We start from the raw sequence: 72,089 nt of genomic DNA on the forward strand, positions 1-72,089 counted from the left end.
AAGAACAAGTCTGCTGCAATTTTCTGAAGGCCCAAATCCAGTTGGGTGATTAGGTTATAAATAGCTGATTGTAATCTAGTTTTTGTAAGCCTCTTAGAATGAAAATTTAGGGGTGTGTGTAAGGTAAACCTCCCAATCTGTGGGAAGGTTACCATGTGTTTCTCAGTGGTAAAACCTGAGAGTGTTTGTAACTCGAAGCCTGTAGGCAAGAGTGATTTTGTTCTTGAATGAAGCTGTGAAGCAAGTTCAAGGTGTGGTAACATTACATTGTATTTGTAGTGATAGGAATGGAAACTGGAGGTTTCTATCTAGGAGTTCCTAGGTATAGATTGCATTGGGTAGGGATTAAGTGATGAGTTGTAAATGGGGGAGTTTAACTCTGAATTGATACTACTAATAGTGGATCTTCTTCCTGGCTTGGTAGCCCCCAGATGTAGGTCATGTTGGACTGAACTGGGTTAACAATTTCCTGTGTTTGTTTTCCTTCTGTATGATATAATCATGTCTGCCACAACTGAGCATGTGTTTCAGTCTGTTCAGCAAGATAATAGCAGACCTGATACATAGCCTTCTGTTGGAATGTCAAGCTGGATGTTTTGACATTCATCAACAACAGCACATACTGTATAATAAGCTGATGATTTCAGTTCAGTATGTAGTGAAGTCTGGATTTCAAAAGCATAACAGACCTGGCCAAAAGATCATTGTGAAACTGTCAAACTGGGTGTCTTGACAGTTCTTCCAGTAAGCTGATACTGAAGTAGAGACTGGTTGGTCTTTTACAGTACAACAAATTTAGCACAGTCTGTTTTCAGGAACCAAACAGACTTAGCATATGGTTCTGGACTTGGATGTCAAACGGAATGTTGTGACATTCACTCCTGACTGCATATGCTAAATTGTTGGATGGTTAGTTTTTCTGCTTCAGGATTTTTCTCAGGCTATTCTTCAGGAATCCACCAGCTGATCTAAAATCTAGGAAACTAACAACTAAGCTACAATTAATGAACCTGGCAAATAATCTATTTGTTAGCTCCTTAATAAGTGGAGATTAGTTTAACTTGTTACAACCTTTAATTTAGGAAATACAAGTAGATGACCAACAAACTGGAACAATGTAATAGATAATGTCCAAAACAGGATTGAGACATCTTGCTGATATCTGTGTAGGAAAACAACAGAAGTGAATGATAAGGTGCACATAACTAGGTGTCCCTCCATTCTAGGATGACATAGAAAGAGAGGTCGTGACACTGTGAAAAGGTGCACATTAGTACAGAGTGTAATAACTGTCTTGCTGTAATAGGTACAATGTTAGATCAGATGTCATGACTTGATGTAGAACATCTGAATACTGACTACGCCAGAATTTCACAAACAACTCTTGGTTCACAAGTTGACGCAAGATGGAGCACAAAGAGGTAGTGTATTTGGCTCAAAGATAACTGGTATATCACATGGAGTGAATGAAGATAGAATCATGGATGCATCATGCAGATGAACGGAATGAAGTGACCAAAGTCATAGAATCAGAATTCTGGTAGCAAGTGACTGAATAAGTATGATTTGAAACTGAAGGTAAAGGCGTATTGGAATCCATAAGATAAATGGGATTTGCACCATAGAGAGAAACATCATTAACCGACATGTGGACTAGCATGGCCGCCACTATCTGATACTTAGCCAAAAAAGAAGGAATTAAATATTTGGGTATGAGCCAAATAACTCTAGGGACAAATGCAAACTGCCGCTATATCGTCCTAAAAAGGGTATATATGGAATTCCAAAGAAGAGTGTATTTCAATGTCAACGAAATAGCATGTCACTGGGTGAATGATTTATGATTGAATGTAGATAATGGATCATTAAAGATGTGAATGGTGCCCTAAGGCGGAAAGAGGAATAATTAGAAGTATGCTCGCCAAGGATTCACATCCTCGTGCCTACGTATTCTCATTGTGCAATGTGAAAATCAGAGCAATCGTACTTCATGGAACCACGAGAACAAAGAGAGAGATAAGTGATGAAAAGTATAACATGTACCAACATAATGGTATCAAGGGAACCCATAAATGGATAGAACTTTGAATGAAAGAGTAAACAAGCATTTACCAGTACGTGGGCTAGCATGACTTCTACTATAGGGTAAAGCCAAAAATAAAGACTGAATTAAGTGTCTGGATACAAGCAAAACAACTCTTGATTCATAAGACAGATTGCCGCTATATCGTCCTAAAAGGGTATAGGCAGGGCCTAAGAGAAAGTATTGTTTTGTGCAAAGAACAATATATCACTGGATGAGGAACAAATAATTCGAGATCAAAGAAGAATGGTATCTTGGATCCAAGAAGAGATAGAATCTGAATCAAATAGAAAGGTGGTGTTTAAACCCAAAAGGACTGAACTAATTGTTTGGGGTATGACCCAAACAACTCTCAATTAATGAGGTGGATTATCGTTATATCATCCTAAAAGGATGTACAAGGAGTCCAAAAAGAAGTATAGTTGATCTCAAAATGATGATATTGATTGGTGAATGAAGAATGATTGATTGATAAATAGGGTAGCTCACGAAGAAACTGGGTTCTCCTGCCTACGTATCCTTATAGAGCAATAAGGAAATCAGAGCTTTCGTAGTTCAACCCACTAGAGCTGAAAATGGCTAAGGAGGCAGGAGGAGTGATTGGTTGATTGAAAGAGTGGAATAGACTTGATAGTTATTGGATAAGGATCACACTAAATTCTATGAGTAAAGGTGGATACAATAAGCAACGGGCCAAATGTCCCGCACCCAAAGATATCCAAAATGAGTGTAGGGAAGCTCTAGTCTCATTCCTTCTTTACTACTTAAGGCATGTGTCATGTAATTCTCATCTTAACTCTCAAGTTACTGGAGAAGAATCTTTGTTGTTGTTTCTTGTAGTGATGATCAAGACCTTATCATCGTTAGATTCGAATTACACTAAATTCTATGATTGAAGGTGGATACAATGAGCAACTGGGTCAAGCGTCACGTACCCAAATATACTCAGAATGATGCATTTAATCACTATTATAAAGTTGTGACATGGTGGGGTTGGGGGACGGCATTCATTTAAGTGTTTAAGGCCCATCAAAATGATAAAAATAGTGATACTTTTGTTAGCTTCTTGTGAGAACATTTAATAAGAAACAACATGAGAGGTTTGAAAAACTTTTGTGTAATAATAATAATAATTGGTATATTAAAATAATATATATATTGTATGTCTAAGAAAGAGTTATTGTTTTAGGGGTTATGTCTTCAGAATATTGTATAGTAAAGATGGTGTCAGCTTGGTGGTTTTGTGAGGTGAAAATACTTATTAAGCCCTTTATATTATGGACTTTATTAAGTGAACCTTTTTTTTAACCTAAATTCTCTTATTTTATTTTATTGAGAATTTCTTAACGCACTCTAGATATTTCTAATGCACAACGTAAATTTTCACAAATGTCCCATATTTTTGAAAATACATCTTGAAGCACTTAATGCACACTCAAGCAAGGCCATTATGTGAGGCACCATGTATGTTGGGTTATTTTTATTCCGGAGATGCATCTCCATAACATTTTAAGAAAAACCTTAATTATTTAAAAGTTTAGTAGAAATTCCGGAGATTCATCTCCGGAATTATGGACGGCATTTTAAAATTTTCTATCACCTTTGCATGTCAGATATTTCTGGAGACGCATCTCCAGAAATATCTTATAAAAGAAACAGTTGCATGATCACACTGTCATTGTTGTCATAGTTGGTTTTCAACCAAACCCTTCACCAAGAAAATTTTCATTCTCAATCTATTTTTTCATTACAAATCTCCATTCTTTTGGTTCATCATATCATAGGGAGCAAAAGAAGATAGAATTTAAGGTAAATATTCTTCTTTTTCCTCTGCATTTCTCACATTAACCATCCCTTTTTCCTTAAAAAAATTACGTTGTATTTGGAAATGTATCTCTAGAACGTGTATGAACTTGTTCGGAGATGAATTTCTGAAAGTTGTATGTGCTTATTTTTGAAGTCATTCTGCAGTAGTAGCACTTATGTACTATTATGATTTTAATTGTTTTCATTAGATATGGTGCACCCCGATGTTTTCCCAAAATAAGTTATTTCTCTGAATGTCCAAGGTGTTGTTGTTTTCTCTGAATGTCCAACGTGTTGTTGTTTTCTCCGAATGTCCAAGGTGTTGTTGTGAAGGTGGTAGATATTGGAAACCAATTTAAAAACAAGCAAGAGTTCAATCTCGTGATCAAATGCTTCAATGGATTCATTTAAGGTCTTTAAACTTGGATTCAGTGTGGTTATTGGTGAAGGTAGAAAAAAATAAGAAAGGGGGGTTGAATTTTTTTCACAGGTAATATAAACTTTTGCAAATAAAACACACACGAAATATAAAGCAATCAACACATAAGTTTATCCTAGTTGCCTTGAAATTCAAAGCTACTCCAGTCCACCCGACCAATGTGATTTCGCCTTCAACAAGGACTTAATCCAATAATCTAGAAAGATTACAACAAAAGCGTCTAAGAGAGTAAAAATCTCTTAGCCCTATTAAGTTTACAGACTTCATAAGTCACTTGAGAAAATATTCAACAACTATTTTGGAATACAATGAAGTGTTTAGTACTTCTAAGTAAACAGTATTAACATAATAAGAAGAGTAAAGTTTTACGCTTAAAGCAACAACTCGTGTAAACAAATTCGAACAAGAATGAAAAAGAATATGAAATTTTGTTTGGAGTATTCTTGTGTGTATACTTCGTATTTGGTATGATGATGCCTTTATACAGTGATTTGAACATGTGACCGTTAGCTGAGGCAATAATGAATATCATCCTCCTCAATTCGAACTTATCGTAGGATACATAATAGCCCCTTCAACAGACGAATGTCCTAACCCTAAAACATGTCCTATTTCATGAACCGCAACGAATTCCAAATCAATAGCGTTAGACAAAGATGACTCCCTTACGTCTCCGTTAACCACCCAGTCTTCGGATTTATCTAAATGGAACCTTCCGTCAGTCGGTGAAAACGCGTGTGCTAACGTCCCTAACACGCCGTCAAATGGTTCTCCGTCTCCGTGGTCGCCACTGTAGAATCCTATTTTTATATCCGCGCCTCGATACGACGTGGTTTCTGTGAATGTTATTGTTGTTACTTTCGACCATTGGTTAAACGCGTTTGCGAATACTTGTTTCGTTGCGTCGTCGAGATTCTCGTTTGGATCGAATGCGTAGGTTAGGGTTCTTGTTCCCGCCGGCCACCGTGGCTTACCGGGGAAGAATGCCGTAATGCATCGACCTTCACCCTCACCACGACATCACCAAGAACAGGTTCGAAAACCATTTCGAAATCTCGCTTCTTCATTCACGCCTTCTTTCGAATCTCAAACCATGGAACTCTCCTTACGCACAGATGAGAGAAGGTGAATGGAGAAAAAACCTACTGAATGATTCCGACACGGTGACTTCAGGTGATTCTTTTGATCCTTTTTCCTCTCCTTCGATTATACACCTGTTTGAAGGTCTTCTGTCATCTTCTTCTTCCTTTTCTGTTTGAATTGTCGTATTGTTATGTTGCAGAGAGGTTCTAAATTCTTCTCAACTTTCCTTGTCTTCTTCTCTGATTTCTGTTAGATTCTCTGTTGGTGTTCTGTGAAGGAGTGAGGTTGGATTTGTTGACGATTGGAGTTAGGTTGAAGTTGAATGAAATGGTCATTTGGAGAGGTTGATTTTCGGTTAGCAGGGTTGAAGAGTTGGCTATGGAAGGTGGAATCTGCAGAATGAAGATTAAAGTGTGAAGGGTGAAGAGTTCTGAGGATTGAAGAATCAAATTGAGAGTCCAGACTAAAGAATGAATTTGAGGTAAGCTTTTATAACATTTCCTATCCCAAAATAAGTTAGAAATCCACTCTAAATTTCAATTAAATTCACATCTAAATTTGCTTGAAATTCGCAAACAGTTAGGAGTTAGTTATGGTAGAATTCTGTTAGAACCTTTGGTTAGTTGCAAAATCAGTTAAGAGTTCTGTTAATGAGTGTGGATTCTGTTAGGGATAGTAAGTAATCCTGTTATGAAATGGAATGTCTTTGCAGTTAGTAAATGCAGAATTAGTTATAATGAAATCCATGTTGAAATGTGAATGAAATACACATATTGTTAGTGGGAAATGAACTACTGTTATGTTAAGTTCTGAAAGCTAGTTATCAAGTTAATGGAAATTCTGCTATGTTTGTTTGTCCATTTGTTTTGTAGTGGGTTAGATTTTGTTTGGAAAATTGCAAATGCAGGTTGGATATGTTATGTAGGTATGTTTACAGATTGTGGTTTAATGTGCGTAACTTGAAATGTTTTGGTGTTGTTATTAATTTCATAGCAGTTCTGCAGGTTGATGCAGTTGGAAATTCGGCCGCCAAGCAAATCCTGCATACTGTCATGCTGAATTATCGGAGGGAATTGATGTATTATGCCCACTGATTTCAAGAGTTGGCTATGGAAGGTGGTTGCAGAATGAAACAGATGGACAAAGTGAAGATGAAATGAAACAGTTTCAAGAGGAATCTGCAGAATGAAGATGAAAGTGTGAAGGGTGAAGAGTTCTGAGGATTGAAGAATCAAATTGAGAGTCCAGACTAAAGAATGAATTTGAGGTAAGCTTTTATAACATTTCCTATCCCAAAATAAGTTAGAAATCCACTCTAAATTTCAATTAAATTCACATCTAAATTTGCTTGAAATTCACAAACAGTAAACAGTTAGGAGTTAGTTAGGATAAATTAACCCAACATACATGGTGCCTCACATAATGGCCTTGCTTGAGTGTGCATTAAGTGCTTCGAGATGTATTTTCAAAAATAGGGGACATTTGTGAAAATTTACGTTGTGCATTAGAAATATCTAGGGTGCGTTAAGAAATTCTCAATAAAATAAAATAAGGGAATTTAGGTAAAAAAAGGTTCACTTAATAGAGTCCATAATATAAAGGGCTTAATAAGTATTTTCACCTCACAAAACCACCAAGCTGACACCATCTTTACTATACAATATTCTGAAGACATAACCCCTAAAACAATAACTCTTTCTTAGACAAACAATATATATATTATTTTAATATACCAATTATTATTATTATTACACAAGTTTTTCAAACCTCTCATGCTGTTTCTTATTAAATGTTCTCACAAGAAGCTAACAAAAGTATCACTATTTTTATCATTTTGATGGGCCTTAAACACTTAAATGAATGCCGTCCCCCAACCCCACCATGTCACAACTTTATAATAAAAGTGATTAAATGCATCATACGTGTTATCTCCATATCGTGATTACTTCATCTAAATTCTAAACAAATAATTTATAAGCATATAGTGATTGTGTTATCTGTAAGCATACCTTTTGAACAATTGTTTTTCATTAGAGACAGAGTACAGAGAATGCAGAGTGCATAGAGTAATGCATTAATGTGGCAAGATATTGAAGTATAGGAAGTAATAAAATCAAAAGGAAAAAGGAAATAGAGGCTTTCATTTCAAGAACATTGGTTAGCTTCCATTATGACATCACTGAAAAAAGAAATGAACAAAATCAGAATGGATTTAAATAACAAAGGTTAGCAACAAACAATCACCGTTAACAAAATCAAAAATGAACGAACGAACAAATATATATATATATAAGAGAAATAAATATGAATGTAGACATGGAAGGACGACGAATAAGAAAACATAAAGTCATCAATCACATGCAATCTCTAGATGTCTAGAAGAGTATAGTCAAGAATAAGTGATGAAGTGGTTGAGAAATTTCATCTAATAGTTTTTATGCGGTACTACTAAACCACCTCTTTCACCTCTATAGATGTCATATTTATCTTCCACAATAGTCAATGTTGAACTTACCGAACTTTCCTGAAAGTAATATAGCTTATAAATTTTGTAAAAACTGCTCAATGTAATCGAACAATTAACCAACACTCAAGTAAATGCTTATACATGAAACTAGTCAATTAAAAACAAAAAAAAATAATGAACAACAATGACGAGAAAAGTTCACAATAAATAACACTTATTTGTTAACTAGTTCTAAACTATATGTAGCAACAAAATATTTTCTTTTTGAAATTTAGAGCTAATACCAATTTATATCTAGGTACCAGAGTTTGTTGAGATTCAACACACAATTACCATTATAACCAATAAGAATGACTCACCAATATGAGAAACTGCATCATTGAGAAGCGAAACTTCCATCATATATCATTTTAAACCATACAACTTCAACAAAATATAAACAATATAATGGTTAAAATACACAATAATGAAAGTAACAAAAATATCAATTAAAATAGCAAGTGTTTTAATTAAAAGATCACTAGAGGTGCCACTTTTTTCATAACTTCAATAGCTTAATTTAACACCAACCTCTCCATCTCATGCCTAGTTATATATGGCATTTGTAACACCTTAACTTTAATTATTTATTTTTAATTAAATTTATATTATTTTATTTTACTTATTTGAATGATATATGTATTTTATTTGAATTATTATTAATTTATTTAATTTAATTGATATCAGAACAATTAGAGATATTTTAGAGTTGGGAGAAAAATAGAATTTTTATTAAAATTAGGGAGTAAGGGGTGAATTGAGTAAAAGTTGAGGGTGTGGTGAGATTTAAGAAAATAATTGAATAATAGATAATATAGAAATTAAAATAAAATAGAGTTTTAGAAAATAGAAAGAGTAGGGGTGTAAGGAGAATTGATGGGTGAAAGGAGAATGAACCAAATTAGGGTAAATAAATAGATAAGCTGAGGGGAAAGTTTTGTCCGCACTTGTAAAACTCGGAAAAAAGAGGCAAATAGGTAGAACCTAGAGAAAGCATAGGAAGGAGCAAAGAGAAAGATCCCAAATGGAAAAAAATTAATCGATATGCAAATTTGAGATAGGGGACTATTCACATGTGGGTGTTTAGGCAGTCGGAGAGTGAGGGATCCTTACTCTCATTTCTTCTTCTTATTATTCTTGTGTTTGTGTTGTATGTTTGTGGCCAAAGGGTTTGCCTCAAAACCCTTGTGAAGTAATTGTTGAGTACTATTTCAACTGATTTTACTTAAATCCTTGTTGATGGCTTGCACCTTGTAAAAGACGAGTTTATAATAAATCTGCAGGATACTCTTTTGTGTCTGTTTGACCTTAGTTAACCTTCTGTGATTTTTGGGGCCACTGGGATCGATTGGGTGGAAAATTAGATAAATCGTAAAAGCAAGAAAATTCCCTAAAACGAAAAAATATCGAAAATTGGAGAACCGATTCGAAATCCTGAGGGGAAATTCCCTAAAACGAAAAAATATCAAAAATTGGAAAACCGATTCGAAATCGTGAGGGGGGGGGGGGGGGTGAGGTGCACTACTTTATGTCTATTCAACATAAAGTAATGTTGTCAGCATCTTATCTCTTCAACTGTTCTGAAATTTGCTCCGCTTCTCTCAATTATTTTATGCTAGCCGAGTCTATAGCTTACTTCATGTACTCTAGCTAAAGACCTTCAACGACTACTTGTACCACAAGTAGTTATATTCTCAGCATCTATTTAAAGAAGAATATTGAAAACATTCAAAACAACAAGAGACTTGGTGAATGAATGTGGGTTGAAGAACACGTTATTATTGTACCCAAAAATCCCCCCTCTATATTTTTTGCTTTTCATCTAATTTATAACTTGAGATCCATCTATACTCGTTCATGTCTCATTCATGTGCATCATTCATTCATCATCAACACCTGCTAATAAGTATCATAGATTCAAGACTTACGACTTGCAAAGTTAGGGTTTACTGGTGGTTCAAGCCCTAGAAGTGTGGTATGGATCATCATATGGAATCATTTGGGGTAAAACCTAATTTCTTGATCTCGGGGAGATTAAGTTCAAGGAGATCACATCTTGACATTCATCTGGACATCAAAACTCTAACTTTTTACTATGCTATTATGGGACTTTGTGATTGACCTTTTGGGGCATTGTTTTGATTACCTAAACCCTCATTGTGGGCCCATTGGTTTGAGATGTTGCTTGTGGGTCTCTATGTTTTATTTGAAACCCTAATCAGGGGTAGTTAGTACTTGAGTTCCTGGTTTGGTTGACTTTTGATTTGATCATCAAAACCCTAATTGATAGGTGCTCAGGGCCTTGGAGGTTGCACTTTGGCGTCCATTTTACATTAAAACCTAATACAATGATCTTGAGGTTAGTGAATCTCGTGGCTTGCTTTAAAGGGTATGAACATCCTTGTTGGCTTAGAGCATTGATGCATTGCTTGTGGTTGAGGCCTTTGGTTGTTGAACTTTAATCTATTTAAACCCTAATCCTTGGTTTGTTATGATTGGTCTAAGGCATGCTTACATCTCATTACATGTTGTCACTTCATCCATTGACTATCTTGGTCATCATCTGGTCCAGGTTACACCCATTGGTCCCTTTGTGTGTCGAGGTTCATTTAAAATCAGTTGGTCCAAGGATTCATTATTTGCCTGGTCCAATCATTTCATAGTCATTGAGGTTTCTTCATTCATTCATGGATTCATTATTTGCTTGGTCCAATCATTTCATAGAAGTTAATTATAACTACTTCTAACAAGCATCGTTAATGATTGTATTTTTCGAGATGCGACAATATGCACTGCATATATAATGCATAACATACTTCTCTTTTGCGATTGATCTATTCCCCAAACAAGAAAGTCAGTCAATAACGCCACAAGAGTTTATTTTTCATTCCATATCTCCAACCAACCAAAATTCTCAACGATACACTTATTCTCCTTACATTACATCCACTCATTTTTCAAAGGTTAAATTTTTAGATATACTTTCTAACTCTAGGGGTTCCCATTTAAAAAAAAATTGATTATTACTATTTCTAAAAGTATTTAATTACTATTTGATTATTTGATTCTTTTCTTATTCATATTGTTATATTTATCATTTTTATTTATTATTAATATTTGATTATTCTTTTTAAAAAAAATAAATAAGAAAAGAATATAAATAAACTTAAAAAATATAATCTAAAAATATTTTGATTATTTAAAAACTATATATATATATATATATATATATATATATATATATATATATATATATATATATATATATATATATATATATATATTCAAAAACTATCTTGAGCGCGAAACACTCACGCGGAGAGTTGGGTCTCCAATCAATCTCCTCCTGCAATGAGGATCGATTCAGCTGCTCTCTGCTTAGTTTTTTGTGTGATTTTGCTTTTTGGTTCGGTTGATGGGTACGATTTTTTCACTTTAAGTCTACAATGGGGGCCAACTTTTTGCTACCACCACCACTTGAATGGTGGTACCTGCCTAGTCCGTCCTACTGAAACGGGCTTCACTATCCACGGGTTCTGGCCCTCCACCATCGAGGAACCTCAACCACGTAATTGCTTAGTAGCTTGGCATGAGATGAATTTGAATGTGCTATGGGTAATGATGATTCTATATTCAACTTCTTTTCTTTTTTATTTTTTAGTAGTAATGTAATAATAATATTCAATTAAATGTATGTAATAATAATGTTTATGCAATTCAATGTAGTTTCCTCAAGTTTTGAATAATGAAATGAAGAAGCTGTGACCTTCGTATACCATGCGAAATGATGATTTTTGGGAATACCAATGGGCGAAGCACGGAAGGTGTTCGTTCCATGGTTTCACTCAACCCTGCTACATCGGTATTACTATCGTCAGGATTTAATTCAAGCAGTAGGTGATCGTATCGGGTTTCATCAAATCCAACCTGAATTGGTATGTCATGGAGAAGAGTTGACGGAAGTTAGATATTGCATCTCACATGATGCATTCCAATTAGTTAAGTGTACAAATACAGGCACATGTGGACGACCATTCCTCTTCTTGATATATCCGTAAGGACCCCGGTGCATACCTCATTATGCCCTTCACATCAAGATTTCTGTGGTGCTTATGTCTCACTTTTACGCAATAATGCCGATTATGTTACTACGTCTACTCATTTAGTTTTTTTTCATGCTTACCCCCATAGTACATTTGACTATAATTGATGTAACTCCTCTTTTCTTTGCTTGGTATGATGCATCCATTGAAATGGATGGTGCTACTGAAACTGATCCGCAAGTGAGGTAAATCACCATGGGACTATTGTCTTGCATTCTTTCTTTGAAACTTACTGTGAAGTGTTTAGTAAAAACATGAAATGATTGACTTGTTAGTTAGTGACGGAGGAGATTGCAACTTGTTTTTTTTTGTTTTTGCTTGTTTTGAATGTCTTTATTTTTGATGCTTTTTTTTAGTTATTGTTTAAGGGTTTCAAAACTTGTGCTGGAAGAGCAGAATTAGTAACTCATTTAGGTATATGATGTATAGTTTGTTGTAGTATGTGAGTTAAGTTTCAATTGATTTGATTAGTTAGGGCCCTAGGGTGACTGTTGTAGGGCCTATAAATTCTTGAAAGAGTACCTTGTCAAGGATGCTTCTTAGTTGGTGAGCCAAACAAGGTTGGAAGCCCACCTTTGTTGTCTCAGAAATCTCCTTTGAGAGTAGGAGTAACTCCAGAGAGAAAATAATTAGTCAGAGAAGAATAGTCCAAGCTTTTCTGATTTTTCTTCTTCATTGCAATCTCCAAGTTATATGCCACAAATTACAAAAGATGAAAGGAAAGAAGGTTAAGTGGCAACAGATCCAAGATCTAAGGAAACTACATAACAGAATGGGATTATTCTTTTCTAGAAGTTTAACAACTTCCATTTTACTGCTTCATATGTCTCGTGTCTCGCAGTCATTCCACTACGCTGGCCTCTTTCTCACTCTATGGGTTCCCTTAGTTATTTTAGAATGCCCAATATCACTTGTGTCATACATGCCTTTCATTTTCTGGCCCAAGTGTGTATCATTACCCAACTCTCCCCGGACAACCTTGTCCTCAAGGTTGAGATGAAGATATAATGTCTTGAGGGTGTCCTCTGGTTCCCATGCCCATGTAGCTTCACTGTAGGGTACTCCATCCCACCTGACAAGGAACTCTGTGTGTGTGGCTATTCCCCTGTTGCAGTAGTTGACGCTTACCCAAAATCTGAAGAGGACGGAGCTCCATCCTCCAACAGTCACCCTAGGGGCCCTAACCAATCAAATCAACTGAAACTTAACTCACATACTACAACAAACTATACATCATATACCTAAATGAGTTACTAATTTTGCTCTTCCAGCACATGTTTTGAAACCCTTAAGCAATAACTATAAAAAAGAAAGCATAAAAAATAAAGACATTCAAAACAAGCAAAAACGAAAAAAAAAACAAGTTGCAATCTCCTCCGTCACTAACTAACAAGTCAATCATTTCATGTTTTTACTAAGCACTTCACAGTAAGTTTCAAAGAAAGAATGCAAGACAATAGTCCCATAGTGATTTACCTCACTTGCGGATCAGTTTTAGTAGCACCATCCATTTCAATGGTTGCACCATACCAAGCAAAGAAAAGAGGAGTTACATCAATTATAGTCAAATGTACTATGGGGGTAAGCATGAAAAAAAAACTAAATGAGTAGATGTATTAACATAATTGCCTAAAAGTGAGACATAAGCACCACAGAAATCTTGATGTGAAGGGCATAATCAGGTATGCCCCGGGGTCCTTGCGGATATATCAAGAAGAGGAATCGTCGTCCACATGTGCCTATATTTGTACAGTTAACTAATTGGAATGCATCATGTGAGATGCAATATCTAACTTCCGTTAACTCTTCTCCATGACATACCAATTCAGGTTGGATTTGATGAAACCCGATACGATCACCTACATCTTGAATTAAATCCTGACGATAGTAATATCGATGCGGTAGACGATGATCCACGGGTACAATATTAGCTATCTGAAGGGCCTCAAAGAGATGCAATGATTCGAAAGCATTCATAACTTTCGTAGATATGTGATTTGAGTGAAACCAGGGAACGAACACCTTCGTGCTTCGCCCATTGGTATTCCCAAAAATCATCATTTCGCATGGTATACGAAGGCCACAACTTCTTCATTTCATTAGTCAAAACTTGAAGAAGCTACATTGAATTGCATAAATATTATTATTACATACATTGAATTGAATATTATTATTACATTACTACTAAAAAATAAAAAAGAGGTTGAATATAGAATCATCATTACCCATAGCACATTCAAATTCATCCCATGCCAAGCTACTAAGCAATTACGTGGTTGAGGTTCCTCGATGGTGGAGGGCCAGAACCCGTGGATAGTGAAGCCCGTTTTAGTAGGACGGACTAGGCAGGTACCACCATTAAAATGGTGGTGGTAGCAAAAAGTTGGCCCCAATTGTAGACTTAGAGTGAAAAAATCGTACCCATCAACCAAAGCAAAATCACACAAAAAACTAAGCAGAGAGCGCTGAATCGATCCTCATTGCAGGAGGAGATTGATCGGAGACCCAACTTCCCGCGTGAGTGCTTCACGCTCAAGATAGTTTTTGAATATATATATATATATAATGTTTTATATATGGTTTTTAAATAATCAAAATATTTTTAGATTATATTTTTTTAAGTTTATTTATATTCTTTTCTTATTCCTTTTTTAAAAAGAATAATCAAATAGTAATAATAAATAAAAATGATAAATATAACAATATGAATAAGAAAAGAATCAAATAGTAATTAAATACTTTTAGAAATAGTAATAATCAATTATTTTTTAAATGGGAACCCCTAGAGTTAGAAGGTGTATCTAAAAATTTGACCTTTGAAAAATGAGTGGATGTAATGTAAGGAGAATAAGTGTATCGTTGAGAATTTTGGTTTGTTGGAGATATGGAATGAAAAATAAACTCTTGTGGCGTTATTGACTGACTTTCTTGTTTGGGGAATCGATCAATCGCGAAAGAGAAGTATGTTATGCATTATGTATGCAGTGCATATTGTCGCATCTCAAAAAATACAATCATTCATAATGGTCGCGAAAGACCTTCAACGACTACTTGTACCACGGGTAGTGTCAATCTTCAACGGATATATTCTCAGCATCTATTTAAAGAAGAATATTGAAAACATTCAAAACAACAAGAGACTTGGTGAATGAATGTGGGTTGAAGAACACGTTACTATTGTACCAAAAAATTCCCCCTCTATATTTTTTGCTTTTCATCTAATTTATAACTTGAGATCCATCTATACTCGTTCATGTCTCATTCATGTGCATCATTCATTCATCATCAACACCTGCTAACAAGTATCATAGATTAAAGACTTACGACTTGCAAAGTTAGGGTTTACTGGTGGTTCAAGCCCTAGAAGTGTGGTATGGATCATCATATGGAATCATTTGGGGTAAAACCTAATTTCTTGATCTCGGGGAGATTAAGTTCAAGGAGATCACATCTTGACATTCATCTGGACATCAAAACTCTAACTTTTTACTGTGCTATTATGGGACTTTGTGATTGACCTTTTGGGGCATTGTTTTGATTACCTAAACCCTCATTGTGGGCCCATTGGTTTGAGATGTTGCTTGTGGGTCTCTATGTTTTATTTGAAACCCTAATCAGGGGTAGTTAGTACTTGAGTTCCTGGTTTGGTTGACTTTTGATTTGATCATCAAAACCCTAATTGATAGGTGCTCAGGGCCTTGGAGGTTGCACTTTGGCGTCCATTTTACATTAAAACCTAATACAATGATCTTGAGGTTGGTGAATCTCGTGGCTTGCTTTAAAGGGTATGAACATCCTTGTTGGCTTAGAGCATTGATGCATTGCTTGTGGTTGAGGCCTTTGGTTGTTGAACTTTAATCTATTTAAACCCTAGTCCTTGGTTTGTTATGATTGGTCTAAGGCATGCTTACATCTCATTACATGTTGTCACTTCATCCATTGACTATCTTGGTCATCATCTGGTCCAGGTTACACCCATTGGTCCCTTTGTGTGTCGAGGTTCATTTAAAATCAGTTGGTCCAAGGATTCATTATTTGCCTGGTCCAATCATTTCATAGTCATTGAGGTTTCTTCATTCATTCATGGATTCATTATTTGCTTGGTCCAATCATTTCATAGAAGTTAATTATAACTACTTCTAACTAGCATCGTGAATGATTGTATTTTTCGAGATGCGACAATATGCACCGCATATATAATGCATAACATACTTCTCTTTTGCGATTGATCTATTCCCCAAACAAGAAAGTCAGTCAATAACGCCACAAGAGTTTATTTTTCATTCCATATCTCCAACAAACCAAAATTCTCAACGATACACTTATTCTCCTTACATTACATCCACTCATTTTTTCAAAGGTTAAATTTTTAGATACACTTTCTAACTCTAGGGGTTCCCATTTAAAAAAAAATTGATTATTACTATTTCTAAAAGTATTTAATTACTATTTGATTATTTGATTCTTTTCTTATTCATATGGTTATATTTATCATTTTTATTTATTATTAATATTTGATTATTCTTTTTTAAAAAAATAAATAAGAAAAGAATATAAATAAACTTAAAAAATATAATCTAAAAATATTTTGATTATTTAAAAACTATATATAAAACATATATATATATATATATATATATATATATATATATATATATATATATATATATATATATATATATATATATATATATATATATACTTAAAAACTATCTTGAGCGTGAAACACTCAGGCGGGAAGTTGGGTCTCCAATCAATCTCCTCCTGCAATGAGGATCGATTCAGCTGCTCTCTGCTTAGTTTTTTGTGTGATTTTGCTTTTTGGTTCGGTTGATGGGTACGATTTTTTCACTCTAAGTCTACAATGGGGGCCAACTTTTTGCTACCACCACCACTTGAATGGTGGTACCTGCCTAGTCCGTCCTACTGAAACGGGCTTCACTATCCACGGGTTCTGGCCCTCCACCATCGAGGAACCTCAACCACGTAATTGCTTAGTAGCTTGGCATGAGATGAATTTGAATGTGCTATGGGTAATGATGATTCTATATTCAACCTCTTTTTTATTTTTTATTTTTTAGTAGTAATGTAATAATAATATTCAATTAAATATATGTAATAATAATGTTTATGCAATTCATGTAGTTTCCTCAAGTTTTGAATAATGAAATGAAGAAGCTGTGGCCTTCGTATACCATGCGAAATGATGATTTTTGGGAATACCAATGGGCGAAGCACGGAAGGTGTTCGTTCCCTGGTTTCACTCAAATCACATATCTACTAGAAGCTATGAATGCTTTCAAATCACTGCATCTCTTTGAGGCCCTTCAAATAGCTAATATTGTACCCGTGGATCATCGCCTGCTACATCGGTATTACTATCGTCAGGATTTAATTCAAGCAGTAGGTGATCGTATCGGGTTTCATCAAATCCAACCTGAATTGGTATGTCATGGAGAAGAGTTGACGGAAGTTAGATATTGCATCTCACATGATGCATTCCAATTAGTTAAGTGTACAAATACAGGCACATGTGGACGACCATTCCTCTTCTTGATATATCCGTAAGGACCCCGGTGCATACCTCATTATGCCCTTCACATCAAGATTTCTGTGGTGCTTATGTCTCACTTTTACGCAATAATGCCGATTATGTTACTACGTCTACTCATTTAGTTTTTTTTCATGCTTACCCCCATAGTACATTTGACTATAATTGATGTAACTCCTCTTTTCTTTGCTTGGTATGATGCATCCATTGAAATGGATGGTGCTACTGAAACTGATCCGCAAGTGAGGTAAATCACCATGGGACTATTGTCTTGCATTCTTTCTTTGAAACTTACTGTGAAGTGTTTAGTAAAAACATGAAATGATTGACTTGTTAGTTAGTGACGGAGGAGATTGCAACTTGTTTTTTTTTGTTTTTGCTTGTTTTGAATGTCTTTATTTTTGATGCTTTTTTTTAGTTATTGTTTAAGGGTTTCAAAACTTGTGCTGGAAGAGCAGAATTAGTAACTCATTTAGGTATATGATGTATAGTTTGTTGTAGTATGTGAGTTAAGTTTCAATTGATTTGATTAGTTAGGGCCCTAGGGTGACTGTTGTAGGGCCTATAAATTTTGGAAAGAGTACCTTGTCAAGGATGCTTCTTAGTTGGTGAGCCAAACAAGGTTGGAAGCCCACCTTTGTTGTCTCAGAAATCTCCTTTGAGAGTAGGAGTAACTCCAGAGAGAAAATAATTAGTCAGAGAAGAATAGTCCAAGCTTTTCTGATTTTTCTTCTTCATTGCAATCTCCAAGTTATATGCCACAAATTACAAAAGATGAAAGGAAAGAAGGTTAAGTGGCAACAGATCCAAGATCTAAGGAAACTACATAACAGAATGGGATTATTCTTTTCTAGAAGTTTAACAACTTCCGTTTTACTGCTTCATATGTCTCGCGTCTCGCAGTCATTCCACTACGCTGGCCTCTTTCTCACTCTATGGGTTCCCTTAGTTATTTTAGAATGCCCAATATCACTTGTGTCATACATGCCTTTCATTTTCTGGCCCAAGTGTGTATCATTACCCAACTCTCCCCGGACAACCTTGTCCTCAAGGTTGAGATGAAGATATAATGTCTTGAGGGTGTCCTCTGGTTCCCATGCCCATGTAGCTTCACTGTAGGGTACTCCATCCCACCTGACAAGGAACTCTGTGTGTGTGGCTATTCCCCTGTTGCAGTAGTTGACGCTTACCCAAAATCTGAAGAGGACGGAGCTCCATCCTCCAACAGTCACCCTAGGGCCCTACAACAGTCACCCTAGGGGCCCTAACCAATCAAATCAACTAAAACTTAACTCACATACTACAACAAACTATACATCATATACCTAAATGAGTTACTAATTTTGCTCTTCCAGCACATGTTTTGAAACCCTTAAGCAATAACTATAAAAAAGAAAGCATAAAAAATAAAGACATTCAAAACAAGCAAAAACGAAAAAAAAAACAAGTTGCAATCTCCTCCGTCACTAACTAACAAGTCAATCATTTCATGTTTTTACTAAGCACTTCACAGTAAGTTTCAAAGAAAGAATGCAAGACAATAGTCCCATAGTGATTTACCTCACTTGCGGATCAGTTTTAGTAGCACCATCCATTTCAATGGTTGCACCATACCAAGCAAAGAAAAGAGGAGTTACATCAATTATAGTCAAATGTACTATGGGGGTAAGCATGAAAAAAAAACTAAATGAGTAGATGTATTAACATAATTGCCTAAAAGTGAGACATAAGCACCACAGAAATCTTGATGTGAAGGGCATAATCAGGTATGCCCCGGGGTCCTTGCGGATATATCAAGAAGAGGAATCGTCGTCCACATGTGCCTATATTTGTACAGTTAACTAATTGGAATGCATCATGTGAGATGCAATATCTAACTTCCGTCAACTCTTCTCCATGACATACCAATTCAGGTTGGATTTGATGAAACCCGATACGATCACCTACTGCTTGAATTAAATCCTGACGATAGTAATATCGATGCGGTAGACGATGATCCACGGGTACAATATTAGCTATCTGAAGGGCCTCAAAGAGATGCAATGATTCGAAAGCATTCATAACTTTTCGTAGATATGTGATTTGAGTGAAACCAGGGAACGAACACCTTTCGTGCTTCGCCCATTGGTATTCCCAAAAATCATCATTTCGCATGGTATACGAAGGCCACAACTTCTTCATTTCATTAGTCAAAACTTGAAGAAGCTACATTGAATTGCATAAATATTATTATTACATACATTGAATTGAATATTATTATTACATTACTACTAAAAAATAAAAAAGAGGTTGAATATAGAATCATCATTACCCATAGCACATTCAAATTCATCCCATGCCAAGCTACTAAGCAATTACGTGGTTGAGGTTCCTCGATGGTGGAGGGCCAGAACCCGTGGATAGTGAAGCCCGTTTTAGTAGGACGGACTAGGCAGGTACCACCATTAAAATGGTGGTGGTAGCAAAAAGTTGGCCCCAATTGTAGACTTAGAGTGAAAAAATCGTACCCATCAACCAAAGCAAAATCACACAAAAAACTAAGCAGAGAGCGCTGAATCGATCCTCATTGCAGGAGGAGATTGATCGGAGACCCAACTTCCCGCGTGAGTGCTTCACGCTCAAGATAGTTTTTGAATATATATATATATAATGTTTTATATATGATTTTTAAATAATCAAAATATTTTTAGATTATATTTTTTTAAGTTTATTTATATTCTTTTCTTATTCCTTTTTTAAAAAGAATAATCAAATAGTAATAATCAATTATTTTTTAAATGGGAACCCCTAGAGTTAGAAGGTGTATCTAAAAATTTGACCTTTGAAAAATGAGTGGATGTAATGTAAGGAGAATAAGTGTATCGTTGAGAATTTTGGTTTGTTGGAGATATGGAATGAAAAATAAACTCTTGTGGCGTTATTAACTGACTTTCTTGTTTGGGGAATCGATCAATCGCGAAAGAGAAGTATGTTATGCATTATGTATGCAGTGCATATTGTCGCATCTCAAAAAATACAATCATTCATAATGGTCGCGAAAGACCTTCAACGACTACTTGTACCACGGGTAGTGTCAATCTTCAACGGATATATTCTCAGCATCTATTTAAAGAAGAATATTGAAAACATTCAAAACAACAAGAGACTTGGTGAATGAATGTGGGTTGAAGAACACGTTACTATTGTACCAAAAAATTCCCCCTCTATATTTTTTGCTTTTCATCTAATTTATAACTTGAGATCCATCTATACTCGTTCATGTCTCATTCATGTGCATCATTCATTCATCATCAACACCTGCTAACAAGTATCATAGATTAAAGACTTACGACTTGCAAAGTTAGGGTTTACTGGTGGTTCAAGCCCTAGAAGTGTGGTATGGATCATCATATGGAATCATTTGGGGTAAAACCTAATTTCTTGATCTCGGGGAGATTAAGTTCAAGGAGATCACATCTTGACATTCATCTGGACATCAAAACTCTAACTTTTTACTGTGCTATTATGGGACTTTGTGATTGACCTTTTGGGGCATTGTTTTGATTACCTAAACCCTCATTGTGGGCCCATTGGTTTGAGATGTTGCTTGTGGGTCTCTATGTTTTATTTGAAACCCTAATCAGGGGTAGTTAGTACTTGAGTTCCTGGTTTGGTTGACTTTTGATTTGATCATCAAAACCCTAATTGATAGGTGCTCAGGGCCTTGGAGGTTGCACTTTGGCGTCCATTTTACATTAAAACCTAATACAATGATCTTGAGGTTGGTGAATCTCGTGGCTTGCTTTAAAGGGTATGAACATCCTTGTTGGCTTAGAGCATTGATGCATTGCTTGTGGTTGAGGCCTTTGGTTGTTGAACTTTAATCTATTTAAACCCTAGTCCTTGGTTTGTTATGATTGGTCTAAGGCATGCTTACATCTCATTACATGTTGTCACTTCATCCATTGACTATCTTGGTCATCATCTGGTCCAGGTTACACCCATTGGTCCCTTTGTGTGTCGAGGTTCATTTAAAATCAGTTGGTCCAAGGATTCATTATTTGCCTGGTCCAATCATTTCATAGTCATTGAGGTTTCTTCATTCATTCATGGATTCATTATTTGCTTGGTCCAATCATTTCATAGAAGTTAATTATAACTACTTCTAACTAGCATCGTGAATGATTGTATTTTTCGAGATGCGACAATATGCACCGCATATATAATGCATAACATACTTCTCTTTTGCGATTGATCTATTCCCCAAACAAGAAAGTCAGTCAATAACGCCACAAGAGTTTATTTTTCATTCCATATCTCCAACAAACCAAAATTCTCAACGATACACTTATTCTCCTTACATTACATCCACTCATTTTTTCAAAGGTTAAATTTTTAGATACACTTTCTAACTCTAGGGGTTCCCATTTAAAAAAAAAATTGATTATTACTATTTCTAAAAGTATTTAATTACTATTTGATTATTTGATTCTTTTCTTATTCATATGGTTATATTTATCATTTTTATTTATTATTAATATTTGATTATTCTGTTTTAAAAAAATAAATAAGAAAAGAATATAAATAAACTTAAAAATATAATCTAAAAATATTTTGATTATTTAAAAACTATATATAAAAATTATATATATATATATATATATATATATATATATATATATATATATATATATATATATATATATATATATATATATATATATATATACTTAAAAACTATCTTGAGCGTGAAACACTCAGGCGGGAAGTTGGGTCTCCAATCAATCTCCTCCTGCAATGAGGATCGATTCAGCTGCTCTCTGCTTAGTTTTTTGTGTGATTTTGCTTTTTGGTTCGGTTGATGGGTACGATTTTTTCACTCTAAGTCTACAATGGGGGCCAACTTTTTGCTACCACCACCACTTGAATGGTGGTACCTGCCTAGTCCGTCCTACTGAAACGGGCTTCACTATCCACGGGTTCTGGCCCTCCACCATCGAGGAACCTCAACCACGTAATTGCTTAGTAGCTTGGCATGAGATGAATTTGAATGTGCTATGGGTAATGATGATTCTATATTCAACCTCTTTTTTATTTTTTATTTTTTAGTAGTAATGTAATAATAATATTCAATTAAATATATGTAATAATAATGTTTATGCAATTCATGTAGTTTCCTCAAGTTTTGAATAATGAAATGAAGAAGCTGTGGCCTTCGTATACCATGCGAAATGATGATTTTTGGGAATACCAATGGGCGAAGCACGGAAGGTGTTCGTTCCCTGGTTTCACTCAAATCACATATCTACTAGAAGCTATGAATGCTTTCAAATCACTGCATCTCTTTGAGGCCCTTCAAATAGCTAATATTGTACCCGTGGATCATCGCCTGCTACATCGGTATTACTATCGTCAGGATTTAATTCAAGCAGTAGGTGATCGTATCGGGTTTCATCAAATCCAACCTGAATTGGTATGTCATGGAGAAGAGTTGACGGAAGTTAGATATTGCATCTCACATGATGCATTCCAATTAGTTAAGTGTACAAATACAGGCACATGTGGACGACCATTCCTCTTCTTGATATATCCGTAAGGACCCCGGTGCATACCTCATTATGCCCTTCACATCAAGATTTCTGTGGTGCTTATGTCTCACTTTTACGCAATAATGCCGATTATGTTACTACGTCTACTCATTTAGTTTTTTTTCATGCTTACCCCCATAGTACATTTGACTATAATTGATGTAACTCCTCTTTTCTTTGCTTGGTATGATGCATCCATTGAAATGGATGGTGCTACTGAAACTGATCCGCAAGTGAGGTAAATCACCATGGGACTATTGTCTTGCATTCTTTCTTTGAAACTTACTGTGAAGTGTTTAGTAAAAACATGAAATGATTGACTTGTTAGTTAGTGACGGAGGAGATTGCAACTTGTTTTTTTTTGTTTTTGCTTGTTTTGAATGTCTTTATTTTTGATGCTTTTTTTTAGTTATTGTTTAAGGGTTTCAAAACTTGTGCTGGAAGAGCAGAATTAGTAACTCATTTAGGTATATGATGTATAGTTTGTTGTAGTATGTGAGTTAAGTTTCAATTGATTTGATTAGTTAGGGCCCTAGGGTGACTGTTGTAGGGCCTATAAATTTTGGAAAGAGTACCTTGTCAAGGATGCTTCTTAGTTGGTGAGCCAAACAAGGTTGGAAGCCCACCTTTGTTGTCTCAGAAATCTCCTTTGAGAGTAGGAGTAACTCCAGAGAGAAAATAATTAGTCAGAGAAGAATAGTCCAAGCTTTTCTGATTTTTCTTCTTCATTGCAATCTCCAAGTTATATGCCACAAATTACAAAAGATGAAAGGAAAGAAGGTTAAGTGGCAACAGATCCAAGATCTAAGGAAACTACATAACAGAATGGGATTATTCTTTTCTAGAAGTTTAACAACTTCCGTTTTACTGCTTCATATGTCTCGCGTCTCGCAGTCATTCCACTACGCTGGCCTCTTTCTCACTCTATGGGTTCCCTTAGTTATTTTAGAATGCCCAATATCACTTGTGTCATACATGCCTTTCATTTTCTGGCCCAAGTGTGTATCATTACCCAACTCTCCCCGGACAACCTTGTCCTCAAGGTTGAGATGAAGATATAATGTCTTGAGGGTGTCCTCTGGTTCCCATGCCCATGTAGCTTCACTGTAGGGTACTCCATCCCACCTGACAAGGAACTCTGTGTGTGTGGCTATTCCCCTGTTGCAGTAGTTGACGCTTACCCAAAATCTGAAGAGGACGGAGCTCCATCCTCCAACAGTCACCCTAGGGCCCTACAACAGTCACCCTAGGGGCCCTAACCAATCAAATCAACTAAAACTTAACTCACATACTACAACAAACTATACATCATATACCTAAATGAGTTACTAATTTTGCTCTTCCAGCACATGTTTTGAAACCCTTAAGCAATAACTATAAAAAAGAAAGCATAAAAAATAAAGACATTCAAAACAAGCAAAAACGAAAAAAAAAACAAGTTGCAATCTCCTCCGTCACTAACTAACAAGTCAATCATTTCATGTTTTTACTAAGCACTTCACAGTAAGTTTCAAAGAAAGAATGCAAGACAATAGTCCCATAGTGATTTACCTCACTTGCGGATCAGTTTTAGTAGCACCATCCATTTCAATGGTTGCACCATACCAAGCAAAGAAAAGAGGAGTTACATCAATTATAGTCAAATGTACTATGGGGGTAAGCATGAAAAAAAAACTAAATGAGTAGATGTATTAACATAATTGCCTAAAAGTGAGACATAAGCACCACAGAAATCTTGATGTGAAGGGCATAATCAGGTATGCCCCGGGGTCCTTGCGGATATATCAAGAAGAGGAATCGTCGTCCACATGTGCCTATATTTGTACAGTTAACTAATTGGAATGCATCATGTGAGATGCAATATCTAACTTCCGTCAACTCTTCTCCATGACATACCAATTCAGGTTGGATTTGATGAAACCCGATACGATCACCTACTGCTTGAATTAAATCCTGACGATAGTAATATCGATGCGGTAGACGATGATCCACGGGTACAATATTAGCTATCTGAAGGGCCTCAAAGAGATGCAATGATTCGAAAGCATTCATAACTTTTCGTAGATATGTGATTTGAGTGAAACCAGGGAACGAACACCTTTCGTGCTTCGCCCATTGGTATTCCCAAAAATCATCATTTCGCATGGTATACGAAGGCCACAACTTCTTCATTTCATTAGTCAAAACTTGAAGAAGCTACATTGAATTGCATAAATATTATTATTACATACATTGAATTGAATATTATTATTACATTACTACTAAAAAATAAAAAGAGGTTGAATATAGAATCATCATTACCCATAGCACATTCAAATTCATCCCATGCCAAGCTACTAAGCAATTACGTGGTTGAGGTTCCTCGATGGTGGAGGGCCAGAACCCGTGGATAGTGAAGCCCGTTTTAGTAGGACGGACTAGGCAGGTACCACCATTAAAATGGTGGTGGTAGCAAAAAGTTGGCCCCAATTGTAGACTTAGAGTGAAAAAATCGTACCCATCAACCAAAGCAAAATCACACAAAAAACTAAGCAGAGAGCGCTGAATCGATCCTCATTGCAGGAGGAGATTGATCGGAGACCCAACTTCCCGCGTGAGTGCTTCACGCTCAAGATAGTTTTTGAATATATATATATAATGTTTTATATATGATTTTTAAATAATCAAAATATTTTTAGATTATATTTTTTTAAGTTTATTTATATTCTTTTCTTATTCCTTTTTTAAAAAGAATAATCAAATAGTAATAATAAATAAAAATGATAAATATAACAATATGAATAAGAAAAGACTCAAATAGTAATTAAATACTTTTAGAAATAGTAATAATCAATTATTTTTAAAATGGGAACCCCTAGAGTTAGAAGGTGTATCTAAAAATTTGACCTTTGAAAAATGAGTGGATGTAATGTAAGGAGAATAAGTGTATCGTTGAGAATTTTGGTTTGTTGGAGATATGGAATGAAAAATAAACTCTTGTGGCGTTATTAACTGACTTTCTTGTTTGGGGAATCGATCAATCGCGAAAGAGAAGTATGTTATGCATTATGTATGCAGTGCATATTGTCGCATCTCAAAAAATACAATCATTCATAATGGTCGCGAAAGACCTTCAACGACTACTTGTACCACGGGTAGTGTCAATCTTCAACGGATATATTCTCAGCATCTATTTAAAGAAGAATATTGAAAACATTCAAAACAACAAGAGACTTGGTGAATGAATGTGGGTTGAAGAACACGTTACTATTGTACCAAAAAATTCCCCCTCTATATTTTTTGCTTTTCATCTAATTTATAACTTGAGATCCATCTATACTCGTTCATGTCTCATTCATGTGCATCATTCATTCATCATCAACACCTGCTAACAAGTATCATAGATTCAAGACTTACGACTTGCAAAGTTAGGGTTTACTGGTGGTTCAAGCCCTAGAAGTGTGGTATGGATCATCATATGGAATCATTTGGGGTAAAACCTAATTTCTTGATCTCGGGGAGATTAAGTTCAAGGAGATCACATCTTGACATTCATCTGGACATCAAAACTCTAACTTTTTACTGTGCTATTATGGGACTTTGTGATTGACCTTTTGGGGCATTGTTTTGATTACCTAAACCCTCATTGTGGGCCCATTGGTTTGAGATGTTGCTTGTGGGTCTCTATGTTTTATTTGAAACCCTAATCAGGGGTAGTTAGTACTTGAGTTCCTGGTTTGGTTGACTTTTGATTTGATCATCAAAACCCTAATTGATAGGTGCTCAGGGCCTTGGAGGTTGCACTTTGGCGTCCATTTTACATTAAAACCTAATACAATGATCTTGAGGTTGGTGAATCTCGTGGCTTGCTTTAAAGGGTATGAACATCCTTGTTGGCTTAGAGCATTGATGCATTGCTTGTGGTTGAGGCCTTTGGTTGTTGAACTTTAATCTATTTAAACCCTAGTCCTTGGTTTGTTATGATTGGTCTAAGGCATGCTTACATCTCATTACATGTTGTCACTTCATCCATTGACTATCTTGGTCATCATCTGGTCCAGGTTACACCCATTGGTCCCTTTGTGTGTCGAGGTTCATTTAAAATCAGTTGGTCCAAGGATTCATTATTTGCCTGGTCCAATCATTTCATAGTCATTGAGGTTTCTTCATTCATTCATGGATTCATTATTTGCTTGGTCCAATCATTTCATAGAAGTTAATTATAACTACTTCTAACTAGCATCGTGAATGATTGTATTTTTCGAGATGCGACAATATGCACCGCATATATAATGCATAACATACTTCTCTTTTGCGATTGATCTATTCCCCAAACAAGAAAGTCAGTCAATAACGCCACAAGAGTTTATTTTTCATTCCATATCTCCAACAAACCAAAATTCTCAACGATACACTTATTCTCCTTACATTACATCCACTCATTTTTTCAAAGGTTAAATTTTTAGATACACTTTCTAACTCTAGGGGTTCCCATTTAAAAAAAAATTGATTATTACTATTTCTAAAAGTATTTAATTACTATTTGATTATTTGATTCTTTTCTTATTCATATGGTTATATTTATCATTTTTATTTATTATTAATATTTGATTATTCTTTTTTAAAAAATAAATAAGAAAAGAATATAAATAAACTTAAAAAATATAATCTAAAAATATTTTGATTATTTAAAAACTATATATAAAACATATATATATATATATATATATATATATATATATATATATATATATATATATATATATATATATATATATATATATATATATATATATATATATATATATATATACTTAAAAACTATCTTGAGCGTGAAACACTCAGGCGGGAAGTTGGGTCTCCAATCAATCTCCTCCTGCAATGAGGATCGATTCAGCTGCTCTCTGCTTAGTTTTTTGTGTGATTTTGCTTTTTGGTTCGGTTGATGGGTACGATTTTTTCACTCTAAGTCTACAATGGGGGCCAACTTTTTGCTACCACCACCACCACTTGAATGGTGGTACCTGCCTAGTCCGTCCTACTGAAACGGGCTTCACTATCCACGGGTTCTGGCCCTCCACCATCGAGGAACCTCAACCACGTAATTGCTTAGTAGCTTGGCATGAGATGAATTTGAATGTGCTATGGGTAATGATGATTCTATATTCAACCTCTTTTTTATTTTTTATTTTTTAGTAGTAATGTAATAATAATATTCAATTAAATATATGTAATAATAATGTTTATGCAATTCATGTAGTTTCCTTAAGTTTTGAATAATGAAATGAAGAAGCTGTGGCCTTCGTATACCATGCGAAATGATGATTTTTGGGAATACCAATGGGCGAAGCACGGAAGGTGTTCGTTCCCTGGTTTCACTCAAATCACATATCTACTAGAAGCTATGAATGCTTTCAAATCACTGCATCTCTTTGAGGCCCTTCAAATAGCTAATATTGTACCCGTGGATCATCGCCTGCTACATCGGTATTACTATCGTCAGGATTTAATTCAAGCAGTAGGTGATCGTATCGGGTTTCATCAAATCCAACCTGAATTGGTATGTCATGGAGAAGAGTTGACGGAAGTTAGATATTGCATCTCACATGATGCATTCCAATTAGTTAAGTGTACAAATACAGGCACATGTGGACGACCATTCCTCTTCTTGATATATCCGTAAGGACCCCGGTGCATACCTCATTATGCCCTTCACATCAAGATTTCTGTGGTGCTTATGTCTCACTTTTACGCAATAATGCCGATTATGTTACTACGTCTACTCATTTAGTTTTTTTTCATGCTTACCCCCATAGTACATTTGACTATAATTGATGTAACTCCTCTTTTCTTTGCTTGGTATGATGCATCCATTGAAATGGATGGTGCTACTGAAACTGATCCGCAAGTGAGGTAAATCACCATGGGACTATTGTCTTGCATTCTTTCTTTGAAACTTACTGTGAAGTGTTTAGTAAAAACATGAAATGATTGACTTGTTAGTTAGTGACGGAGGAGATTGCAACTTGTTTTTTTTTTTTGTTTTTGCTTGTTTTGAATGTCTTTATTTTTGATGCTTTTTTTTAGTTATTGTTTAAGGGTTTCAAAACTTGTGTTGGAAGAGCAGAATTAGTAACTCATTTAGGTATATGATGTATAGTTTGTTGTAGTATGTGAGTTAAGTTTCAATTGATTTGATTAGTTAGGGCCCTAGGGTGACTGTTGTAGGGCCTATAAATTCTGGAAAGAGTACCTTGTCAAGGATGCTTCTTAGTTGGTGAGCCAAACAAGGTTGGAAGCCCACCTTTGTTGTCTCAGAAATCTCCTTTGAGAGTAGGAGTAACTCCAGAGAGAAAATAATTAGTCAGAGAAGAATAGTCCAAGCTTTTCTGATTTTTCTTCTTCATTGCAATCTCCAAGTTATATGCCACAAATTACAAAAGATGAAAGGAAAGAAGGTTAAGTGGCAACAGATCCAAGATCTAAGGAAACTACATAACAGAATGGGATTATTCTTTTCTAGAAGTTTAACAACTTCCGTTTTACTGCTTCATATGTCTCGCGTCTCGCAGTCATTCCACTACGCTGGCCTCTTTCTCACTCTATGGGTTCCCTTAGTTATTTTAGAATGCCCAATATCACTTGTGTCATACATGCCTTTCATTTTCTGGCCCAAGTGTGTATCATTACCCAACTCTCCCCGGACAACCTTGTCCTCAAGGTTGAGATGAAGATATAATGTCTTGAGGGTGTCCTCTGGTTCCCATGCCCATGTAGCTTCACTGTAGGGTACTCCATCCCACCTGACAAGGAACTCTGTGTGTGTGGCTATTCCCCTGTTGCAGTAGTTGACGCTTACCCAAAATCTGAAGAGGACGGAGCTCCATCCTCCAACAGTCACCCTAGGGCCCTACAACAGTCACCCTAGGGGCCCTAACCAATCAAATCAACTAAAACTTAACTCACATACTACAACAAACTATACATCATATACCTAAATGAGTTACTAATTTTGCTCTTCCAGCACATGTTTTGAAACCCTTAAGCAATAACTATAAAAAAGAAAGCATAAAAAATAAAGACATTCAAAACAAGCAAAAACGAAAAAAAAAACAAGTTGCAATCTCCTCCGTCACTAACTAACAAGTCAATCATTTCATGTTTTTACTAAGCACTTCACAGTAAGTTTCAAAGAAAGAATGCAAGACAATAGTCCCATAGTGATTTACCTCACTTGCGGATCAGTTTTAGTAGCACCATCCATTTCAATGGTTGCACCATACCAAGCAAAGAAAAGAGGAGTTACATCAATTATAGTCAAATGTACTATGGGGGTAAGCATGAAAAAAAAACTAAATGAGTAGATGTATTAACATAATTGCCTAAAAGTGAGACATAAGCACCACAGAAATCTTGATGTGAAGGGCATAATCAGGTATGCCCCGGGGTCCTTGCGGATATATCAAGAAGAGGAATCGTCGTCCACATGTGCCTATATTTGTACAGTTAACTAATTGGAATGCATCATGTGAGATGCAATATCTAACTTCCGTCAACTCTTCTCCATGACATACCAATTCAGGTTGGATTTGATGAAACCCGATACGATCACCTACTGCTTGAATTAAATCCTGACGATAGTAATATCGATGCGGTAGACGATGATCCACGGGTACAATATTAGCTATCTGAAGGGCCTCAAAGAGATGCAATGATTCGAAAGCATTCATAACTTTTCGTAGATATGTGATTTGAGTGAAACCAGGGAACGAACACCTTTCGTGCTTCGCCCATTGGTATTCCCAAAAATCATCATTTCGCATGGTATACGAAGGCCACAACTTCTTCATTTCATTAGTCAAAACTTGAAGAAGCTACATTGAATTGCATAAATATTATTATTACATACATTGAATTGAATATTATTATTACATTACTACTAAAAAATAAAAAAGAGGTTGAATATAGAATCATCATTACCCATAGCACATTCAAATTCATCCCATGCCAAGCTACTAAGCAATTACGTGGTTGAGGTTCCTCGATGGTGAAGGGCCAGAACCCGTGGATAGTGAAGCCCGTTTTAGTAGGACGGACTAGGCAGGTACCACCATTAAAATGGTGGTGGTAGCAAAAAGTTGGCCCCAATTGTAGACTTAGAGTGAAAAAATCGTACCCATCAACCAAAGCAAAATCACACAAAAAACTAAGCAGAGAGCGCTGAATCGATCCTCATTGCAGGAGGAGATTGATCGGAGACCCAACTTCCCGCGTGAGTGCTTCACGCTCAAGATAGTTTTTGAATATATATATATAATGTTTTATATATGATTTTTAAATAATCAAAATATTTTTAGATTATATTTTTTTAAGTTTATTTATATTCTTTTCTTATTCCTTTTTTAAAAAGAATAATCAAATAGTAATAATAAATAAAAATGATAAATATAACAATATGAATAAGAAAAGAATCAAATAGTAATTAAATACTTTTAGAAATAGTAATAATCAATTATTTTTTAATGGGAACCCCTAGAGTTAGAAGGTGTATCTAAAAATTTGACCTTTGAAAAATGAGTGGATGTAATGTAAGGAGAATAAGTGTATCGTTGAGAATTTTGGTTTGTTGGAGATATGGAATGAAAAATAAACTCTTGTGGCGTTATTGACTGACTTTCTTGTTTGGGGAATCGATCAATCGCGAAAGAGAAGTATGTTATGCATTATGTATGCAGTGCATATTGTCGCATCTCAAAAAATACAATCATTCATAATGGTCGCGAAAGACCTTCAACGACTACTTGTACCACGGGTAGTGTCAATCTTCAACGGATATATTCTCAGCATCTATTTAAAGAAGAATATTGAAAACATTCAAAACAACAAGAGACTTGGTGAATGAATGTGGGTTGAAGAACACGTTACTATTGTACCAAAAAATTCCCCCTCTATATTTTTTGCTTTTCATCTAATTTATAACTTGAGATCCATCTATACTCGTTCATGTCTCATTCATGTGCATCATTCATTCATCATCAACACCTGCTAACAAGTATCATAGATTCAAGACTTACGACTTGCAAAGTTAGGGTTTACTGGTGGTTCAAGCCCTAGAAGTGTGGTATGGATCATCATATGGAATCATTTGGGGTAAAACCTAATTTCTTGATCTCGGGGAGATTAAGTTCAAGGAGATCACATCTTGACATTCATCTGGACATCAAAACTCTAACTTTTTACTGTGCTATTATGGGACTTTGTGATTGACCTTTTGGGGCATTGTTTTGATTACCTAAACCCTCATTGTGGGCCCATTGGTTTGAGATGTTGCTTGTGGGTCTCTATGTTTTATTTGAAACCCTAATCAGGGGTAGTTAGTACTTGAGTTCCTGGTTTGGTTGACTTTTGATTTGATCATCAAAACCCTAATTGATAGGTGCTCAGGGCCTTGGAGGTTGCACTTTGGCGTCCATTTTACATTAAAACCTAATACAATGATCTTGAGGTTGGTGAATCTCGTGGCTTGCTTTAAAGGGTATGAACATCCTTGTTGGCTTAGAGCATTGATGCATTGCTTGTGGTTGAGGCCTTTGGTTGTTGAACTTTAATCTATTTAAACCCTAGTCCTTGGTTTGTTATGATTGGTCTAAGGCATGCTTACATCTCATTACATGTTGTCACTTCATCCATTGACTATCTTGGTCATCATCTGGTCCAGGTTACACCCATTGGTCCCTTTGTGTGTCGAGGTTCATTTAAAATCAGTTGGTCCAAGGATTCATTATTTGCCTGGTCCAATCATTTCATAGTCATTGAGGTTTCTTCATTCATTCATGGATTCATTATTTGCTTGGTCCAATCATTTCATAGAAGTTAATTATAACTACTTCTAACTAGCATCGTGAATGATTGTATTTTTCGAGATGCGACAATATGCACCGCATATATAATGCATAACATACTTCTCTTTTGCGATTGATCTATTCCCCAAACAAGAAAGTCAGTCAATAACGCCACAAGAGTTTATTTTTCATTCCATATCTCCAACAAACCAAAATTCTCAACGATACACTTATTCTCCTTACATTACATCCACTCATTTTTTCAAAGGTTAAATTTTTAGATACACTTTCTAACTCTAGGGGTTCCCATTTAAAAAAAAAATTGATTATTACTATTTCTAAAAGTATTTAATTACTATTTGATTATTTGATTCTTTTCTTATTCATATGGTTATATTTATCATTTTATTATTATTAATATTTGATTATTCTTTTTTAAAAAATAAATAAGAAAAGAATATAAATAAACTTAAAAAATATAATCTAAAAATATTTGATTATTTAAAAACTATATATAAAACTTATAATATATATATAATATATATATATAATATATATATATATATATATATATATATATATATATATATATATATATATATATATATATATAATTATATATATATATATATATATATACATACTTAAAAACTATCTTGAGCGTGAAACACTCAGGCGGGAAGTTGGGTCTCCAATCAATCTCCTCCTGCAATGAGGATCGATTCAGCTGCTCTCTGCTTAGTTTTTTGTGTGATTTTGCTTTTTGGTTCGGTTGATGGGTACGATTTTTTCACTCTAAGTCTACAATGGGGGCCAACTTTTTGCTACCACCACCACCACTTGAATGGTGGTACCTGCCTAGTCCGTCCTACTGAAACGGGCTTCACTATCCACGGGTTCTGGCCCTCCACCATCGAGGAACCTCAACCACGTAATTGCTTAGTAGCTTGGCATGAGATGAATTTGAATGTGCTATGGGTAATGATGATTCTATATTCAACCTCTTTTTTTATTTTTATTTTTAGTAGTAATGTAATAATAATATTCAATTAAATATATGTAATAATAATGTTTATGCAATTCATGTAGTTTCCTTAAGTTTTGAATAATGAAATGAAGAAGCTGTGGCCTTCGTATACCATGCGAAATGATGATTTTTGGGAATACCAATGGGCGAAGCACGGAAGGTGTTCGTTCCCTGGTTTCACTCAAATCACATATCTACTAGAAGCTATGAATGCTTTCAAATCACTGCATCTCTTTGAGGCCCTTCAAATAGCTAATATTGTACCCGTGGATCATCGCCTGCTACATCGGTATTACTATCGTCAGGATTTAATTCAAGCAGTAGGTGATCGTATCGGGTTTCATCAAATCCAGTCTGAATTGGTATGTCATGGAGAAGAGTTGACGGAAGTTAGATATTGCATCTCACATGATGCATTCCAATTAGTTAAGTGTACAAATACAGGCACATGTGGACGACCATTCCTCTTCTTGATATATCCGTAAGGACCCCGGTGCATACCTCATTATGCCCTTCACATCAAGATTTCTGTGGTGCTTATGTCTCACTTTTACGCAATAATGCCGATTATGTTATTACGTCTACTCATTTAGTTTTTTTTCATGCTTACCCCCATAGTACATTTGACTATAATTGATGTAACTCCTCTTTTCTTTGCTTGGTATGATGCATCCATTGAAATGGATGGTGCTATTGAAACTGATCCGCAAGTGAGGTAAATCACCATGGGACTATTGTCTTGCATTCTTTCTTTGAAACTTACTGTGAAGTGTTTAGTAAAAACATGAAATGATTGACTTGTTAGTTAGTGACGGAGGAGATTGCAACTTGTTTTTTTTTGTTTTTGCTTGTTTTGAATGTCTTTATTTTTGATACTTTTTTTAGTTATTGTTTAAGGGTTTCAAAACTTGTGCTGGAAGAGCAGAATTAGTAACTCATTTAGGTATATGATGTATAGTTTGTTGTAGTATGTGAGTTAAGTTTCAATTGATTTGATTAGTTAGGGCCCTAGGGTGACTGTTGTAGGGCCTATAAATTCTGGAAAGAGTACCTTGTCAAGGATGCTTCTTAGTTGGTGAGCCAAACAAGGTTGGAAGCCCACCTTTGTTGTCTCAGAAATCTCCTTTGAGAGTAGGAGTAACTCCAGAGAGAAAATAATTAGTCAGAGAAGAATAGTCCAAGCTTTTCTGATTTTTCTTCTTCATTGCAATCTCCAAGTTATATGCCACAAATTACAAAAGATGAAAGGAAAGAGGTTAAGTGGCAACAGATCCAAGATCTAAGGAAACTACATAACAGAATGGGATTATTCTTTTCTAGAAGTTTAACAACTTCCGTTTTACTGCTTCATATGTCTCGCGTCTCGCAGTCATTCCACTACGCTGGCCTCTTTCTCACTCTATGGGTTCCCTTAGTTATTTTAGAATGCCCAATATCACTTGTGTCATACATGCCTTTCATTTTCTGGCCCAAGTGTGTATCATTACCCAACTCTCCCCGGACAACCTTGTCCTCAAGGTTGAGATGAAGATATAATGTCTTGAGGGTGTCCTCTGGTTCCCATGCCCATGTAGCTTCACTGTAGGGTACTCCATCCCACCTGACAAGGAACTCTGTGTGTGTGGCTATTCCCCTGTTGCAGTAGTTGACGCTTACCCAAAATCTGAAGAGGACGGAGCTCCATCCTCCAACAGTCACCCTAGGGCCCTACAACAGTCACCCTAGGGGCCCTAACCAATCAAATCAACTAAAACTTAACTCACATACTACAACAAACTATAAATCATATACCTAAATGAGTTACTAATTTTGCTCTTCCAGCACATGTTTTGAAACCCTTAAGCAATAACTATAAAAAAGAAAGCATAAAAAATAAAGACATTCAAAACAAGCAAAAACGAAAAAAAAAAAAGTTGCAATCTCCTCCGTCACTAACTAACAAGTCAATCATTTCATGTTTTTACTAAGCACTTCACAGTAAGTTTCAAAGAAAGAATGCAAGACAATAGTCCCATAGTGATTTACCTCACTTGCGGATCAGTTTTAGTAGCACCATCCATTTCAATGGTTGCACCATACCAAGCAAAGAAAAGAGGAGTTACATCAATTATAGTCAAATGTACTATGGGGGTAAGCATGAAAAAAAAACTAAATGAGTAGATGTATTAACATAATTGCCTAAAAGTGAGACATAAGCACCACAGAAATCTTGATGTGAAGGGCATAATCAGGTATGCCCCGGGGTCCTTGCGGATATATCAAGAAGAGGAATCGTCGTCCACATGTGCCTATATTTGTACAGTTAACTAATTGGAATGCATCATGTGAGATGCAATATCTAACTTCCGTCAACTCTTCTCCATGACATACCAATTCAGGTTGGATTTGATGAAACCCGATACGATCACCTACTGCTTGAATTAAATCCTTACGATAGTAATATCGATGCGGTAGACGATGATCCACGGGTACAATATTAGCTATCTAAAGGGCCTCAAAGAGATGCAATGATTCGAAAGCATTCATAACTTTTCGTAGATATGTGATTTGAGTGAAACCAGGGAACGAACACCTTTCGTGCTTCGCCCATTGGTATTCCCAAAAATCATCATTTCGCATGGTATACGAAGGCCACAACTTCTTCATTTCATTAGTCAAAACTTGAAGAAGCTACATTGAATTGCATAAATATTATTATTACATACATTGAATTGAATATTATTATTACATTACTACTAAAAAATAAAAAAGAGGTTGAATATAGAATCATCATTACCCATAGCACATTCAAATTCATCCCATGCCAAGCTACTAAGCAATTACGTGGTTGAGGTTCCTCGATGGTGAAGGGCCAGAACCCGTGGATAGTGAAGCCCGTTTTAGTAGGATGGACTAGGCAGGTACCACCATTAAAATGGTGGTGGTAGCAAAAAGTTGGCCCCAATTGTAGACTTAGAGTGAAAAAATCGTACCCATCAACCAAAGCAAAATCACACAAAAAACTAAGCAGAGAGCGCTGAATCGATCCTCATTGCAGGAGGAGATTGATCGGAGACCCAACTTCCCGCGTGAGTGCTTCACGCTCAAGATAGTTTTTTGAATATATATATATAATGTTTTATATATGATTTTTAAATAATCAAAATATTTTTTTAAGTTTATTTATATTCTTTTCTTATTCCTTTTTTTAAAAAGAATAATCAAATAGTAATAATAAATAAAAATGATAAATATAACAATATGAATAAGAAAAGAATCAAATAGTAATTAAATACTTTTAGAAATAGTAATAATCAATTATTTTTTAAATGGGAACCCCTAGAGTTAGAAGGTGTATCTAAAAATTTGACCTTTGAAAAATGAGTGGATGTAATGTAAGGAGAATAAGTGTATCGTTGAGAATTTTGGTTTGTTGGAGATATGGAATGAAAAATAAACTCTTGTGGCGTTATTGACTGACTTTCTTGTTTGGGGAATAGATCAATCGCGAAAGAGAAGTATGTTATGCATTATGTATGCAGTGCATATTGTCGCATCTCAAAAAATACAATCATTCATAATGGTCGCGAAAGACCTTCAACGACTACTTGTACCACGGGTAGTGTCAATCTTCAACGGATATATTCTCAGCATCTATTTAAAGAAGAATATTGAAAACATTCAAAACAACAAGAGACTTGGTGAATGAATGTGGGTTGAAGAACACGTTACTATTGTACCAAAAAATTCCCCCTCTATATTTTTTGCTTTTCATCTAATTTATAACTTGAGATCCATCTATACTCGTTCATGTCTCATTCATGTGCATCATTCATTCATCATCAACACCTGCTAACAAGTATCATAGATTCAAGACTTACGACTTGCAAAGTTAGGGTTTACTGGTGGTTCAAGCCCTAGAAGTGTGGTAGGGATCATCATATGGAATCATTTGGGGTAAAACCTAATTTCTTGATCTCGGGGAGATTAAGTTCAAGGAGATCACATCTTGACATTCATCTGGACATAAAAACTCTAACTTTTTACTGTGCTATTATGGGACTTTGTGATTGACCTTTTGGGGCATTGTTTTGATTACCTAAACCCTCATTGTGGGCCCATTGGTTTGAGATGTTGCTTGTGGGTCTCTATGTTTTATTTGAAACCCTAATCAGGGGTAGTTAGTACTTAAGTTCCTGGTTTGGTTGACTTTTGATTTGATCATCAAAACCCTAATTGATAGGTGCTCAGGGCCTTGGAGGTTGCACTTTGGCGTCCATTTTACATTAAAACCTAATACAATGATCTTGAGGTTGGTGAATCTCGTGGCTTGCTTTAAAGGGTATGAACATCCTTGTTGGCTTAGAGCATTGATGCATTGCTTGTGGTTGAGGCCTTTGGTTGTTGAACTTTAATCTATCTAAACCCTAGTCCTTGGTTTGTTATGATTGGTGTAAGGCATGCTTACATCTCATTACATGTTGTCACTTCATCCATTGACTATCTTGGTCATCATCTGGTCCAGGTTACACCCATTGGTCCCTTTGTGTGTCGAGGTTCATTTAAAATCAGTTGGTCCAAGGATTCATTATTTGCCTGGTCCAATCATTTCATAGTCATTGAGGTTTCTCCATTCATTCATGGATTCATTATTTGCTTGGTCCAATCATTTCATAGAAGTTAATTATAACTACTTCTAACTAGCATCGTGAATGATTGTATTTTTCGAGATGCGACAATATGCACCGCATATATAATGCATAACATACTTCTCTTTTGCGATTGATCTATTCCCCAAACAAGAAAGTCAGTCAATAACGCCACAAGAGTTTATTTTTCATTCCATATCTCCAACAAACCAAAATTCTCAACGATACACTTATTCTCCTTACATTACATGCACTCATTTTTTCAAAGGTTAAATTTTTAGATACACTTTCTAACTCTAGGGGTTCCCATTTAAAAAAAAATTAATTATTACTATTTCTAAAAGTATTTAATTACTATTTGATTATTTGATTCTTTTCTTATTCATATGGTTATATTTATCATTTTTATTTATTATTACTATTTGATTATTCTTTTTTAAAAAAATAAATAAGAAAAGAATATAATATAACTTAAAAAAATATAATCTAAAAATATTTTGATTATTTAAAAACTATATATATATATATATATATATAATATATATATATATATATATATATATATATATATTCAAAAACTATCTTGAGCGTGAAACACTCAGGCGGGAAGTTGGGTCTCCAATCAATCTCCTCCTGCAATGAGGATCGATTCAGCTGCTCTCTGCTTAGTTTTTTGTGTGAATTTGCTTTTTGGTTCGGTTGATGGGTACGATTTTTTCACTCCAAGTCTACAATGGGGGCCAACTTTTTGCTACCACCACCACTTGAATGGTGGTACCTGCCTAGTCCGTCCTACTGAAACGGGCTTCATTATCCACGGGTTCTGGCTCTTCACCATCGAGGAACCTCAACCACGTAATTGCTAGTAGCTTGGCATGAGATGAATTTGAATGTGCTATGGGTAATGATGATTTTATATTCAGGCTCTTTTTTATTTTTTATTGTTTAGTAGTAATGTAATAATAATATTCAATTAAATATATGTAATAATAATGTTTATGCAATTCAATGTAGTTTCCTCCAGTTTTGAATAATGAAATGAAGAAGCTGTGGCTTTCTTATACCATGCGAAATGATGATTTTTGGGAATACCAATGGGCGAAGCACGAAAGATGTTCGTTCCCTGGTTTCACTGAAATCACATATCTACTAGAAGCTATGAATGCTTTCAAATCATTGCATCTCTTTGAGGCCCTTCAAATAGCTAATATTGTACCCGTGGGCGAAGCACGAAAGATGTTCGTTCCCGTCAGGCAATTTATTTCAAAGCCCAGTTCCCATCTGGCAACCTTTTTCAAAAGCCCAGTTCCCGTCTGGCAATTTATTTCAAAACCCAATTCCCATCTGGCAATTCATTTCAAAGCCCAGTTCCCGTCTGGAAATTTATTTCCAAAGTCCAGTTCTCGTCTGGCGATTTATTTCCAAAGTCCAGTTCTCGTCTGGCGAACTATATCAAAAATCAGTTCTTGCATGACAAATCATTTGCCAAATACCAGTTCTCGTCTGGTAAATTATCTCTTAATACCAGTTCTCGTCTGGTAGGTCACCTATTTCGATACCAGTTCTCTTCTGGTAGTCAATTATTTTCACCAGTTCTCGTCTGGTAACCTATTTTAAAAAAAGTCAGTTCCCGTCTGACAAACAAAAACAAATTCAGTCCCATCTGACATTTCAATTATTTTCACCAGTTCGCGTCTGGTAACATATCCTTCAAGTGTTGTCCTTATCTGGCAGTTCAATCTCCTTCACCAGTTCTCATCTGGCAGTTCCCATTTAAAGTCCAACCTCATTGGCAGTCAAGAATAAAACCCTACAAAAACATCCATATATCCAATTGCATTCCCACATGCATCACATGAATCATCCATACATGGTTTTCCTACAAAAACAGAAAATTCAAAAAAACACAGTCATATCAATCATCAACATACTCATGCATAACACTCCCACAAAATGGGAATTTTAACAAAACAAAAATCATTCGCATTCCTACATGCACATCCTAAATAACCCCAGCAATTGCATACTTGCATGCATCTCATGCACCATCCCATGCATGGTATTCCCACCTAAAGTAGGACATCATACAAAAATCAAAAGTAAAATGTCAGGATCCAAGGTCATTCATGTATATCTTGGACATTCCTCATTCCAAATGAAGTTATTACCCTGCATATGCTCGTGGGATTATATCTCAGTAAATCATTTTTTCGACTTTACGATTAATAATGATATTCCCAGCATTTTTCTTTACAGTCATTGCTCCTCAAGCAGAGGTTACCCTAAAAAGTCGCTTATGAGCTTTTTCCCCTGCAGAGCATTTCTAGTAAATCTCCCTCAAAAGGAGTCCTTTCTTAAATATTTCCCCCAACAGACGAATATTCGAGATACTGCTTCATTTATCTGGAGAATCTCATTTCTCTGTTTGAGATACTGCTCTAATATCCTCGGAGAGTCTTAGATTCAATTAAGGTATCTTTCCCTTGTTGGAATATCTTAATTCTATCATATAAGATGCTGCTTCGACTCGATACAGAGAATCTCACTTTTTTCTGGTTGAGATGCTGCTTCATCAATATGAAGAGTATCATTTCAGATTTTTTAGAGGTACTGCTCTAATATCCTCGGAGAGTCTTAGATTCAATTAAGGTATTTTTTTCCCTTGTTGGAATATCTTAATTCTATCATATAAGATGCTGCTTCGACTCGATACGGAGAATCTCACTTTTACTGTTGAGATGCTGCTTCATCAATATGAAGAGTCTCATTTCAGATTTGTTTTAGAGATACTGCTCTAATATCCTCAGAGAGTCTTAGATTCAATTAAGGTATATTTCCCTTGCTGGAACATCTTAATTCTATCATATAAGATGCTGTTTCGACTCGATACAGAGAATCTCACTTTTACTGTTGAGATGCTGCTTCATCAATATGAAGAGTCTCATTTCAGATTTTTTTTCCTCTAACTATCCTCGAAGAGTCTTAGATTCAATTAAGGTATCATTCCCTTGTTCGGAATATCTTAATTCTATCATATAAGATGTTGTTTCGACCCGATACAGAGAATCTCACTTTTACTGTTTGAGATACTGCTTCATCAATATGAAGAGTCTCATTTCATATATTTTTTAGAGATACTGCTCTAATATCCTCGGAGAGTCTTAGATTCAATTAAGGTATCATTCCCTTGTTTGGAATATCTTAATTGTGTCATATAAGATGCTGCTTCGACTCGATACATGGAATCTCATTTTTATTGTTTGAGATGCTGCTTCATCAATATGAAGAGTCTCATTTCAGCCTTTTTTTAGAGATACTGCTCTAATATCCTCGGAGAGTCTTAGATTCAATTAAGGTATTTTTTCCCTTGCTGGAATATCTTAATTCTATCATATAAGATGCTGCTTCGACTCGATACTGAGAATCTCACTTTTACTGTTGAGATACTGCTTCATCAATATGAAGAGTCTCATATCATATTTTTTTTAGAGATACTGCTCTAATATCCTCGGAGAGTCTTAGATTCAATTAAGGTATCTTTCCCTTGCTGGAACATCTTAATTCTATCATATAAGATGTTGTTTCGACTCGATACAGAGAATCTCACTTTTACTGTTGAGATGCTGCTTCATCAATATGAAGAGTCTCATTTCAGATTCTTTTTAGAGATACTGCTCTAATATCCTCGGAGAGTCTTAGATTCAATTAAAGTATTCTTCCCTTGCTGGAATCTTTTAATTCTATCATATAAGATGCTGCTTCGACTCGATACAGAGAATCCCACTTTTACTGTTGAGATGCTGCTTCATCAATATGAAGAGTCTCATGCCAGATTTTCTTTATACTGCTCTAGCATCCTGGAAAACTCTTGAGATTTAGCTAGGGATGTCATTCTATTACTAACATATCTCGACCATGACGTCCAAGATACTGTTCTGACAACTCCCAGAAAGTCTGGTTGTTCCATTTTACTTTAGGATAATGTCTCTCACTATTTCTCACTGCATTTTCTTCCTATACTTTCTTCCTTGCATTTCAAAGGACAAAATTTGGGTCTTTTCGTATTTAATTACCTTCCACTACAAATGTATGAAGACTGTTGTCGTTCTTACCTTCTAGTTCAAGATAATGAAATAGGGGCAGCTGTCATACCCCAATTTTGTCCGGGCATTTTAAATTTTCATAAATTCAATTTAATTTTTAGTTTACAACATATGTACAGCATAATATGCATTTTATCATTAATAATACCTGAAATATCAGTCAGGATAAACTTATTAAAAATACAGACAAATCGGTTGAATCTTTTCTCAAGTACGGACAAAATCAGCAGATAAAAAGTTTCGAAATTAAAATTGCAGACGCCAGTATTATTAATCTACGATTCACGTAGTTTAACCTGGTGTGCTCGTTGTATTTTTCAGCGGCTGCTTCAGTTGCATTTTGGCCCGCCTGAGCCTTTTAACCGGTGAAAATTTATTTCAACATTTGAAGAAACAATGTATTTTTTCAATAAGTATATTTTGTGCTAATCATTTTAATGTGTCTGATTTAATTTTTCGAGCAAATTTTCATCCGACTCCTATTTATAATCGATCCTTTTATTTCTTTGTTCTAGTATTAAAATTAAAGTTTGTTTTATTATTATTATTATTTAAATAAAATCATCGTTTAGGAATTTTTAATAAATATTTTAACATTGGATTCCTATCTTTATAGCTCATGTCTCTCTCATCACTCTCCCTCACGTTTCCTATCTCCCACACGTTTCCACTCCTTACACGTTTCCTCTCTCATTAAAGGCACTCACCTCACTATTCTATTCATTTCTCTCTGCTGAGAATCACCTCAAAAGTCCCTCTTCTATCTCCACACGGCTCACACACGTTTCTCTCAACAAAATTACTACCTCTCTTCTCTCACTATTCAACTACACACTCTGAAAGAAAAGAGAAGAATTAATAAAAAAAACTTCTTCTTCTTTCCCACAAACTTCAAACAACCTCACGTCGCTCTCTTTCCACCACCGCTCACACCATCCACCTCACGCTCAAACCCACCGTAAAAACCACTTTGCTCCCTCACCCTTTCACTCATGAAAAGAAAAGAAATTAAAAAAGCTCATTCGTTTTCATCTCTCTCCGGCGAGCGACCCTTTTTCTCTCCGATCTACCACCACGAAACCCTCATAAATCTCCACCATCAAAACCCTTCGACACCACCGCACGACCAAACCCTAAATCCATCATCAACATCAACATTCGTCGGCGAATCCACACCCAAACCGCGCCGGCCAAACCCGTCCTTCCTCCATCATCGTCCGCAAACCTCTCATTAACCACAACCTTATCCTGATTCACTACTCTCAACTCTCCTTTGCTCCGCCGTTCATCTTCAGCCACTGGATTTCAAAGCTTCACCGCATAGGAATTTTGTGTCCGTCGGATCCCGTCTCAACGTTGTGTTGTTGATTTCCCAGAATCCGCTAGCGTCTCTATGATTTAGACGAGACCATTTGGGTATCGCACAATGTTTCTGCTCCGACGTGGGTTAATCTAAGTCTTCGTTGTTTTACGGTAATTTATTTTATAAGATTTATAATGATGAACATTCTGCGATTACTATAAGCAAATTCTGATGTGGTATATGGATTTCACGATGGTGATGATAACTCAATGTTGAATCCAGTAAAAGAAATAATGCTTGGTTGTTCATGTTTTTGAGTCGATTTCATGGTTGTGCAAAATAAATTGCGGCTAGGCAAATATATGGTGTTTTTTCTTGTCTTAGTGTGTGCTCTGGGATTTCGTATTCATTTTTCGTGTTTTGTTCCGGTAGAATGTTTGTTAATCCTGGTGTGCTTTGGTAGACATCAACTTCTATTATAATGATATTTGTTTTGTATCAGGTTTATGTTATGCTCTTTAGTACTAGCTGTTTGGGTTGGGTTGCTTGAAAGATATCTTATTATGCGGTGTGCCGGATTGATTTCAATGTAAATATATAACGATTCGTGCTGCTACTGCATTGTGGTTATAATTTTTATGGATATACAACCTATGACAGATTAACATTAGATTTACAATTCAAGTTCCATATCTTGTGAATAAATTATTACTATTGTTTTGCTGTTTGAATATCACAAAAACAAGCCTTAAAATTACTATTGTTTTGCTGTTATAATTTTTATAGATATACAACCTATGACAAATTAACATTAGATTTACAATTCAAGTTCCATATCTTGTGAATAAATTATTACTATTGTTTTGCTGTTTGAATATCACAAAATGAAGCCTTAAAATTACTATTGTTTTGCTGTTATAATTTTTTATAGATATACAACCTATGACAGATTAATATTAGATTTACAATTCAAGTTCCATATCTTGTGAATAAATTATTACTATTGTTTTGCTATTTGAATATCACAAAAACAAGCCTTAAAATTACTATTGTTTTGCTGTTATAATTTTTATGGATATACAACCTATGACAGATTAACATTAGATTTACAATTCAAGTTCCATATCTTGTCAATAAATTATTACTATTATTTTGCTGTTTGAATATCACAAAAACAAGCCTTAAAATTATTGACATTTTTTTATGCTTCAACATCTAAGTTCATAAATCCATACACTCTTGAAAACATAGAGTTGAATGAATTTTTCTTGACATATTATTATGAGTTTTTTTCAAAGTTGAATTTTATTCCACACTACTTGAATTTTATTTTAATGAAATGTATATGTGGAGTAATGAGTTTTGTTGATATTACAATGCTGGAATGTTTTGGATTTAATGGGATGATAATTTTAGAAGTTAATATAGTTTGACTCAAAGTTTTAACTATTGAATCCACAAAGTAAAGTGCTAAGTAATAACTATTAATCTCTAAGCCTTCAATTTCTTGGGCTCTAGTTGATGATAAATATCATTTTCATTATTAATTGATTTTCAATTTGAAGAGTAAAATATGCTGCATCTACTGTAGTTGTATGGTTTGAAATTCAATTGAGCTAATATGAGTCTAGAGTGATAAGCTTAATTTATAAAAGTATCATTCTATTGTTGTTAATATACTGATATATGGTGGAGTATAGGTGCAATTGGGATTGTCACAATTTGTAAAACAAATATAAAACATGTTTAGTTATCATGCTATACAATTTAGTAATGTTAGCAATTGATTCATTCTATATCCTATTATCCTAAAAATAATCTAACTATTTTGGTCCAACACCATTTTTTTTTAAAATTCAAATCAAATCATTTTATAATAAGAAACGAAAAGGGAGATGATTTTGAGTCTTCAATTTCTCTCCTCGATTATTTGAAAACAAGTTCTCTTACTCGGTTAGTCGAATAATCGTCATTTCTAATTCACTTAAGCATAAATTAAATCAAACGTTCTTACAATGTATAAAAATGAAATGGGGATGGTTTTAAGCCTTTAACTCCTCCCCTCGATTGTTTGAATACGAGTTTTCTTACTCGGTCAGTTAAACACTCGTCATTTCTTTACAAACTTCTAAACCCAGATTAAATCAAATTATTTTCATAATAATGAAATGAAAAGGGAGATGACTTTGAGTTTTCAACTTCTCTCCCCAATTGTTTGAATACGAGTTCTCTTACTCGGTCAGTCGAACAATTGTCATTCTTCCGCCAACTTAATCGAATTATTTTCATAACAAACTGTACGAAAAAGGAGATGGTCTTGAGTTTTCAATTCCTCTTCTCAAATGCTTGGATATGAGTTGTCTTACTCAGCCATTCGAGCACTTGTCGTTTATTCTAAAGTACATCAACCATATATGACCTTGTTTTCATAAATACTCAGATGAAATAGAGAGTGGTTTAGAGTCTTCTATTCCTTTTCCCTACTGTTAGGATACGAGTTGTCTTACTCGACTATCCGAGTAATCGTCATCCAACCAAAATATCTCAACACAATCAATCAAACAAAACATCAAACATATCAAACCAACTTGTCACCCTCCGCATGACCAAAGCTCCTGCAGAAAGAACACTGTTAATCCTTTCTAATACGCATAATAAACTAGTGCTTAAGCCTCTGCCGAGAGTAGACAAGCCAGCGTTTATCCTTTAGAACGCGATCTACACAGTTGTTCATAAAAAACACCAACCAACCGTAGTCCCCGAACTACGAATGCTCTGATTTTCCTTATTTAAGGATACGTAGGCAGGAGATTGTTGTATCTTCGCGAGCACACTAATAAAAAACCTCCCCTTTCTCCTTTCTGAGGTTCTCATCCATTTCTATTTCTAACATTTTATAACCCAAAGATAACAAACAAACATAAATTAACACTCGAAACGCACATCAGAACTAAAAGGTTCCCGTTGAGTACAACGGACGTAAGGGGTGTTAATACCTTCCCCTTACGTAATCCACTCCCGAACCCGAATATGGTTGCGACGACCATTATTCTATTTCCTAAAGGTTTTATCGATATTTCCCTATCCCTTTATTGGGATAAATAAAGTTCGGTGGCGACTCTGTTCGAACATAAATATTTTCCGCGACCATCGCGAGGAATCGTATTTTTCGAGATGCAACAGGGTGCCATGAACTTTTTGAATCATTTTCATCTTGATGTTATACAAAACATCTTTTTTCAAGAGTCTGTCCACTTTCTCTTGAGGAATCAAAATTTTGAAGATGTGCACTCATATCTTATATTTTTGGACTAATATTAGGGTTTGTGATAAAAATAGTTTATTTCTGGAATTTTGAGAAAGACTTGATTTCATGGTATTCTATGTGCCCCTAAACATCCATGTTTGGAAAATTGGCCATCAATTTTATTCAGAAGAAGTTCAATTGTACAAATGACCAATGTTTTGATTCAATTGGGGAGAAGTCAACTGAGCAGATTAAAAGTCAACTTTTGATTTCTCTTGTCAAATATGTATTCCCCATGTTAAATTTTGTCCATGGTTGATAATTGATCAAGAAAATTCAATAGATTTATCAAAAATCATGAACTATGGAAAGTTACTTAAATTGGAAATTTTCTATTTTTGGCAAGTTTGGTGTTAGTGAGTAGCTACTTTTATGGCCATTGTTCTCTATGATCAAGACTCCAAACCAAATTGACCTTGACATGAAATTTGTTCTCCTTTATCCAATATTTAAGTATGTACCAATATTGAAGCATTTGGATCATCGTGGCTCAAGTTATGATCGTTGAAGTGTGGTGTTTCAAATTCACTCAATTGTCCTAACATTTAGAAAATTTCTAACTGTCCCAAGTCAGGATTCCCAAGCATGTTCATGGCAGTTTTAAGGGACATTATGGACCTTTGAAAATGAGTGAATGTAATGTAAGGATAATAAGTGTATCATTGAGATTTTTGGTTTGTTGGAGATATGGAATGAAAAATAAACTTTTGTGGAGTTATTGACTGACTTTCTTGTTTGGGGAATAAATCAGTCTCGAAAGAGATGTATGTTATACATTATGTATACATTACATATTGTCGCGTCTCGAAAAATACAATCATTCACGATGGTCGCGGAAAAAAATTATTCGAACAGAGTCTCAACTTAAAAATTTACCCTCTTCTTTTTTACCTTATTGGCTTATGTTTTATCATCATATACATTCATGCATATCATTGGGTTCTATGGTTTGGGGATCAAGGCATCCCTCTTGTGACCTTCTTCAAGATTTATAAGGAAGAAAAGTGAAAATCAATCGAAAGGAGGTTGAGCCGTACTCAACTACATAATCACCCAAGCTATCAAGGGGTTTCTTATGCCTAGCACATCTCAAATGGTCCATCACCTCACTAATTGATTGAGACTTACGAGACATTGGAAGATGATCACACTTCTTTGTCTTTTGGCCCTTGAGATAGGGTGCCATGAAATTTTTGAATCATTTTCATCTTGATGTTATACAGAACATCTTTTTTCAAAAGTTTCCCCACTTTCTCTAGAGGAATCAAGGTTTTGAAGATGGGCACTCATATCTTATCTTTTCAGACTGAAATTAGGGTTTCTGATAAAAACAATTTATTTTTGGATTTTTGAGCAAGACTTAATTTCATGGTATTCCATGTGCCCCTAAACATCCATATTTGGAAAACTGGCCATGCATTTTATTCATGAGAAGTTCAATTGCACAACTGACCAATGTTTTGATTCAATTGGGGAGAAGTCAACTAAGCAGCTTAAAAAGTTAACTTTTGATTTCTCTTGTCAAAATTGTATTCCACAAAGCAAATTTGGTCCATGGTTGATAATTGATCAATAAAAGTCAAGAGATTCATTAAAAATCAAGAATTATGGAAAGTAACTTAAATTGGAAATTAGGGTTTTGGAAACTTGCTATTTTTGGCAAGTTTGTTGTTAGTGAGTAGCTACTTTTATGGCCATTGTTCTCTATGATCAAGACTCCAAACCAAATTGACCTTAACATGAAATTTGTTCTCCTTTCTTCAAGATTTAAGGAGGTCCCAAGTTTGAAGCATTTGGATCATCTTGGCTCAAGTTATGGTCGTTGAAAGTGTGGTGTTGCAAATTCACTCAACTGTCCTAACACTTAGAAAATTTCTAAGTGTCCCAAGTTAGGATTCCCAAGCATGTTCATGGCAGTTTTAAGGGACATTATGGACCTTTGAAAAATGAGTGGATGTAATGTAAGGAGAATAAGTCGATCGTTGAGAATTTTGGTTTGTTGGAGATATGGAATGAAAAGCAAACTTTTGTGGAGTTATTAACTGACTTTCTTGTTTGGGGAATAAATCAGTCGCGAAAGAGATGTATGTTATGCATTATGTATGCAATGCATATTGTCGCATCTTAAAAAATACAATCATTCACGATGGTCGCGGAAAAAAAATGAATCGAACAGAGTCGCCACTTAAAAGTTTACCCTCTTCTTTTTTACCTTATTGGCTTGTGTTTTATTATCATATACATTCATGCATATCATTGGTTTCTACGGTTTTTGGATTAAGGCATCCCTCTTGTGACCTTCTTGAAGATTTAGAAGGAAGAAAAGTGACAATCAAACGAAAGGAGGTTGAGTTATCCTCAACTACATAATCGCCCAAGCTACCAAGGGGTTTCTTATGCCCTAAGACATCTCAAATGGTGCATCACCTCATCAGTTGATTGAGAATTATAAGACATTGGAAGCTGAACACACTTCTTTGTCTTTTGGGCCTTGAGCTAGGGTGCCATGAACTTTTTAAATCATTTTCATCTTGATGTTATCCAAGACATCTTTTTTCAAGGATTTCTTCATTTTCTCTAGAGGAATCAAGGTTTTGAAGATGTTCACTCATATCTATCTTTTTGGACTAAAATTAGGGTTTGTGATAAAAACAGTTTATTTATGTATTTTGAGCAAGACTTGATTTCATGGTATTTTATATGCCCTTAAACATCCATGTTTGGAAACTTGGCCATGATGATTTTATTCATAAGAGGTTCAATTGCACAAATGACCAATGTTTTGATTCAATTGGGGAAAAGTCAACTGAGCAAATTAAAAAGTCCATTTTTGATTTCTCTTGTCAAAATTGTATTCCTTAAGTCAAATTTGGTCTATGGTTGTAAATTGATCAAGAAAAGTTAAGAGATTCATCAAAAATCAAAAATTATGGAAAGTTACTTAAATTGGAAATTAGGGTTTTGGAAACTTGCTATTTTTGGCAAATTTGGTGTTAGTGAGCAACTACTTTTATGGCCATTGTTCTCTATGGTCAAGACTCCAAACCAAATTGACCTTAACATAAAATGTCTTCTCCTTTCTCCAAGCTTTAAGGACGTACCAAGAAGGAAGCATTTGGAAAATCATGGCTCAAGTTATGGTCGTTGAAAGTGTGGTGTTTCAAATTCACTCAATTGTCCTAACACTTAGAAAATTTCTAAGTGTCCCAAGTCAGGATTCCCAAGCATGTTCATGGCAGTTTTAAGGGACATTTGAAAAATAAATGGATTTAATTTAAGGAGAATAAGTGTGTCGTTGAGATTTTTGGTTTGTTGGAGATATGAAATGAAAAATAAACCTTTGTGGAGTTATTGACTGACTTTCTTGTTTGGGGAATAAATCAGTCGTGAAAGAGATGTATGTTATGCATTATGTATGTAGTGCATATTGTCGCATCTTGAAAAATACAATCATTAACGATGGTCGAGGAAAAAAATGATTCGAACAGAGTCATCACTTAAAAACTTAACCTCTTCTTTTTTACCTTATTGGCTTATGTTTTATTTCATATACATTCATGCATATCATTGGTTTCTATGGTTTTGGGATCAAGGTATCCCTCTTGTGACCTTTTGGGGCATTGTTTTGATTACCTAAACCCTCATTGTGGGCCCATTGGTTTGAGATGTTGCTTGTGGGTCTCTATGTTTTATTTGAAACCCTAATCAGGGGTAGTTAGTACTTGAGTTCCTGGTTTGGTTGACTTTTGATTTGATCATCAAAACCCTAATTGATAGGTGCTCAGGGCCTTGGAGGTTGCACTTTGGCGTCCATTTTACATTAAAACCTAATACAATGATCTTGAGGTTGGTGAATCTCGTGGCTTGCTTTAAAGGGTATGAACATCCTTGTTGGCTTAGAGCATTGATGCATTGCTTGTGGTTGAGGCCTTTGGTTGTTGAACTTTAATCTATTTAAACCCTAGTCCTTGGTTTGTTATGATTGGTCTAAGGCATGCTTACATCTCATTACATGTTGTCACTTCATCCATTGACTATCTTGGTCATCATCTGGTCCAGGTTACACCCATTGGTCCCTTTGTGTGTCGAGGTTCATTTAAAATCAGTTGGTCCAAGGATTCATTATTTGCCTGGTCCAATCATTTCATAGTCATTGAGGTTTCTTCATTCATTCATGGATTCATTATTTGCTTGGTCCAATCATTTCATAGAAGTTAATTATAACTACTTCTAACTAGCATCGTGAATGATTGTATTTTTCGAGATGCGACAATATGCACCGCATATATAATGCATAACATACTTCTCTTTTGCGATTGATCTATTCCCCAAACAAGAAAGTCAGTCAATAACGCCACAAGAGTTTATTTTTCATTCCATATCTCCAACAAACCAAAATTCTCAACGATACACTTATTCTCCTTACATTACATCCACTCATTTTTTCAAAGGTTAAATTTTTAGATACACTTTCTAACTCTAGGGGTTCCCATTTAAAAAAAAATTGATTATTACTATTTCTAAAAGTATTTAATTACTATTTGATTATTTGATTCTTTTCTTATTCATATGGTTATATTTATCATTTTTATTTATTATTAATATTTGATTATTCTTTTTTAAAAAATAAATAAGAAAAGAATATAAATAAACTTAAAAAATATAATCTAAAAATATTTTGATTATTTAAAAACTATATATAAAACATATATATATATATATATATATATATTATATATATATATATATATATATATATATATATATATATATATATATATATATATATATATACTTAAAAACTATCTTGAGCGTGAAACACTCAGGCGGGAAGTTGGGTCTCCAATCAATCTCCTCCTGCAATGAGGATCGATTCAGCTGCTCTCTGCTTAGTTTTTTGTGTGATTTTGCTTTTTGGTTCGGTTGATGGGTACGATTTTTTCACTCTAAGTCTACAATGGGGGCCAACTTTTTGCTACCACCACCACTTGAATGGTGGTACCTGCCTAGTCCGTCCTACTGAAACGGGCTTCACTATCCACGGGTTCTGGCCCTCCACCATCGAGGAACCTCAACCACGTAATTGCTTAGTAGCTTGGCATGAGATGAATTTGAATGTGCTATGGGTAATGATGATTCTATATTCAACCTCTTTTTTATTTTTTATTTTTTAGTAGTAATGTAATAATAATATTCAATTAAATATATGTAATAATAATGTTTATGCAATTCATGTAGTTTCCTCAAGTTTTGAATAATGAAATGAAGAAGCTGTGGCCTTCGTATACCATGCGAAATGATGATTTTTGGGAATACCAATGGGCGAAGCACGGAAGGTGTTCGTTCCCTGGTTTCACTCAAATCACATATCTACTAGAAGCTATGAATGCTTTCAAATCACTGCATCTCTTTGAGGCCCTTCAAATAGCTAATATTGTACCCGTGGATCATCGCCTGCTACATCGGTATTACTATCGTCAGGATTTAATTCAAGCAGTAGGTGATCGTATCGGGTTTCATCAAATCCAACCTGAATTGGTATGTCATGGAGAAGAGTTGACGGAAGTTAGATATTGCATCTCACATGATGCATTCCAATTAGTTAAGTGTACAAATACAGGCACATGTGGACGACCATTCCTCTTCTTGATATATCCGTAAGGACCCCGGTGCATACCTCATTATGCCCTTCACATCAAGATTTCTGTGGTGCTTATGTCTCACTTTTACGCAATAATGCCGATTATGTTACTACGTCTACTCATTTAGTTTTTTTTTCATGCTTACCCCCATAGTACATTTGACTATAATTGATGTAACTCCTCTTTTCTTTGCTTGGTATGATGCATCCATTGAAATGGATGGTGCTACTGAAACTGATCCGCAAGTGAGGTAAATCACCATGGGACTATTGTCTTGCATTCTTTCTTTGAAACTGTCATACCCCAAAATTTGCCCATTAATATTTCAAGACATTTTGCAAGGCATTCCGACTCATATATAACACTGATCTTGAAGAAACAAAGGCCCAGCTCACGGATGGCCCAATCCAGAAAATGGCCCAAACTGGCCTGTTCGCTACGCGCTCGCCTAGCGAAGCTGACAGACAACAAAAATTTCGGGCTTCATTCTGAGCCCAAAAAAAAAAAAAAACGAGAAACGAGAAACGAAAAAAAAAAAAAAAAAGAAGAGAAATTTTTTTTTAATTAATTAATTAATTAATTAAATAATTAAAATAAATAAATAAAAAAAATATAACAAATTATTTTGGACTTCGGTCTCCCTCATTCCAAGCCCATTACCCACGAAATTAGTCTATAAATACTGAAGTTTCAGTAGGGGAGACACACTTGGAGTTACACTGGGAGATTCACTGGAAAAAAAAAAAGAGGAGGAGAACAGAGAAGAACGAGTAGAAGTTTTGGCATAGGAACCCTGCCTACCCGGAGAATTCAGAGTAAAGAAACCCTGAAGGCAGCCCATCTGCACCGAAGCCATCGCCGTCCAATTCCCGCTGCCTAACTTATTCCGATACTACAAGTGGTCAATCCCTTCAGCCTTGAATTGGCAAACATGTTTGCGTATCTCTATTGTTTATACTTTCAATTGGCCATATCTACATATATAATGCATCATGATTAAATGTTGATATATAATTTGCTTTCGTATGGGAATTTAAATATGCCTGAATACCCTGAATGTTTGATCATGTTATTCCTGTGATAAAATGCCATAAAATTCAAAGTTCCTAACGTGGGGCTGTTTTCAAATTCAAAATCCGTGGCCGCTCGCTAGCACCTCGCTAGGCGAGCCTGGGGCGAGTATTCGCCTGGCCTTCGCTAGGCGAGGCAGAGGCGAACGAGACAGTAGCTGACTTTTCTATTCTTTTTTTTTATGTTTTATCATAGCCATGCATTATTCATCCTATCCTATTTATTGTTGTGATATTTCTCCGGTGTAATCTTCGATTGCACTCTGATTTGGTGTTCTGACATGTTTCTTTTTTTTGAGTTTCGTAAAGGTTCACATATCCCAGGAAAAGGTTATTGGCTAGGTATTCCACTTTATTTGTGGGATACCCTTGTGGAGTTTCACCCTAAATTAATTTTTAATATATTAATTTCTAATGTATTAATTTTTTTAATATATTATTTTTAATAATTTTAATGTGGAGTTTCATCCTAATTATATAATTAATTGTAAAACTTTGCCTTTGAATAAGTGATCTTGGACCTCTCTTTGTTGCCTTACGATTACGATATTACGGTCATGTCCCGCGAACGTGGGGATACCCTTAGCAAAGACCCTTCGGTTAAATCATCATAAAATAAATTATAGTCCCTCGGATGTTGCCTTCGAATATACAACTTTGTCCCTCGATGACCCTCCGATGTTGCCTACGGTTAAAAGATGATAGTCCCTTCGAATGCTAAGATATCCTCGTAACTGTTGCCTTCAATGACCTATCGATGACCCTACGATGACCCTTAAACATCCAAAGGATAAAACTACTTATTTCTCAATAATAAGGACAGTTTTACCCTCATAAGGATAGGAAATGCTCATAAAGACCTTGGGTCGGTATAACTCTTAATTGTTGGCTCACAATCTAAAAACAATTTTCACACCTCACACCTTTCAAAATATCTTTAGAAAATCACCACTTGGTATATATTCATACTAGAATCATTACCGAGTTATATTTTTCTAAACAATTTCCAAAACTAAACGAGATAATCACTTTGTATACATTCATACAAGAATCATTACAAAGTTAAATTCTCTTTTCAAAACAATTTTTCTAAACAATTCACAAACACTTTTTTCAGACAAAAATAATATAAGTGATCGAGCAATTAAGAGCCCATGGATAACCATGGATACAAAGGGTGCTAACACCTTCCCTTTGTATAATGTACCTCCCGAACCCAAAATCTAAATTAAGGTCTTTCCTGTTCTTTTCCACCTTTCCTTATTGGATAAAAGAAAAGTCGGTGGCGACTCTTGCTAACCGCGACATTGCGATAAAAAACACAAAAAGTCCAGTTCACCGTATGACAGAACTGGCGACTCTGCTGGGGACCCTAAATATTTAAAAAGAGAGGTTACCTTAAAAACAAGATCACTTATTCAATTTGTCTGATTTATTTTTAAGGGATTGCTTGGGTATGTTATGCTTGAGTGAAAGATCCTACACCCGGATCTAGTGTACCTTAGGTAAGTAGCAAGAGATCATCGCGACTGTCCGGCGTATACTGGAATGGTCAAAATGATGGCTACGGTTAATGTGGCACTTTGGATGTCCTGATGTTCGTCATGTTAGTTGAGGAAATATTTGGCATTCTCGTGGTGTCATAAAAGCATTAACCAGACCTTTAGAACCCTAATTGACTCATCCTGGCCATTAGAAAGTAGTGAGATAACTGGCTTCGGTTCCGACTGGAGTTGGTTGAGACTCGATACTACACTTTTTGAGATTGGACTTTAGGGAAGCTTCGGTCAACCACTTGGTGTTGCACTGAAGTGGACTTAAGGAAAGGTCAATGATTTGAGATCATTCTAGAACCCGGTTACTATTCTAAGACAGGTTGAACCAACCAAACTTCAGTGGGGAGGGTATTTACCTATGGAACTCACGCAAGCCTTAAGACCTAGGAATGTTTGTTGTGTGACTTGCTTGTGCTTGTTATTTATCTAACAACATGACATCATAACAACATAACATCATAACATCATGGCATTGTACTAACCATTTCAAGGATTTAGGGATTTAACTTGCTAAAAAAAAACAACAAAAAACAAAAGCAAAAAAAAAAACAAAGAGAAAGAAAAAAAAAGCTCTTTTTGTTAGTTTATGCAAAGTTAAATCCCGAAAGTCCTTGAAAACATTTCATACATTGCATTGCATCGCATAACAGGTATTCTAAAGGATCAGTGTTCTCACGATTTTCCTATCAAACAGATTCCAGCAGATTCAAACAGATTGAACAATGGCTCTCGAACAAACTGTCAAAGATCTCCAGGCCCAGAATGCTCAATTCCAGGAAATGATGCTGAGCTTATCTAAGGGGCAGGAAGAACTGAAAGCTCTTTTGATGGAGAAGAAGAAGGACCAGAAACCTGTGGGTTACATCAACCCGGGGAGAAGGCTTAAGGGACAGGTTACAGGAGTCAAGATTAGAATTCTGAAGGATTCAGAAGAAGAGACCGAGAATGATTCGGAAGATGAGAATCCTAATCTCGTCAATTCTGAGGACGACGATGAAGATTATGAACATGAACAGTACTCTCCGAAGGATGATAAGTACAAGTTGCTGGAAGAACGTATGCTAGCTATGGAGGGGCAGAAAGTGCCCGGTCTGGATTTCGAAAACTTGGGTCTGGTCTCTGATGTGGTCATTCCCCGCAAATTCAAGGTTCCCATTTTCACTAAGTATGATGGTGCCTCTTGTCCTCAGATGCATCTAAGGGCTTATGTGAGAAAGATTCAGCCGCACACTACTGATAAGAAACTGTGGATCCATTTCTTCCAAGAGAGTCTGTCTGGCACACGGTTAGAGTGGTATTATCAGCTTGAGAGCTCTAACATCCGCACATGGACTGATTTAGCAACAGCTTTCTACAAGCACTACCAGTATAATTCTGAGTTAGCGCCTACTCGGCTACAGCTACAAAATATGACTATGGGCTCTAAAGAAAGTTTCAAAGAATATGCTCAAAAGTGGAGAGATTTGGCTGGCAGAGTCAAACCCCCTATGACTGATCGAGAGTTAGTGGACATGTTCATGGGTACACTGACTGGCCCATTCTACAGCCATCTACTGGGAAGTTCCTCGTCAGGTTTCACTGAACTTATCTTGACAGGTGAACGGGTTGAAAGCGGCATTCGAAGTGGAAAGATACAGGCAGCTACTTCTGCAAGCACCAAAAAGTCCTATCAGGGAAAGAATGAATCAAATGCTGTGTACAGTGAGAGGAAGCATAACAAGAAGAATCGTGACCATACTGTTGGGGCAGTTACAATTGCCGCACCGCCATCTCAGAACTTCCAACACAGACAAGACAGGTCGAGAAGACAGTTTACCAAGATCAATATGACTTTAACCCAAGCACTGCAGAGTATGTTAAAGGCCAATTTGATTACCCTCAGAGGCCCTCCTGCAAATCCCAACACTACTTCTCCTCGTTATAATCCCAACGCCAGGTGTGCCTATCACTCCGATAGCCCCGGGCATGATACGAATGATTGCTGGTTGTTGAAGAACAAGATTCAGGATATGATCGACGCTGGAGAAATTGAATTTGATCCTCCGGCGACCCCCAATGTCATCACAACACCTATGCCTAATCATGACCAGAATGTTAATGTTGTGGACGACAATTCTCACGTTACTGACGTTGCTGATTTAGCATCTCCTCTCTTGATCGTTAAGAAGAATTTATTGCAAGCTGGTTTATTTCCAGGTTGTGCTGAAGATTGCGATCTCTGTGTACTCCGACCCAATGATTGTTTGAAGTTGAAGAACGGCATTCAACGGCTGATGGATGATCGTACAATTCTATTTGAAAGGGTTCCTAAGGTGGACAACTCTATTGAAGAGGTATCTGTGATCGCTAGGTCCAAAGCTCCACTGAAGATTACCGCTACTAGAGTGCCTGTGAAGATTACCGCTGAGCCCAAAGTGGCTCCCCTGATTATTACCGCACCTGGCCCCGTGCCATATTCCTCCAGCAAAGCTATTCCGTGGAACTATGGAGGCGACGTTTACATCCATGGCATAAAGCAAGTTGGTAGTTCTGCTAATCCTAATGATATTGTGGGGACTAGTAAAGTTACTCGAAGTGGAAGGATCTACTCCCCAGAAATCTCACCTCCCGCTCCCGAAATTCGAGGAAAAAGACCAGTCAATCCTCCTCAGTCAGAGACATCGGTCGAAGTTACTTCTGAAGATGTTGCCAAACAGGAAATGGAAGAGATGCTGAAAATCATCCGTAAGAGCGATTTTGATGTAGTGGAACAATTGGGGCATACTCCGTCTAAAATCTCAATGTTGTCCTTGTTATTATCCTCTGAATCCCATGCCAATGCATTGATGAAATTCTTGAAGACCGCTCATGTGCCTCAAGAAACATCCGTCGATCAATTCGAACATTATGTTGCTAATTTGACTGTTGACAATGGCCTAGGCTTTTCCGATGCTGACCTGACGCCAGCAGGAAAGAATCACAATAAAGCTCTGCATATCTCCATCGAGTGCGAGGGGATCACCCTGGCTCACGTGTTGATCGACAACGGCTCTTCCTTGAATGTGCTCCCGAAAGCTGTACTCGATAAATTTGACTACAAAGGCATTGAACTGAAACCTAGTGATGTTGTGGTGCGTGCTTACGATGGTGCGAAGAGTGTTGTCTATGGTGAAGTGGTTCTCCCTATCAAGATAGGACCTCAAGTCTTCAACACTACCTTTCACGTGATGGACATTCGTCCCGCCTACTCCTGCTTGTTGGGGCGCCCTTGGATCCATGGGGCAGGTGCGGTAGCTTCGTCGCTTCATCAAAAGCTGAAGTATCCAATAGCAGGCATGGTTGTCACTGTATGTGGAGAAGAAGAGTATATTGTCAGTAGTGTGCAAGCCTTCAAATACGTTGAGATGGATGGTGAATTCTTTGAGACTCCTTCTCAGTCATTTGAAGTGGTTCCTCCACCCAGTCCTGTCCTTAAGCCAACTCCCCTTGTGCCCAAGGTTGTTCGTGCTCCCCCTGTCATGATCTCTCTGAAAGATGCTCAAGCCGCGATTGAAAATGGTGATCGTGCTGGTTGGGGTCAACTGATCAATGTACCGTACAAGTCTGATAAAGCTGGCCTGGGGTTTAACTCTGGAAAGATAGTCAAAAATCAGATTAATGCTATGGAAGATGCTGATAGTGATTGCGACTTGGATAGCTGGATTTTCCCAACTATTGGTGACGGACTCAACAATTGGAAGACTGAAGACATTATCCCGATTTCCTTTAGTCAGGAGTAATTGTTATTGTTTATTCTAGAATTGCAAATTTTAATTTTCTTTTACAATCAAACTTCTTAAAGCATTGTGTCTATGCCCGAGGCACAATAGCTAATTTGTTAAGGGTTTTGTCATTTTCATAAGCATATTTATATTCAATAAATCAATGGACGTTTTGCATTCAAATATTGCGCTCTTTGTCTTTCCTATTATCTTTCAAACGAGCTATGTTTTCTTACACACACGCACGTAACGAATTGCAGATCCCTATCCACTCTGGATCCTGTTGATAATAGTTCTACTACTGTTCATTATGACTTTGAAAATCCGATCTACCGAGCCGAAGATGGAAGTGAGGAAGATTGTGAAGTACCTGAAGAACTTGCCAGAATGTTACTACAAGAAGAAAGGACTATACAGCCGCATGAGGAGTCAGTTGAGACTGTAAATCTGGGTACCGAGGTGGACAAGAGAGAAGTCAAAATAGGAGCAGGCTTGGAAATCAGTGTCAAAAGAAGATTGATTCAAATGCTACATGACTATGTGGAGATTTTTGCTTGGTCTTACGAAGACATGCCAGGGCTGGATACCGATATAGTAGTGCATCGTTTGCCGACGAAGGAAGATTGTCGTCCTGTTAAGCAAAAGGTTCGTCGCATGCGTCCTGAAATGTCCGAGAAAATCAAGGCCGAAGTCATGAAACAATTCGATGCTGGTTTTCTGGCGGTTACTTCTTATCCTCAATGGGTTGCTAATGTGGTACCAGTGCCAAAGAAGGATGGTAAGGTGCGAATGTGTGTGGATTACCGAGATTTGAATAGAGCGAGTCCCAAAGATTTCCCACTGCCACACATTGATGTTCTGGTAGACAACACCGCTCAACACAAGGTATTCTCCTTCATGGATGGATTCTCGGGTTATAACCAGATCAAAATGGCACCTGAGGACATGGAGAAGACTACGTTTGTGACGCAATGGGGCACCTTCTGTTATAAAGTAATGCCGTTTGGTTTAAAGAACGCAGGAGCAACGTACCAGCGTGCTATGGTGGTTTTGTTCCATGACATGATCCATCATGAAATAGAAGTATATGTGGACGATATGATAGCCAGGTCTCATACTGAAGAAGAACATCTCGATCATTTATACAAACTGTTTGAGAGGCTGAAGAAATACAAGTTGAGATTGAACCCGAACAAATGCACCTTTGGAGTAAGATCTGGTAAACTCTTGGGCTTTATTGTCAGTGGTAAAGGTATTGAGGTCGACCCAGCCAAGGTGAGAGCTATTCAAGAGATGCCAGTTCCCCGTACGGATAAAGAAGTCAGAGGTTTCTTGGGACGTTTGAATTACATTGCCCGATTTATTTCCCATTTGACCGCTACTTGCAAACCCATCTTCAAGTTACTGAGAAAAAATCAAGAGATGATGTGGAATGATGAATGTCAAGAAGCTTTCGACAAAATCAAGAAGTACCTCCAAGAACCTCCAATTCTGGTGCCACCAGTTGAGGGAAGACCTCTAATCATGTATTTAACCGTTTTAGAAAACTCAATGGGGTGCGTGTTGGGACAACATGACGAGTCCGGTCGAAAAGAGTATGCCATATACTACCTTAGCAAAAAGTTTACCGACTGTGAAACAAGATACTCACTGCTCGAGAAAACTTGCTGTGCTTTGGCTTGGGCTGCTCGCCGACTAAGACAGTATATGTTGAATCACACCACTTTGTTGATTTCTAAGATGGATCCTATCAAATACATATTTGAGAAACCCGCCCTCTCCGGAAGAATAGCAAGATGGCAGATGATTTTAACAGAGTATGATATCCAGTATACCACCCAAAAAGCAATCAAAGGAAGCGTGCTAGCTGATCATTTGGCTCATCAGGCCGTGAATGATTATCAGTCTATGAATTTTGAGTTCCCAGATGAGGATGTCATGCTTGTTACTGATTATGAAGAACCTGGACCGAATGAAGGACCCGAAGTGGGATCCCGATGGACTATGGTTTTTGATGGATCGTCTAACGCATTGGGCAACGGTATTGGCGTCGTGATCATTTCCCCCAAGGGTGGCCATACGCCTTTCACCGCTAGACTATGTTTTGAGTGTACCAACAATATGGCTGAGTATGAAGCATGTATTTTGGGACTCAGAGCTGCTATAGACCTGAGAATCAAGTTTTTGAGGGTGTATGGAGACTCAGCCTTAGTAATCAGTCAGGTCAAAGGAGAATGGGACACTAAACATCCGAACCTCATCCCCTATCGAGAGCAGGTGTTGACATTAATCCCATACTTTGAAGAGATCACATTCGAACATATTCCCGAGAGGAGAACCAGTTGGCAGACGCATTGGCTACCATGTCATCTATGTTCAGAGTCAGATGGGACAATGAAGCTCCCCGGATTACCATTGAACGACTAGACGAACCAGCATATTGTTATGAACTTAACGCTGATGAAGTACAAGAGAAGCCTTGGTTCCACGAGATAAAAAGATATTTAGAAGCTCAGGAATACCCTGAAGGGACATCCATCAATGACAGGAAATTTCTGAGGAAGTTCTCCGCTAAATTCTTTTTGAGTAATGGAATATTGTACAAACATAACCATGATTCGACTTTGCTTCGCTGTGTGGATAGAAAGGAATCAGAGAAGATTATGGAAGACATGCACGACGGTATCTTTGGGACTCATTCTAGTGGACATACAATGGCCAAGAAGATTCTGAGGTCAGGGTATTATTGGTCTACCATGGAAACTGATTGCCACCATCACTCCAGAACTTGTCATAAGTGCCAGATCTATGCGGATAAAGTACATGTGCCTCCTGCTCCATTAAACGTGTTGACCGCGCCGTGGCCCTTTGCAATGTGGGGCATTGATATGATTGGCGAGATTAAACCTACCGCCTCTAATGGACATCGTTTCATCCTTGTTGCTATTGATTACTTCACAAAGTGGGTGGAGGCAGCCTCATTTGCTTCTGTTACTAAGAATGTGGTGGCACGATTCATCAAGAACAGCCTCATCTGCCGATACGGCGTCCCTGAGAGAATTATCACTGACAATGGCACTAATTTGAACAACAAGATGATTACTGAACTCTGCACGCAGTTCAAAATAAAACACCATAACTCTTCTCCGTACCGGCCAAAGATGAACGGCGCTGTAGAAGCGGCTAATAAGAATATTAAGAAGATTATACAAAAGATGACGGTAACATACAAAGACTGGCATGAGATGTTACCATTTGCTCTTCATGGTTATCGTACTTCCGTGCGAACTTCGACAGGGGCAACTCCTTTCTCTTTAGTCTACGGAATGGAAGTCGTTTTACCAGTGGAAGTTCAGATTCCCTCTCTAAGGATCATGAAAGAGGCGGGCTTAGACGAGGACGAATGGATTCAGACTCGACTCGATCAGATAAATTTGATGGATGAGAAGAGACTTGCGGCTGTATGTCACGGGCAGATATATCAGAAGCGCATGACCAGGGCATTCAACAAAAAGGTCAAGAGACAAGTGTATCAAATTGGCGACTTGGTAATCAAACGCATCATCCTACCACAAACTGACCCCAGAGGCAAATGGACTCCCACATACGAAGGGCCATTTGTAGTTAAGAAGGTGTTCTCAGGTGGAGCCATGATACTCGCTACAATGGATGGTGAAGACTTCCCACATCCCGTGAACGCGGACATAGTTAAAAAATACTACGCATAAAAGAGACCCGCTAGATCGACGTATCTAGGCAAAAGTAAGGGCCATCCCGGCGAACCAAAAGGGTTCGGGCAAAAATTAGGGATATATAAAAAAAATGTACACCCGGCAAGTCGAAAACCTGAAAAGGCGGCTTGGGCAAAAAAGGGTATCCTGGTGGACTGAAAACCTGAAAAGGCGGTCCAGGCAAAAATTAGGGATTAAAGCGTATGACTATGTCCCGTTCTCAGTCAACTTTCATCCAAGTTCGAGGGACTGACCAAGCCAATCACTTCTATCCGACAGCAAGGGATGAGATGCTCGAAGACATAATGACAGTAGTAGGCTTAAAATCAATAGGACTTCTTCCACATAGCTTTCTCTTTGTTTTCAACAATTTCCTCTTACTAGGATTTCTGTCTCCTTGTACACAAATTGCCTGTTTATAGGCCTCCTTTCAAAATCAATACAACCCTCTTTCAAAAAAAAGATGCTTTTGTTTTTACTTTTCTGTTTTGGTTGCGTAAATGTCCATTGATTTAATTTGAATTAATATGTGCATTTGAATATGACTGATGTTTACCAAAAATACATGCATAGAATAGCAATAGCAATTACTACCCGACTTCAGGATCAAGGAAAAGGTCTAATCATGCTTCCAATGAATCCGCTACCAATTCTCTTCCCCAGCAAGCCTGTTTTTTTTTCCTCAGAAAATGGCAGTATCCCCAGGCACAGCCAGTTACTCCCCAACAGAGGTCGGCGTCACCAGACAGATTGATCATCTCATCCATCCCCAGCCAGGCTCTGTTGAATATTTCCACCATCAGACAGAAATCAAGCATCCCCAGCCGAGAAAGGGTCATCGACCAAATGTCTCAAATCAGTAGATGGGGATTATTTTCCCCAGTAGAGTCCCCAAGCAGAACTTCTCATACGCATAACTCATTCATTACATCCTTTCACAGCATACGCATGCATACAACATTCACATTATTTTAGCATAACACGAAACATCTCATGCATCATGACATAGCATGAAGCTAACTTTTCTTTGCAGGTTAATTATCCTCCTGATATAGTCAAAGTAGAAGGTTCATTCAGACAGACACCTTTATCAATCACATTCAAGATTCAGATACATATTTCAAATACAGTTCATGGGAACATTCATTCTGACAACACTTCGATATCCTCCTAACGATGGCATCTCTAAGCCCATCCCAGACATTTATTGCAAGTACAACATATACAGGTTATCAGATACAGCCTAACGTACGGTTCATTCTGATTCAGCCCAACATATGACTTCTTCAGCAACTCCAATGCGGTCTAACGTACGACCCATTTGGACCTTCAAATCCTCAGATGCTGCCTAGCGTACGGTACATTCAGGGGTGTAGTCTAGCGTACGACTACTTTCTTTTTCAGATGCAGCCTAACGGACGGCTCATTCTACAACTCGGATACGATCTAACGTACGATCCATTCTGAACTTCCACAACCCCAACGCGGTCTAACGTACGACCCGTTTGGATCTTACAACCCTCAGATGCTACCTAACGTACGGTACATTTCTGAAGTGTAGTCTGGCGTACGACTACCGCTTTCATCATCAGATGCGGCCTAACAGACGACTCATTCTGCGACGGTCTAACGTACGACCCGTTCGGATGTCCATCCCTCAGATGCTACCTAACATACGGTACATTTCTGAAGTGTAGTCTAACGTACGACTACCCCTTTCATCATCAGATCCTACCTAACATACGGTACATTTCTGAAGTGTAGTCTAACGTACGACTACCCCTTTCGTCATCAGATTCAGCCTAACGTACGGCTCATTCTGCAACTCAGATACGATCTAGCGTATGGTCCATTCTGATCCTTTATCCCCAACAGCATATGACACACTCCGACTCCCCAGCGAAGTCGGCAGCCTAATGGATGACTCATTATACGGTCTAACGTACGACCCAGTGTGGCACCCATGTCTTCAAATTGGCCTAATATACGGCGCGATCTGAAGCTTTCGTCATCAAACCTCCCGGATGGCATCTTTAAGCCCATCTCCATCAAGACCAACTGTCGATTCTCAAGTGCAAATTTTTGGGGCATTCTAGTGTTCAATAATCTTCCACCTCCAGACCACGAATGGCGTATACACCATTCTAACTCTCTCGGTCCAAGAATATTGAACAGGGGCAGCTGTCATACCCCAAAATTTGCCCATTAATATTTCAAGACATTTGCAAGGCATTCCGACTCATATATAACACTGATCTTGAAGAAACAAAGGCCCAGCTCACGGATGGCCCAATCCAGAAAATGGCCCAAACTGGCCTGTTCGCTACGCGCTCGCCTAGCGAAGCTGACAGACAACAAAAATTTCGGGCTTCATTCTGAGCCAAAAAAAAAAAAAAAAAAAAAAAAAAAAGAATTTTTTTTTTAAAAAATAATTAATTATAATTAATTAATTAATTATTAAATAATTAAAATAAATAAATAAATAAAATATAACAATTATTTTGGACTTGGGTCTCCCTCATTCCAAGCCCATTACCCACGAAATTAGTCTATAAATACTGAAGTTTCAGTAGGGGGACACACTTGGAGTTACACTGGGAGATTCACGGAAAAAAAAAAGAGGAGGAGAACAGAGAAGAACGAATAGAAGTTTTGGCATAGGAACCCTGCCTACCGGAGAATTCAGAGTAAAGAAACCCTGAAGGCAGCCCATCTGCACCGAAGCCATCGCCGTCCAATTCCCGCTGCCTAACTTATTCCGATACTACAAGTGGTCAATCCCTTCAACCTTGAATTGGCAAACAGGTTTGCGTATCTCTATTGTTTATACTTTCAATTGGCCATATCTACATATATAATGCATCATGATTAAATGTTGATATATAATTTGCTTTCGTATGGGAATTTAAATATGCCTGAATACCCTGAATGTTTGATCATGTTATTCCTGTGATAAAATGCCATAAAATTCAAAGTTCCTAAGTGGGGCTGTTTTCAAATTCAAAATCCGTGGCCGCTCGCTAGCACCTCGCTAGGCGAGCCTGGGGCGAGTATTCGCCTGGCCTTCGCTAGGCGAGGCAGAGGCGCGAACGAAACAGTAGCTGACTTTTCTATTCTTTTTTTTTATGTTTTATCATAGCCATGCATTATTCATCCTATCCTATTTATTGTTGTGATATTTCTCCGGTGTAATCTTCGATTGCCCCCTGATTTGGTGTTCTGACATGTTTTTTTTTTGAGTTTCGAAAAGGTTCACATATCCCAGGAAAAGGTTATTGGCTAGGTATTCCACTTTATTTGTGGGATACCCTTGTGGAGTTTCACCCTAAATTAATTTTTAATGTATTAATTTCTAATGTATTAATTTTTTAATATATTATTTTTAATATTTTAATGTGGAGTTTCATCCTAATTATATAATTAATTGTAAAACTTTGCCTTTGAATAAGTGATCTTGGACCTCTCTTTGTTGCCTTACGATTACGATATTACGGTCATGTCCCGCGAACGTGGGGATACCCTTAGCAAAGACCCTTCGGTTAAATCATCATAAAATAAATTATAGTCCCTCGGATGTTGCCTTCGAATATACAACTTTGTCCCTCGATGACCCTCCGATGTTGCCTACGGTTAAAAGATGATAGTCCCTTCGAATGCTAAGATATCCTCGTAACTGTTGCCTTCAATGACCTATCGATGACCCTACGATGACCCTTAAACATCCAAAGGATAAAACTACTTATTTCTCAATAATAAGGACAGTTTTACCCTCATAAGGACAGGAAATGCTCATAAAGACCTTGGGTCGGTATAACTCTTAATTGTTGGCTCACAATCTTAGCATAACACGAAACATCTCATGCATCATGACATAGCATGAAGCTAACTTTTTCTTTGCAGGTTAATTATCCTCCTGATATAGTCAAAGTAGAAGGTTCATTTAGACAGACACCTTTATCAATCACATTCAAGATTCAGATACATATTTCAAATACAATTCATGGGAACATTCATTCTGACAACACTTCGATATCCTCCTAACGATGGCATCTCTAAGCCCATCCCAGACATTTATTGCAAGTACAACATATACAGGTTATCAGATACAGCCTAACGTACGGTTCATTCTGATTCAGCCCAACATATGACTTCTTCAGCAACTCCAATGCGGTCTAACGTACGACCCATTTGGACCTTCAAATCCTCAGATGCTGCCTAGCGTACGGTACATTCAGGGGTGTAGTCTAGCGTACGACTACTTTCTTTTTCAGATGCAGCCTAACGGACGGCTCATTCTACAACTCGGATACGATCTAACGTACGATCCATTCTGAACTTCAACAACCCCAACGCGGTCTAACGTACGGTACATTTCTGAAGTGTAGTCTGGCGTACGACTACCGCTTTCATCATCAGATGCGGCCTAACAGACGACTCATTCTGCGACGGTCTAACGTACGACCCGTTCGGATGTCCATCCCCTCAGATGCTACCTAACATACGGTACATTTCTGAAGTGTAGTCTAACGTACGACTACCCCTTTCATCATCAGATCCTACCTAACATACGGTACATTTCTGAAGTGTAGTCTAACGTACGACTACCCCTTTCGTCATCAGATTCAGCCTAACGTACGGCTCATTCTGCAACTCAGATACGATCTAGCGTATGGTCCATTCTGATCCTTTATCCCCAACAGCATATGACACACTCCGACTCCCCAGCGAAGTCGGCAGCCTAATGGATGACTCATTATACGGTCTAACGTACGACCCAGTGTGGCACCCATGTCTTCAAATTGGCCTAATATACGGCGCGATCTGAAGCTTTCGTCATCAAACCTCCCGGATGGCATCTTTAAGCCCATCTCCATCAAGACCAACTGTCGATTCTCAAGTGCAAATTTTTGGGGCATTCTAGTGTTCAATAATCTTCCACCTCCAGACCACGAATGGCGTATACACCATTCTAACTCTCTCGGTCCAAGAATATTGAACAGGGGCAGCTGTCATACCCCAAAATTTGCCCATTAATATTTCAAGACATTTTGCAAGGCATTCCGACTCATATATAACACTGATCTTGAAGAAACAAAGGCCCAGCTCACGGATGGCCCAATCCAGAAAATGGCCCAAACTGGCCTGTTCGCTACGCGCTCGCCTAGCGAAGCTGACAGACAACAAAAATTTCGGGCTTCATTCTGAGCCCAAAAAAAAAAAAGAAAAAAAAAAAAAGAAAATTTTTTTTTTTAATTAATTAATTAATTAATTAATTAATTAATTAATTAAATAATTAAAATAAATAAATAAATAAAATATAACAAATTATTTTGGACTTGGGTCTCCCTCATTCCAAGCCCATTACCCACGAAATTAGTCTATAAATACTGAAGTTTCAGTAGGGGAGACACACTTGGAGTTACACTGGGAGATTCACTGGAAAAAAAAAAGAGGAGGAGAACAGAGAAGAACGAGTAGAAGTTTTGGCATAGGAACCCTGCCTACCCGGAGAATTCAGAGTAAAGAACCGGCGAAGCTCGAAAATAAAACACACACAGAACCGCCACTGCGCGCTATTTATCCCAAGATAGGGAAAGGAAACGCTCAGAGAAACCTGGAAAGGAAATGGTCTTGCGACCATCGCCCTCGGCTGAACCAACCCAAGATCCATCAACTTTTTGAACAGAACCGCATATGTCACGGGTGGCTTGTCAAAATAGCGATCAATCCCTTTTCCTCTCATCTGGTACCCGGCTCTCTGTTGAGGTGACTGACGTTGTTGTCGTACTGACTGGTTACCAGCAGGAATGGTTACAGCAGCAGTGTGCTGGTAGTAACGATCCCTACTGTGTCCTCCCTGGGCATACACAGCACTTGACTCACCTTCATTCTTGCGCTGACCGTTCCCGAGTGGCTTCTTCGATCCTGATGATGAAGCATTACCTTGTATCTTCCCCATTTTCAGCCAACTTTCGATTCTTTCTCCGGCCACCACAATGTCTGCAAAGTTGGTAACCGGACAACCCACCATTCTTTCAGCGAAAACCCCCTGCAGGGTACCCATGAAGAGATCAGACATCTCCCGATCACCCAAAGGAGGTTGAACTCTGGCAGCCAACTCCCTCCATCTTTGTGCATATTCTTTAAACCTTCGCTATTCTTCTGAGACATACCTTGGAGCTGGGTACGACTCGGAGCCATATCAGCATTGAACTGATACTGTTTAAAGAATGCATCTCCCAGATCCTGCCAGCTCTTGATATCGGCAGATTTCAGCTTGGTGTACCACTCCAGAGATCCTCCAGACAGACTGTCCTGGAAGAAGTACATCCACAGCTTCTGATCCGTCGTGTAGGCAGAAATCTTACGTACGAAAGCTTGGAGGTGAGTTTCCGGGCAGGAACTCCCATTGTATTTGTCAAAGGCCGGCGCTTTGAATTTCTGTGGGATCACGATCCCCTCAACTAGCCCCATGTTGGACATATTGACAAATCCCGGAGTAGCATGGCTTTCCAGAGCCCTTACCTTCTCTGCCAGCAACTGGATCTCTTTGCTCTGTGGCTGGGTATTGTATTGCCCAAATGGCTCGTTGTGCATTGAGAATTGATCGGCTTCTCGGTCTTCCTCTCGGTCCTCATCAAAACCGAAGAATGGAGATAACAGGCCGTCTTTCAGATTTTGCCCCTGACCGGGCCCAGGTTGACCACCAGCACCAAAACCTCCAGCAGGGTTGTTCACCATACCCACAGTTTCCCTTTTTCCACCATCACGAGACCCCTGCCCCTGGTTGGAGACACCATCCAGGTTAACACCGCTGTTTGCTGCTGAAGCCCGCTCGAGCTTTTCAACTTTATCTGCTAAAGCTTTCTGACCAACTGCAAAACCCTGCATGATATTGATCAGCTCAGTCATCTTATCTTTCAGCTCGAGCATATCTGTGTTTGGGAGATCCATCAGTCGAGGAGTATTGCGCCTGGTGTAATATCTGTGAGGTCGGGTTGAGTGCAAAGGGATGACTCTACGAGCGCGAGCAATGATTCCTGCAAAACAGCAAACAGGTTAATATGCATGAATGCGACGTCTACCCATATGAGGAAAATTCGGTCCTTCGATTCTGGTTTCATCGAGACAGATAACATTTTGACATCCATATTCTGAAATTCAAGATGTCTCTCAACCAGATTCTCAATCAATAATACTCCCCATATGGCTAGACGTAGGTTTGATGCAGATGAATGCAAAATGAGAATGATGCAGATGAATGCAATGTGCCATCCTCCAAGTCATCTGATCATCTGTTGCTCTGAATCACAGCCCTGATTTCTGAACCGATCACAACCATCTGAGGAATGTGTAACCATCAATCTGACCCACGGGTTCCGAAATAAACGGAAGACGGATACATCATCATCATCACCACTGGTCTCGGAGCAGACACACCATCACCATCTGAATCGGCCCAGGGAATCCGAAATAAACGGATCCCCACTGATAAATATCTCGGCCCGGGGAATCCTGAAATAAACGGATCCCCACTGATAAATCACGGACAGCACTCCGGCGTCACGGCAACAAATAACCATAAATCCGACTCATAAATATGTCTCTGAATCACAGCTCAAAAAGTCACCATCTGATTATGCATCTGAACAAATCAACCTCCCCTCACAGGTTAATTCTAAACAGGTCATCCTAAGGCGGATAATAGTCTCGACAATCGGGCGGAGATACTCAATGGGTTTGCCCTTGCGGGTGTGCCATTGTAGCTCCCTTAAGATTGTCTAAACCAAAGATCCGGGAAATGATCGGTCATCAGAGTCAACAGCCCAAAAGAGATAACCCAACCAAAGTGGAGAACCCCACTGGAAGAGCACTTCTCAGATGAACCTCGTCCGACTTGTGGTATGTCACGTCGCAACAATATGCCCAACCGACACATGAGCGACATGAGACCACGCTAATCCTAGGTGTACACTCGGGCCTGGGTTTTAGCCCCACTCAGAACACCCACCCCAGAGTAACAGAACCACATGCAGAGGAAGATGGCAACATGACAGTAATGATGCATGCACGTATTTAATGCAAGTATATAAACAATGGTTAGTATAATAAATGCAATAAATAAACAATACAAGCAACCCAAAACCAATCCTAGAACGCTAGGAAGGACTCGCTTAGGGACGATGGACCAGCATAGGTCTACATCCAGATATTCCCCAGCAGAGTCGCCAGCTGTCGCATCCTGCAAAAAATCAACCGGCGAAGCTCGAAAATAAAACACACACAGAACCGCCACTGCGCGTTATTTATCCCAAGATAGGGAAAGGAAACGCTCAGAGAAACCTGGAAAGGAAATGGTCTTGCGACCAAAGAGAAAGGGTAAGGGAGTCGGTTACGCAAGGGGAAGGTATTAGCACCCCTCACGTCCGTCGTACTCGACGGGATCCACGTCCTAGAATAAAGAAAAGGTTGCTAAACATCACACACACACAGGGAACGCAGGTGGGGTTAGGAGAAACGGAGCTCGATAAGGTATCGCACCTTATGCCTACATATCTTGTCTGGAACAAGAATCAGAGCCACTGTAGTTCGGCTTACGCACGCCAAACAACACAAAGCATACAAACACACAAGGGTGGCAAACATGGAGCCCGACAACCACTGGATGGAATTACGTCGGCATCCGAACCAAAACACGCACAAAACGGCAAACGTGGAGCCCGACTGCCAATCACTGGGCTTACGTCGGCATCCGAGCCAAACACACAATCAGATAACAAACAAACACACACAACAAAGAAAAAGGTTGCCCGGAGTGGTCTCGCACGACCACCTGCCTACATACCTCGTCTGGAACGAGGATCAGGGCGATGTAGTTCCCCTGAAAGGGACTAAATTGCTAACCAGAAACCGGGGAAAGATACACGACTAGGGAGCTGAGACTCGAGCCTAATGTTGTCATGCATCGTTAACCCTAAGTTTGGTTTTCTATCCTACTTGCATAAGCAAACTAACCTAACCAG

The 72,089-nt window shown here is 37.2% G+C and overlaps 2 long non-coding RNA genes across 10 annotated transcripts; one reads left to right on the plus strand and one right to left on the minus strand.

Annotated features, from left to right (window-relative positions):
- Nucleotides 1-4,788: 4,788 nt before the first annotated feature.
- Nucleotides 4,789-53,232, plus strand: LOC127097541 (uncharacterized). Of its 9 annotated transcripts, none has more exons than XR_007793076.1 (4): nucleotides 4,789-5,501; nucleotides 5,665-5,892; nucleotides 6,408-6,678; nucleotides 44,523-44,649. It is a non-coding gene; the product is annotated as an uncharacterized LOC127097541 (long non-coding RNA). The 9 variants fall into 9 exon arrangements; XR_007793077.1 differs by lacking the exon at nucleotides 44,523-44,649 and adding an exon at nucleotides 8,177-8,293; XR_007793075.1 differs by lacking the exon at nucleotides 44,523-44,649 and adding an exon at nucleotides 7,446-8,156.
- On the minus strand, nucleotides 7,364-8,306 carry LOC127097543 (uncharacterized). Its single transcript, XR_007793079.1, has 2 exons — nucleotides 8,238-8,306; nucleotides 7,364-7,590 (listed from the first exon to the last, which is right to left on the minus strand). It is a non-coding gene; the product is annotated as an uncharacterized LOC127097543 (long non-coding RNA).
- Nucleotides 53,233-72,089: the final 18,857 nt, after the last annotated feature.

Source organism: Lathyrus oleraceus, chromosome 6 (assembly GCF_024323335.1).
Source record: "Lathyrus oleraceus cultivar Zhongwan6 chromosome 6, CAAS_Psat_ZW6_1.0, whole genome shotgun sequence".
Taxonomy (NCBI): Eukaryota; Viridiplantae; Streptophyta; class Magnoliopsida; order Fabales; family Fabaceae; genus Lathyrus; species Lathyrus oleraceus.